Below are 72,089 nucleotides of genomic sequence, written 5' to 3' on the forward strand. Positions count from 1 at the left end.
ACTATTTTTCTTACAGTTGTCAATAATACATTTTAAATTAGATGATATTATAAAATATTTTGGATTTCTTATTATTTATATAATAAAATAATTATAAAATATTGTTGGTATAAAATATTATAGTTAGTTAGGTTGTAATAATTTGGGTTTTTTTAGCGGATTAGGATTTTCTGTCAATTCGAGATTTCAGTAGCCAAATTTTCATCGATTTAGTCAACTCTTTATTGTAATCCATATATAATTATATAGTTAATCCATGATAATTCTATTATTTCTTTTGTGTGATATAAATTTAATGGTCAACATAAGTTCATATAGGGAAAGAGTATCTCAATATTCATAAATTGATGAAAAAAATAAAAGTTAATAATGTAGTACCCTCATTTCTTATTGAATTCCTAAAAAACAATATTTATAATGAATTTTAATAATTTTTTCAAATTTTTTTAAAGCTCTAATCCGATCGATTCAGCCTATTTTCGATCTGAATCGTCGATTCACCGATTCGAATCGATTTTTAATGTGTCTTCCCCGGGTCGCCTATCCACTTTTTAAACCATTGGATTTCGATTTTTAAGGGCCCTCGCCGGGTCACCAATTCACTTTATAAACCATTGGACTATAGTATGCTTACTATGGTACTCCATAACTATGACTCGTAGAAAGGAGGCTCGTAGAAATGTGGGTTTCATATCTCTGTGATTACGATTCAGATAGATAAGGAGGAGGAAGGTAGAGAAGAAAATAGGACTGGGCTCATAGCCTTTATCGAGAGAGAAAATGGAAGAAGGAAGAAGAAAGACGTCATGGCCTACACGAACCCTAATGGAAGAGGCCTAACTGATTTTTAGAGAGAGACAAGGAAGATGGGATGCTGAATTGGGATAGTTCGAAGAGGGGTTTTCTCTGATTTGGGATGTTGTTTGAGAGAAAGCCCTAACTATATTGATTTGTGAAGAAGCCCTAACTGATTTTGACGCAGAGAAAAGGAAGAGGGTTTTTCATTTTATTGGGGAAACAACCAGCAGAGCTGAAGGATTAGGTTTGAGGAATTAATCCTTACAATTGCTCCTGTAAGTTTACAATCTACACTATATTGTTTATCTTTGTTATCACATAATCCAAAGTAAAATATTGATTACTTGGTCCTGTAGTCACACTCTCTGCTTCTCATTCATCAGTAAAAGACTATGTTTTGAGCTTTAATTTGTGCCATAAGCAGTATTTTTATAAAACAATTATCACAAATAATCGCAGAAATCTGCATGTATATGATTTTCTTTACACATGATTTACTTTACAAAATGATTTGCTATGAACAGTATTTCATTTACACAATGATTTTCCATAATAACAACTGAAATCTGCATCTATTTGTTTAAGTTTTTTAAAAAAGAGGAAAAAAATTCATACCTTGAATCTGCAACTGTGGCTTTGAAGAACACAGTGGGGATAAAAATTTATATTTTAAGTTTTTTTTGAAATAATATTTCTTTTTCAAGAGCATGAAAGTAGCAATGACTCCAATACACAAAACAGGAAAAAAAAAAATCTCTTTCAAAAAAATGATGGGTAAAAAAGATACGATTTGTTTGCCTGATTTAAATTGTATTATGAAAAAAACACGTTTTAAACGTTTTTATGAAAACTACATGATTTTCCCGACCTTTCCAAAAAGTCTGTTTAAAACTGCTTCCATAAGAACTCCGATTTTTCGAAAGAATCCCCAATTAAACGAACGATTCACTAGCTATGGCTGTGCCACCACAACCCCAATCCCTCTCTCACTTGTCACTACCGCTCTCTCTCTCTCTCGCTCTCTCCAAGCTATGTCGAGCGGATTCTACGTTTACCTAGGTTTTAATGGAGTTATTTTTGTAAAGAGAGAATGTGGGTTTCGGGGTTCACTCTATCTAACCTTGACAATTTTTCATAATTATAATTGTCAAGTCCGATGATCAATTTGAAGGTTTTCGATGGAAAAATTACTATTTATAGTGAATTTTTATGTGTGGCTTTACTTATAGGAAAATGGTTTGATAGGGATGCAGCCCTATCAAAATAAGTAAACCCTCAACTCAAAACTCATTCAACATTGCCACTCTAGCTTTGAAAAATATTCAAATTAATCATCTCCGCTTTGACCACTATGGTTGTAAAAAATTAGCATGAAAAATAGTACATATTGTAACAAATTATCTAAACTGATCATTTCACCTTAAAAATATATGTTTACGGATCAACAAGATCTGTATCATTTTTTAGCTTCAAATTTCGTAGTTGGTGTTGAAAATTGATTTTAAACTATCATCAAGATTTTCGATTGTCCAAACTGCTTTTCATATAGGGATTCAAAGTGAGCCTTTATTTTATTTTCACAAAACCTATGCCTTATAGAAACTCCATCTTTAGTCCTGCAGCCCTATCAAAATATATTCCAATGTTTTAAACTTGAAGGGTTGAAACCTGAAACTGTTGAATAACTCATTTGTGTTCGGGATAATCCCTCCAAAAACATTTGGACGGTCAGGAGTCCTCCTCCAAACCCCCGCCCCATGTCCTTGCATTTTATGCTTCCCACTCTGCTCTTGCTCTCTCTACTTTCCCTCTCTTGTTCTGAGATCTCTATTCTCTAAAGTGGGAGAGGAAGAAGAAGAAGATATGCAAGAATAAATCGTATTCTCGAAGAGACTACTGATGTTTTCCTCTTGAAAAGCAGATGACGAGGGATTTTTAAGTCAATAGTTAGAGAGATAAAGGGGTTTCCATTTGACGATGAAGACCTTTAAGGATTGGATTTCGTGGAAATCTTTGCTCTCTGCAAGACCACTTTCAGGCAGCGATAGCTTCCTTGAAGAGGACGAGACCCGTAGGCACGAAGATGTCGATGTTGCAGGTCTGATTTTTTTACTACCGTTTTCTATTGCTTGCTAAATAGATTTCGAATTGAGATTATGAGAAAACCCATGTTTAGTTTGTTCTTTTTTTAAAGTGGGGTTGGAACCTTATGGATTAGAGCTTTGTCTGTTGCGCCCTAATTACAGAACGAATAACCCAATGCTCAACCTAATTTTAGCCTCCATTTCAATTCTTACTTCTGTTTTTTGTTTATCTGATTGGTTATCTGCCATTGGTTTTGGTGAATTATAGTCTAGAAAGACTGAGACGTCAGTATTCATTTTTTTTTCTGGTTTCCGGTTCTGTGGCGATGTGTGAGTTTTCTTTGGTTCCTTATCAGCTAAGGAGGTAATTGGTTTTCTTGGCTTATGCATGATTTGATTTTCTCTCGACATTTGGCTCGTCTTGTACTTTGCCTTGACACTCATGTTTAGCATAAAAAAGGGGGTAGAAGAAAAAAAAAAAGGGCATTGGATGAACTTCAATGTTTTATAGGTTCAACTTCTGAGGTAGTTATATGTTTGTTTTTACTTATATCCATATGTTGAGGAAGAAAATGCAGCAGCTGTTCCTTTTGTTGAAGAAGGGGTAGATAGGATAACTTTGTTTGTTTCATCACTCTTTATGGAACATTAGCTGTTACCATGGCACTAGAAGTTTCAAAAAAAAAAGGGAGAGAGGTCACCATGACACTCTTGGTACCTGTACTGATTGTAACACGTTTTTGGATTTAACAAAAGCTTTGTTAATAATTAGAAATAAAAAGGAAAAATTCTTGTTAGTGTAAAGTCGATAAGTTACACAAGATTTGAAACAGTGTTAAGGGACTTAGGTCAAGCGACTCGAACTCGCTTCTTGCTGAGCCCAGTATTCGGGTAAAACTCGCGGTTAAATTGTAAAAGCCAATATTTGAATATTTTATACGTAATTTTAATTTTTGATGATGATTTTGGGTGTTCTTGTCATGTGCCCTATTTTATATTTTTCTTTTTGGATATTTTTAAAATCTCTTTGATTTTTACTATTTTATTTTATTTTATTTTATTTTTAATTGTTTTTTTCTTTTGCAAGGTTTTCTTGAAAAATAATCGTTGTCCTTTCTTGAATAAGTTAATCTATTTTGTTCTAACAAACTCAAGTTATCTTCGAAATCTTTGAAAATATTTTCTTGAGAGAAAGTTTACTGGAATCATCCACTCTAGGTAGCGATTCCAAGTTTCCTTGTAAGAATCACCGTAGAACTCGACACAGAAGTTAGGAGTCACGATTCCACGTTTTTGAATCTCATTTTGATGTCCTTGGAATCGAGATTCCAGCCCATCAAATTTTGTGATTCGCAGGTGCATAAGACTTTGATTCAACTTATATAAGGCCTTGCCAATTTTTAGGAATAGCGATTAGAGATATTCGGAATCTAGATCCACATTCATAAAAAAAAATCAAAATGTTTGCTAAAATTCTATGGAATGCTTGAAATTTTTAAATATTATTTGAAATGTTTTGGTAGGTAAAATTTATTAGTAATTAATATATGATGGTATCTAAAAACTCTATGGGTGTCAACAAACTCTAGTTTACATCATTCCTAAATTTGGAGAATTTGTAACAAATGTCTTATTTTTCAAAAATGTATTATTAATAAATAAAGTAATTTTATTTTATTAACTATAAGAACGCACTTAATTAAGGGTACTCAACCTTTTTTCTAATATTTGTGGAGAATTATGATAAGGGACTCAATATATCGACTCCAATGCTTGGGGTGGACACTCAACGACATCAATTCTAATAAAAAAGGAGTCTTCGGTAAGTGTACTCAATATATAGAATCTAATACTAAGGAATTCTTGCTTATAGAAAAATTAAAACCTTAAATGTTTTGCGTTTTGGAACTCGTTCCTTGATAATTTCTGGCTTGGTTCCCAATGATTTGGGGTGTGATTCCCGTAAGTTAGGAATCTTGATTTCAAGTTTATGAGACCGCAATTCCAACAAGGTAGGAATCTTGATTCCTATTGAATTGGAGCACGATTCCCAAATGATTGGAATCGCGCTTCATGCGATATGCATTGTATGAGCAGCGATTCTGACTATGGGCATCATCTAGCTACCTGTGATTCTGTGATTATTCTGTGATTCTGATTCATGAAATGATTCGGTATTGCAGAAGTTTCCAACAACTATAAACATAACTAGGATTTATTGGGAAAAGGCTATGATGATGATGATAAAAATAACTACGATTTGTGTATCGCATGTGAGTCCATGATCAGTGGAACTCATACGGTCCCACTTGATGATGATGTGACCACATGTGAGTCTAAAAATGTCTCTCGTGTGTCCTACTCATGCTAGAAGCCAAAAAATAGCGAATAAAATATGCAGAGGACAAAACAGACCATTTAATTCCAAAATGGTTATCTGGTCAATTAAAAATATACTTTTACTTGTGTCCTCCACTATTTCAAGGGTATAAAAAATATTGTTTTAATCTCAATATTTGGAAGAGAAATTCTCAACTTACCTCTTTAAAGACAAATATAATGCTCTTAAAATAAATTATTGGAAACCTTGAAGGAGTAGACATGTCGTGGGGTAATGCATCAACTTATAACTAGGCACTCCATTTTTCAAACTAATCCAACATGGCCCATGAACCTGATTGGTCCATGAATGTTAAGCCAATGAGTAGATTATGGTCATATGGATTATTGGTGTCCCCCAAGGACAAAAGATGTCAGTCCTAGACATGTGCACAGAGACCAACACTTCCACTAAAATTAGAGTTTCTCTTTATCTTTTATTAATAAGAATTTGGTTTACAAGGATTAATGCATGAGCTAAGGCCTTTAATGGCCAGAAAATCCCAACGATTGTTTATCTCATGGCTTTGTCAATTGATATCTTTGCATGGCTAGGTTGCTACCCACTCCTTAGTGATTGGTAAAATTTTATTGCACCCTAAGCTGCTGCATTGGATTTTATGCCAACCAATCATGTAATAATTTAGAAGGTTGGAAATGTCCATCAGGAAACATGGAAGTATTCTTTACTACTACATGTTAGAACTAATTATGAGTATTTTATACTGATGCTCTCAGAAATCTATTGAAACGTTCATAAACGTTCATTGAATCTGATAGGTTAAGATATTGAATTTCTATTTATGTTAATGAATGTCTTACTAGTGCTAATGTGTTATATGCAATCACATGTCGTTTCTTCCTGTAATGATTTCAACCTCATTGTGGTCTCCATAATGCTTAGCATCTTCATCTTGTACTATAATTTCTCTGATATATATAGTGGGGAAATATGTATGTCATTCATCAACAAAAAAACAATTTTGGTGAATGAAGATATGCATATGGTAAGTCCTTATAATGGCTTCTCAAGTATCATCTATCGGGAAATGAAAAAAAAAAAAACTCAAGGAGTGTTCTGCAGTCCCTTCCATAGGCTCTTGATTACATGCCCAAATTTCTTGGAACTTTTCCTTTATGTGAGAATGAAAGTATTTAGATGGTATGTGAGAAACAACTGACCAGTGGGTTATGACTGACCATTGAAATGATGGACTGTGATGGCGAGAGAGTGGCGCCATTAGAACATGAGATTACCACTGTGGTCTATAACACTCTCTCACAATCAAACTCCATCATTTCAGTGGACTATGATGATCTAATGTATTATTGTTGTCTCATAGCCCATTGGATTATTTGATACTTTCCTTTCTGTAAATTAGAGTCTCTGATATGATCTTGCTTTGTTTTGAACTTATTTCTCATCGACTTTTTAAGCTTCAGGAACTCCCCCTGGTTCATCAGGGACTGCATCTACAACTTCTGCTTGTCCTGCTAATGGCATCCAATCCAGCGCATCTTGCCCCTATTTTCCACCTGTGGTGATGGAGGATTGTCATTCTTCCCCCCACTATCCTGATGGTAAAAGCAGTGACATATTGGAAAAACTTGATGCACTTCAAGTAAACTTTTTGCGCCTTGTTCATAGACTGGGGCAATCATCACAGAATCTTGTGGTTGCACAGGTCTTGTACAGATTAGAACTCACTAAGCAAATAAGAGCCAGTGATTCCAATGCCCGAAGTGTTGGTCTTAGCATAGATAGAGTTAAAACAATAGCAAGGGAGCAAGAGACAGCTGGACAAGGTGGCAGTGAGCTAGACTTTTCTATTAACGTTCTTCTTTTGGGAAAAACAGGGGTTGGCAAGAGTGCAACTATAAATTCCATTTTCAATCAAGCAAAGGTATTTACTGATGCTTTCCAGCCTGCCACCGAAGAGATTCAAGAAATAATTGGCACTGTTATGGGTGTTAAGGTTAAGGTTATCGATACCCCCGGTCTTCTTCCTTCACCTTCTGACCAACGACTAAATCGTAGAAACATGCATACTGTGAAAAGGTTCATTAGAAATTCACCGCCAGATATTGTTCTCTATTTCGATCGGCTCGATGTTATAAACATGGGTTACAGTGACGTCCCTTTACTCAAGCTTATCACAGAGACTTTTGGGTCTGCTATTTGGTTCAATACTATCATTGTTTTAACCCATTCTTCGTCAGCTCTTCCGGAAGGACCAGATGGGACTTCATTAGGTTACGAAGCATTTGTTACCCAGTGCAAGAATATAATGCAGCATCATATACACCAAGCTGCAGCTGACATGAGGCTCAGGAATCCCTTGTTACTTGTAGAGAATCATCCTCTGTGTATAAGAAATAGGGAAAGGGAGAAAGTTCTCCCAAATGGTCAAGCTTGGAGGTCCCAATTCTTGCTTTTATGCATCTCCTCTAAGGTCTTAAACGATGCAAATGCCCTATTGAAGTTTCAAGATGTTGTTCATGGGAAGCAAAACAATCAGAGACGGCCATCTTTGCCTCATCTCCTCTCATTCTTTCTTCAACCCTGTTCTGCACCAAATGCATCCGATTTAATGTTGATTGATGAAGTGGGGGAAGAGGTGTCTTATTTGGAATCTGAAGATGAATATGATAAGTTACCTCCCATTCGCATTTTATCTAAAGGCCAGTTTAAAAGATTGAGCAAAGCCCAGAAGGAGGATTATCTAGATGAACTTGATTATCGAGAAACATTGTATCTGAAAAAGCAGTTGAAAGAAGAGCTTGGAAAATGCAGAGATGGCTCAAGTATCAATGACAAAGATGGGCACAATGAAGGCGAACCCCCTCCAGACACAGTACCTTTGCCAGATATGGCCATGCCGTTAAGTTTTGATTCGGCTTGCCCCACTTATAGATATCGCTCCCTTGAATATGGCAATAAGTGGCTTGTGAGGCCTGTTCTTGACCCACATGGATGGGATCAAGAAATTGGGTTCGATGGGGTAAATTTGGAGGCATCTTTTCCAATAGTAAAGAATCTCAATACCTCTCTAAACAGTCAATTGAGTAAGGACAAGCAAGACTGCAATTTTCAGATGGAGTGTGCAGCCACACACATTGACGAGAAAGGCCCCTCTTATTATACTGGCCTCGATGTTCAAAATCTTGGCAGAGGTCTCGCATGTACAGCTCGTGGGCACATGCAATTGAAAACCCATAAATATAATAAGGCTGGATGTGGGTTTTTGATGGGATCCATAGGGAGTAATGTATATGTTGGTGCAAAGCTTGAGGACACCATAGCTAAGAAGCGATGGAAGCTTGTAGTTGACACTGGGGGTATGGCAAGCCAAGGGGATATGACATTTGGGGGAAGATTAGAGGGATCGTTAAGGGGCAAAGACTATCCAGTTAGAAGGGATCAAGCAAGTGTCTCTCTTACCATGCTTTCGTGCAACAAAGAGGTGCTTCTTGAAGGCGGCCTATTGGTCCGATTTCGGCCAGCTCGTGGTACTAATATGGCTATACAAGCAAATGTGAATCACAAGAAAAGTGGTCAGATTTGCATAAAGGCCAATAGCTCTGAACACATTCAGATTGCATTGATTGCTATTATTCCAATTGTAAGGGCTCTTTTTAGAAGAAGAGCGATACAGCATGATCCTCCTGTAACTGATCGATGAGCTTTTTTGGGGCTACTAATTTGTGCTTTTCTATTGTGAGGGCTTCATTTAAGACATTTCCATCCTGTATTTGTGTTTCTTCTGGAGTAATTACCCTGTGAAGCGGCGGTTTGGATTAAATAAAGATGGCATTCTGCAGCAGTAAATGTGGGCAGCAGAATAGACTTAGAAATGTATATAGCAAGTTATGGTTAGCCAAACAAAAAAGTTGTGCTCCAATTGTTGAGAATGAATGACTCGGGGAACTTTGTGGTATGAAATGATAATTACATTGGCCAAAGTTCATGCACAGTTAATCGTGTACCGCAATTGTCCTTTGGCTGGTCATAAATACAGTATCTTGGCATTAATTTGGTATTCTTTTCCCTTTGTGAAAACCCTGATGGATGAAGATCAAATAGCTTTTGCCTTCAAAATTTTGGTACGAGTTTCATGGAAGAAGCATCATCTTCGTGATCACAATTACTACTTAAAAAATTGTGGTCATATTCAGAAGGGTCTGGTTTTGGTGAAGTTCGGGTTCACTCTGGCTGCTACAACCACACCTCAAACCCTAGTTTTTTGATGGATTAAGGACCTCAAAAACTTTCCAAACAACTTTTTAAGTCAACTTTTTGTAACTGGGAGGTTTCTTTGGAGTGGCTGAAAGGATCTAGATTTGACCAACCTAGTGTTCGTGTCCGTGGAAATGGACTATCCAAATCAAATGGTGAGATGGCAATCAAGATGAAACATTTTTAAGGTTCTTAACTCCTTTCTTTGAAATTGTTTTCGGAGCATGGGAGAATGGATTTGCAGTATTTTGGGTAGCTACTCATCCAAAATCCTAGCCAAATGAAGTTCTTATGGGTACCCTTGCACTTTTACAAAAAATCGTTCAGTTTCTGAAATAGGTCTTGGATAAAATATTTGTGCAATGTGCATAAATTTGCAAATAACTAACACTCTGTTAGTGTGAAATTGAATGGTATAATGGAATGGAAACGCCTGCTAATTGTGTTATTTCGTTTTCTATTTTCTTGTTAGAATAAGGCCAGAAATTTGTGACTTTGAATGAAGTAGCAATGACAGCTCAAATACACATTACTTGCAAACTTAGAAGATTTGTATTTCACACTCAAATATATTTGGGAGAAGTTTATAAGGAACCTAGGCTCTAAACAATCAAATCATATCCTACCTCAAAACGTTCACTAGAAGATGTTGTTTTGATGTATACATATCATCAAATTGATCATCTTGACATCAAGATTCATGGACATGAGAATAAAATGGATTTTAAGTTTTGAAAATAGTGCATCTTGTAAAGCATTTTTGGATCGTCAATTTTTAAGATTTTTAAGTTTCTATAGATTTGCTCGATCTACATTATTTTTTAAGTTTTTATAAATTTGCTCGATCTACATTATTTTTTAATCTTTAAATATTATAACTAAATATGAAAATACAATTTAAGGCTATCACAAAACATTCCAGTATCGAAACCATATTTTTCGACATTATTTGAAGGTGGGTATATATAGGGTGCGGTTTGTATAGAGCTGAGGCTCTAAATATATTTTTATCTTTAGTTATATAATTTAAAGCTTCAAAAGTGTAGATCGAGTGGATGAAAACTTGAAAATTTTAAAAATTGATGGTCCAAAATTTTTTTCTTTTTTATGAGTTACTTTTAAAATATTTTTATTGAATGTCTCTTGATGAGAAGGGTAAAAGCCATTCACCTAGAAAATTCGTTTGGAACACAAGATCAACTTCATCAATTCCCGTGCTCTAACCTTCTTTTTAAGGACAAGTAGTTAACTCCCCAAGAGTACCAAGTTTTGCAGGGCGATGGAGTTGGACTGTATATGACAGTGCTTTCTAGAACTAACTAGCAGGGATGGAGTTGGATACATCCCAAAGACCTAGTACTTTCTAGAATTATCGAGCAAACTTTTTTAAGGAGCCCTTTCTTTAACAGTTACTATGAATTTCATTCACTAGAAGAAGATTACAAGGAAGGATCAAAAAAAAAGGGGCGGAACTACCAACAATGATTGGTGTACACCACCTTTTGCTAATACATCAACTTCAGCATTAGCCTCCCTAAAATAATAAGCTAACTCAAAAGATCCACTAGTTAAACAAAAATAATTTCATAAAAAAAAAATGATATTTAATCCCCACTGTGGTTTCGATTCTCCTTTTGCACAAACAATGGCATTGCTTAAATCACCTTCAATCATCTTGTGGCCATCAAGATTTTTTTATTAACTTTAGAACTTCCTATAGAGTTCTTGCCTCAGTTTCATTCACTGTTGTGTTCTCATATGGCCTCGAATAGGTGTAGATGTAGTTACATATATGATCTCCAATGATTTCACTACAGTGCTTGGGTTCCCATACGAGCTCCCATCAAATTTTAATTTCACACAGTTTTAGGTGGAGGAGACCGATTTACTGTACTTGCTCATGTACAAATATTTAGCTTAATAACGTCAGTTGGGTTCTAAAAAATCTATGATTTGGTAACAAACTTGCCATCCTTTTGAATTGAAAACCATTATGAACATCAGATTGTGCACCTTCAAATGTTCTCTTATTTCTCTCTCGTCAAATGTTCCATAAGGTCCTAGCCCATAAAGCCACAATACAACTCCAATCTCTAACAACCCAGAATGCATCCATTGTTCAAGGATCAACTTTGTGGTATGTGGGATCAAGATGTGTAAATTCAGCATTCTCCTGCACCAGTCCCATAGATGTTGAGTAAAAGGGCAATGTAATAGAAGGTGGTCCACACATTCGTTCTCTCAGGCAGAGTCGACAAACATTAACTATTATTGTCCCCCTCTTCTGGAGGCTGTCTACAGTAGGCAACTTCTTTAGACATGCCACCTACAAGAATAATTGGATCTTTAATGGCACTATCAACTTTCAAACTTTGGCACACCAGACAGTCATCTTTGGCAGGTGCAACAGATCTTTATGGAGGTCCTATATGACCCAGTTAACCCTATCTTATAGAGAGCTTAGTTATGGTAAAGGTTTTTATACTTCTCCTACTGCATATAAAATAGATGCTTCTCCACCCATCCAGCTGCACAATTTAGACGAAGTGAGCCATTGACTGTTTGATCTATACATCTGACGTCTCAAAGTATTTAATTTAATTTTTTTTTATAAATTGTATGAATATGAAATTTGGTACATGTCATCATATCAGTGGGGTGCACCTAAAAAATATATTTTTGATAAAATATAATGATTAAAATACCCCTTGAAACTTTCAAAGGTATTTTGGTCATTTTATTCATTAATATTACTTTTATTTTTTTTTTATAGGTACGCTTTTAAGAGAAAAGTGGAGCCCAAAATTTGGTGTCAAAACAGTTAATAAAAAAATAAAAAATAAAAAAATATTGTAGAGATATGATATTGTGATTGGGGCCATCTCAACCATCCATTCATAATGGACAGTTGGATAAGGGGAAGAATATTAGTTTTAGGGAAAATTGCAAATACTCTCCTCCCAAATTGAACTTTCTTAGCAACCTCCTACCAACCAAATTTGTTTTCGTAACTTTTACCCTAAAATCTATTTTTCTTGCAAATACCCCCCAACTCAAAAGTCATAGTTATTTGGACCAAAACAACCTTGTCCATACAAGCTCGCATCACATCCCTGTAGTATATGCAATGACCAAAAGTTAACTGCCAGACCGCAGTAAAAAGCTGCTAGACCGGTACAATAAAGCCACTACCGGGCCCCAATGCGTAGCTGCCGGACCACGTGAACAATATGTCGGATCGCAGGAAACAACTACTAGACTGAGGTAAAACAGTGTCAGACAGATATAACTTTGTCTTGGACCGAGGTAAAATAACCGTCAGACCACGTTTCATATTTGTCAGACCGAGGGCACCTTATGCCTGATCACATGCATACTATGCCGGCAGAGAGTACAATGTAGGACTAGCAATTGGAAGTGCCAGACCGCCTTTCTTGTTGCCGGATAGGAAAGAGGAGAGAGAGGCGTTTTAATTAAAGACATGGCATTTTGGTATTTATTTAACTTTTTTTTTTTTTTACTTGGGGGATATTTTATGAAAAAGTATGTTTTTAAGGTAAAAGTTGCGATAAAGAAGTTGGTTGGAAGGAGATTGTTAAGAAAGTTCAAATTGGAGGTATCCGCAATTTTCCCTATGTTTTATGCGCCTTTAGTTATTCCCACATTTGTCGTACATATATTAGCAGGTGGATCACAATATGAGAAAGAGGAGTTTACCCACTAAGGTTGAGAAAGATATTTTCTCTCAAACAGATTATTAGATGTATATAATATTTTTGGGGAAAATCCCAACAGGAACGTGTCGTGGAGTTTTCTCCCTTCCCTTTTATCTTATTTGTAACGGCTTCATGGGGATGGTAGTTCATGAACCCATAATTCTGTTCGACTAGGTTGTTTGTTGACGAATGCTAATATCACACTTGGCCCCTCATTGGCCGGAATTAGGACCCATTTGGATTTGGATATGGATCTAAAATTTGGATCTGGGTGCATGTGGATTTGATCCAAATCTGGATCAAGATTCAACTCGATTTTTTTAAATAGGATATTTTTATTTTATATGTATACTTTTATATATATATATATATATATATATAGTAATCCGGATCCGGATCCGATGCATACTATTTGGATCCAACCAGATCCAGACCTGATCCAACCCGTTCTTACCCCTAAGTATCTAAACCTCAAGGTATATGTACATGAAAAAAAAAGGAAATTCATTTCAAGTCCTGAAGTAGTACATCGTATAACATATATTATTTTGACCGTCCATTTTAAATATTGTTCAATATTTATATATTTGTTTATTGACATCATTTATAGAGCTCTAAATTTTATTAAGGGTAGAAAAAAGATTTTTGGATCATATCTTGTTGCTCAGGACTTGAAAAGAGTCAGGTTGACCATAACCAACCCTAACTACCCCTGTCTACTGTAAGCTCTAAATTATATGAGTGGGGTTGGTTATTTGATGGTTTGAAGGGGCTAGAAGAACAATTGAAAAAGAATTTAAGAAAAATTATGTTAAAAAATGGCCATGTTTAAGAGAATTACGTTTTCGTCCCAAAGTTTGATAATTTACACAAGTACCCTTTTCGTGGTTTACTTTTATTCTAGTTTCGGCCCTAGATTGATGTTGATCATATTTTATTTAGTTTTTATTTATTTTTATGATTTTTAGTGCATTTTGATGCTCCAAATATCAGACTAATCTATTTCTAGAGTGATCCAATATGAAAAGCTTTGGCCCATCTCATACTTAAACTTTCTTTTGAGGCATATTGTTTCTATGTCTCCAATATAATGTTTCTTTTGAGGCATACTTTAACTTTCTTTTGAGGCATGCTTTTGAAATATAAAATAAAATAAAATTAGGCTGGTCAGATATCTGTATAACCAGACCAGCCCACAGTAAAAAAAAAATGCGTTCGCCAAATTTTTTTATAAAAAAAAAAATACTAAACGGCCTTTTTTGGTTAAATGATTGTTTTTACCAAACTCATGTAAAAACTATTCTACCAAAGTCCGATGGTAAATTTTTTCAACCTGTCCAATTGTCAAAGTCACCAAAAAAAAATATATGAATTTTTATGAGGAAGGCGAAGTAAGATCACGTCTGAAAGCTGTGCATATTAGTTACAACCATCCAATGCAGCGATGAACGGTGATGGAAAGAAATTGGGATGCATTCTCTTCATCCCCATCCATCAATCTATTGACTGGTCTAATGTTAAAGATATCAAATGGGACACTTTTTTTCCTTCTTTTTTTTTTTGTCATTTTAAATATAGCTTAATTTTGAAGACATCGGAATGCAATACTTCAAAGAAAAATACTACTTATGGGGTTGTCCAATATTTCTAATATTGGGCCACCCCATAATGGATCAGTTAGATATTTTGGGCATCAGATTGCCCCTGAAAATATAAAAATAAAAAATAAGAAAATATAGTATGATGTTTGTAATAACATATCAAGTGCAAAATTGGAATACAAATATTTTAATAAAAAATAACCTTTGCATAGAATTACTGAAATTTGATACCAAAATATAATTTTAATAAATAATAATCCATATGTTCCCAATCTTTTCAAGAAATGGGCAAAGAAAACGCCTAAAAGGATATAGATGAGTGGTAAGACATGGAACAATGTGTGAAAAATCGAGCGGTTAAATTCTAACTTCTTGGTTAGATCAGAACTGGTCGGCCAATTTTAGTTAATCTATTGGGTATTTAAAAATTTCAAATAAATATATATAAAATCTTTAAAAAATAAAGGATTTTATTTGTAATGTATTTTTAAATTTTCATCATTTTGGCCAAGACTGAAAATTGTTTTGGCCATTAGTATTTATTTTCATATTTTTTTATTTTACAAAAAAATTCAAAAATAGACCTGGGTACAAATCATTTCTTTAAAATCTATTTTTTTATTAATTTTCAACTTCATTTGGATGTGTTTTGTTTAATCATACTTTAAATATATTTTTTCATATTTTATTTATTTAATTAACGCTTTTTTACTGCCCGGTCAGGCCAGTTGAACCGACCAGTTTATCGGTTAGTATCGAATAACCGCTTCCGACCCCATGTCTGATTAATCATTCTAGTTCGATTTTTCCTACACTGACAAAGAAAAATAAAATTCAAAATGAACACATCTAAGGTAACTTAGAGATAGCTCCAATAGATAAGGAGATGAGAAAATGTAGACTCATACAACTCGCCACATGCAGCATCCACTAAAGATAACACCAATTAAATGGGGCTATATAATTCAAATGGACTGCTCTAAGGGCAAAGAGAAAGCCTAAGGATATTGATGGGAAGTAATGAAAAGGCATATGATGAGCTAAGCTATAGATTAAATAAGAATATGGCCCTCGATAAAGCCGAACGACCTAACATATTCCTATTACATTTCGACGCCAATGAGATGAGATGGAGTTAATGAAGATGACGACGACAACCACCTAATCTTTTGAAAAGTTCAAGAGAAAGTAATCTTTGAAATACAAGAGTTTTATTAGTTGGCATATAACAAACAAATACAGGACCAGGAAACGCAGTGTGGAATATCCGGACGACACGTTGGCCCCATCGTTTGGAGAAAGTTAATGGTGTCGGGGCTTTATTAGGTACCATTTATTAAGGGTAAATAGAGCCTAGGCTCTAAACAATCAAATTAGAGCCTACCTTCAAACATTATTGTAGTTTTAATATTAGAAATTATTGTGATAGCCTTAAAATATATTTTTATATTAACTTATAAAGTTTAAAGCTTCAAAAATAGAGTAGATCGACATATTTATGAAAATCTTGAAAATTAACGGTCCAAAAATGCGTCACAAAATACACTATTTTCAAAACTTGCGATCCATTTTTTTCTCATGTCCATAAATCTTTATGCCAAGATGATCAATTTGAATATATTTGGGCATCAAAAGAACCTCTTCTAATGAAATGTTTTTAGGTAGACTCAAATTTGATTGTTTAGAGCCTCGGCTCTATAAAAACTTTTTCCGACCTCATTTTTTTTTCTTAAAAAGAAGCTTATGCAAGGTGTCGGATTTTACTATATAAGTGAGGCATACTTTAGAGACGCATTGGAAAATAGGGGTGGCAATAGGTCGCGTTCAAAATTTTTAGCCATACCCGAACCCGTTCCTGAGTCTACCTGTCAAGTCCCGGATCTGGATGGATCCCTTGCCACCAGAACTATGAGTTTCTTTTTTTTTTTGTTTTTTTTTTTTTTGTCCTTTTTTTTACCATCATATATTTTATGACTATGAACTTCTTCTTTTTTTTGTCAATAATACTATAAATGTTGTCAATATTGTGACAATATGAACACCTAGTGTGTCCCAAAAGACACATAATTGCCATCATATGCCTTGTGACTATAGCTTCGGGTTGGGTCCAACTGTAACCGGACCTGAATAGTATTTGGGTCCAAAAGTTGGATCCATACCCAAACCCGAATAGTATTTGGGTCCAATATTTGAACCCATACCCGAACCCGAGGTCGGGTCCCGGGTCTGGTTGAGTCTATTGCTACCCTTATTGGAAAATATTGTTCAAGTGTTGGTAAACCCTATCTTGATCTAGAGGTTTATATATTGATAAAAAAATAAAGAAATAGAAATTTTAAAATATTACATCTTACAACATATTATCTAAAGGGTGCGGTTTGTATAGAGCCGAGGTTCTAAAGAATCAAAGTAAAGCGTACCTTCAAATAGTATCGAGAAATGTGGTTTCAATTCTAAAAATCTTTGTGATAGCCTTAAAATATATTTTTATCTTTAATTATAAAATTTAAAGCTTCAAAAATAGCGTAAATCGAACAGATCTATGAAAACTTGAAAATCGTGAAAATTGACAATCCAAAAATTCGTTACAAGATGCACTATTTCCAAAACTTGAAATCTATTTTTTCTTTTTCTCTTGCCCATGCATCTTGATTTTAAGAGGATATTTGGACATCAAAACAATCTCTTCAAGTGAAATTTTTGAGGTAGGCTCTCATTTGATTGTTTAGAGCCTTGGCTCTATATAAACTTTTTCCTTATCTAAACAACCATATTCACGATTTTCAAGTAGTTATTTATCTGTTTTATGTGCACCAATTTTTGGGCTTTACATTCAATAATTAGAAGCAGTAACATATTTTCAGATCATCGTAATAATTTCTAGAATCGAAACTGCATCTACCTACAGGGCCCTTAAATAATTTTATCTGGGGCGAAATCTACTTGTTAAATTTTATTGATCTAAAACTTTTGAATCCATCTAAAGTGACATTAAATAATTATTTAAAAAAATTGGATTTTGACTTATTCAACACCTAGATTTTACCAGTGTAGGGGTGGCAATGATGCGACCAAACCTGAAACCCGAAGAGTGGACCTAGCCTTGGGGCCGGGTATAGGTCCAAAATTTGGACCCGAATGTTATTTGGGTTCGGATCCGGGCCCCACCATACCCATACTTGAAGTCATAGGGTATATGATGTCAATCTTATGTCTTTAGGCTTGCGCTAGATGTTCACATTGTCACAATATTGGCAACATTTACAGTTTTATTGGCAAAAAAAAAAAAAAAACTCATAATCATAGGGTTTATCATGGTAAAAAAAAGACAAAAAAAAAATCATAGTCATAGGATGGCAATGGATCCGACTAGACCCAAGAAACAATAGGTGACCGGGACTCGACGGGTCTAGATATGGGTTCACCCAAATACTATTTGGATCTAGGTCCGGGTCTAGCTGGACCCGAGCTGTTGCCACCATGTGCGTGTGAACTGATCTTTCTTCAACCTTGAGGAGCTCTTTTTTTCTAGGAATGTGTAGATTGCATTTAAATTTTTTTTTTTTAAGAAGATATATCCTCAAATTTTACTTAAAAAAAAATCTTCATCTCGAAATCAAGTTTCTTAGTTTGACATGACATTATATATATGACAAAAAATTAATTTGGTATGACATTAAAGCTAAAAAATGCTACACCTTTTTTCTTGTAGGGAGCTGATAGTTATAAGTTGGATGATTGAGTGTGTTTCAATATTTAAGTTTATAATTTCTTTCTATTAATCTTATTCGATTGAAAATTTGGTTCATCTAAACTTTCAATAAGGGTGAATTTGCTAAAAATATAAAAAGATCTTTTTGAAATTAAGATGATCAAAGTGTTCCTAATCACTGGTATTTTGACCATTTTATTTATTTTTAATATTTCCCTATATTTTTAAGAGATGCGCCCTTGTTGAAAGAGCAAGGCTCGAATTTTCAAGTTAATTACATTTAAAAAAAATAAAATAAAATTTGAAGAGGAGACGTGCTCTTCAGATGTCCGATCATAGATTGTGAGTTAATAATGTTCCATTGTAGGAAAAATGCAATGCAAATTGTAGGTTATTCCAAAATAATTCAATGGGTTTGGCTTCATGAGTAAACAAACCCTTGACTCACAAAGTTATTATACTAAACCTTGGTTACGTTAAAACCCGGTTATTCAAAAAGATTGTTTAAAGGGTGTGGTTTCCTACAACTTTAAACAATCCAACAAAGGTGCACCTTCAAATTTTATCATAATATATAATTTTGATATAAAATGTTATTAGGATTGTCTCAAAATCTATTTTTATATCTAATTATAAAATTTTAAATTCTAAAAATGATTAAAATCAAGTAGACCTTAAAACATATGAAAACCATGAAAACGGATGGCGTAGATAATATATTGTAAGATGCACTATTTTTGAGATTCAAAATCCTTTTATTTTTCATAATCATACATCTCGATATCGAGATGATCAATCACACGGTTTTTCAACATTAAAACAAGCTTTTTCGATGGATTTTTGAGGTGCATCTGTAGTTCTACATTTTAAAGTTGCAACCTTATATAAACTTTTTCCTTGTTTAAATGACTTGTTTAAATGACTTTGAATAGTACCCAGTTTATGCAAATTTCATATTTGGATAGTCTTTTTAGATAAATAGGTTTGCTATTATTATTGAGTGCGGATTGTATTGAGCCGAGGCTCTAAACAATCACAGTAGAGCGCAACTTCAAATAGTATCGAGAAATGTAGTTTTATTATTAGAAATCTTTGTGATAGCCTTAAAAATTATTTTTATCTCTAATTATAAAATTTAAAGCTTAAAAAGTAGTGTAGATCGAGCATATCTATGAGAGCTTGAAAATTAACTGTCCAAAAATACATTACAATATGTATTAATTCCAAAACTTGAAATCCATGTTTTTCTAAAATCAAAGAAAGAGATTATTGAAGATTTTTCTGTGTGAACATCTAAGGGATCCTTCTTATTTTAGATAAGGTAAAGATGTAACCTTAAAATGTAGAACTACGGATGCACCTAAAAAATCCATCGAAAAATGTAGTTTTAATGTTGAAAAACCTTTTGATTGATCATCACGACATCGAAATGTATGACCATGAAAAATAAAAAGATTTTAAGTCTCAGAAATCTTGTATTTTACAATATATTATCTACACCGTCAATTTTCAAGATTTTCATATATTTATAGATCTACTTGATTTTAAGTATTTTTTAAATTAAAAATTTTATAATTAGATATAAAAATAGATTTTGAGATAATCCTAAGAACATTTTACATCTAAATTATATACCATGATAAAATTTGAAGGTGTACCGTACCTCTACAGCTACGGATGCATCGGTATGCCAACTGCACCTTTTAGATAAAGATGACATATTCTTTTATCTTGACCGACCTTGATAATTCAAAAAAAGCTATGATGATGATGATACTACTAAATAACTTATTAGATGATATAAGCCCTTCTCTCTCTCCCACACAAACACATTAACTTACAAATCTTACAGTTCTCTCTCTCTCTCACACATTTAGTTATCTCACAGCTCTCTCTCTCTTTTAACATACTAACCTTCCATCTCTCTCACACATATTTAGTTATTTTAGAGCTCTTTCTCTCTCTTTTAACATACTAACCTTCCATCTCTCTCACACACATTTAGTTATTTTAGAGCTCTTTCTCTCTCTTAAGTTATTAACCCCCCCTATATATATATATATATATATATATATATATATATAACTAAATTATGTTTCAGGCAAAAGAAGAGATATCCTTCGAGAATTAGAGTAATTTATGTAAGGACATAAAATAAATGCATTAACTACGAAATGGGTCAATTTTAACTAAAAATTACGGGAAAGGTCATTTACTGTAGAGTTTTTGAATTTTTTCCATAATGCCCTTCCCCATAACGGTTTTTGAAGAAAAAAATTTGATTGTCTGGGCATGTCCAATGTTTTGAGATAGTTGGCAACCTGTCCGAGGCTACTATCCGCGGACCACCCAAATTGTAGTGTTATAACACAGTCCAAGGTTCCCATCCCCGAACTGCTCAAATTGTCATGTTACAGCACATTATAGGCAATTTGAGGTCTCCACCCTTGAACAGCCTATATAAAAGATTTCGCCTAATATAATCCTCATGAGAAATTAGTAAAAAAATCAATTGAAATAATATACATCTTTAGTTTCATCCAATACTTCAAAATTTTCTACTGCAATTACCAAATGCTTTAGTTTACTAATCAAATCTCTTCCTATTTTTTAACTTGTACCATAAAGATTTTTAATTTGATATCATAAATTTATTGCTTATTTAAAATTATATAGATAGACATTTGATTCCATAAGAAGATATGTGATTCAATGTTATAAAAGACATGTGATTCCATGTAAGTGCCAAAGGCATGCAAAATAAGTAAGAAATTGTGTGATGATGCCTTTAGAATGATAAAAGTTACTATTATAAAATATTTCTTGAATGGTGATGATGTTATTATTAAAAAATCTTTTTAGAATGATGCAATGATAACTTTAATTTTGCATATTCTGTGGCATGGTAAAATGTTGGAAAAGCATCTCCCATATTTCTTCTAGAAATAGTCAAACAATAGCCATGTATTTCCCAGGTTGGATATAATACTACCCAAATAGTTACAATCCATTTGCAGTATTTTCCAGTTTGGATCTAAATACTACCCAAACAGTTACAATTCATTTGCAAGTAATGATTACGCAGTACTGTATTACGTCAGTAATATATTTCATAGACAATATATTTCCAGGTATCCAAACAACTCCTAAAGGTTCGTTCTGATTTTAGATAAAGATGACACATTCTTTTATCTTGTACTATAAATATAATGGCCAACCCCAAATAATTAGAAAAAAACTATGACGATTAGGATACTACTAATATAATGATGATGATGATGATAGTAATAATAATAACAAAATAAATAATAGTATTATTATTATAATTATTATGAGACACTATTTATACATGAGATTATTATTTTTATAATAATATTGTTAATATTTTTTTAGTATTATATTAATGACATTTTATATTATAATTATTAATAATTATTATTCTTATATTATAAAATATTTTAATAGTAATAATATTATAGTACAAATAATTGTTTCATGAAGGCTGGACCGCATTTGTACAGTATGCGATCTAAAGGTCTAAAGCATCCATCTTACATATGATGCAAATAGGTGGTCCATTTAAAAACAACGGTACAAATTATTATTTTTAATGGTACAAATGTTTTTTTAATATAATTATTATTTCTAATTTTCAAAAATTGATTTATTTATTGAACATGATATTCATGTCAAAGATTATATATTCTCTATAAATTAAAATCAAATTATATTTAAAAAATATATTTGTTACGAAGCCCGCAGTTCCACGTTTGTGGTCCTTTAGATAATTCAGCCTGAGTAAACGGGCCAACCTATTTTGAATTTCAAATCGATTACGAGTGAAGTTGCAGAGGCAAGTGGGACTGAATGTAAGCGGTTACTGTAGAAACCGTACTGTTATTGATAGCCATGTGCCGGTAATTTCATGATCTTTCATCTCGGATCCTCTCTCTTGTTTATTCAAGTCACCAACTTTTGGCTCTCTCAGTCCCCCACCTCACTCAGTTCAGTGGCCTTGGAAAAGAAGGGCGCTCTCTTTCTCTCATTTTACCCTTGAAAAAAGAAGAGGCCTCTCTCTCTAAACCATGGGAGAACTCACACCCAAGACCGGCTACATGTTGGAAGTAGATCACAAGACCCTCTTAAAATCAGATGATTTATACCAGGTACTTTCTCTCTTTCTTTCTTTCTTTCTCTCTCTTTCTTGTGACAAGGAGAGCGATCGTCTTTCTTTCTTTCTCTTTCTCTCTCTCTCTTTCTTGTGACAAGGAGAGCAGTCGTCTTTCTTTCTTTCTCTCTCTTTCTTGTGACAAGGAGAGCAGTCGACCAGCAATGTTTGGATTGAAATTTCTCTTCATTGTTGGATTCAACTTGCATGATTCTACTGATTCAATTATCCATAGGGTATTTTGTGCAAAAATTTTTTTGCCAAACGTTTTATCATTATTTGTTTGTGAAAAATACTTAAAGGTAAAAACTTTGGTGAAAATTTGTGTTAGAAGATCTTCATGTAAGTATTTCGAAAAAAAATTATCTGTGAAATTTTTTCCAGGCACAATTTTTTGTGAAAGTTGCCAAGCATTTTTGCCAAAATTTTCAATTATCGATAGGGTTTTTTGGACTTTTAAGAAGGGCTCAAAAATTGACACAGGGGCAGCACTAGTTTTCTCCAATAAAGTAATTTTTAGGAAGAAGATGCTTGTCACAGTGGTTTTATTGACTTTTCATATTTAGGAAAAGATAGGGGATGCAGATTTGGTACGAAAAAAAATTTCATTGAAAATTTTGGTAGATTTTCAGCACCGGTGGGTTTTTCTGATCCATTCTCCAAAAAGAAGAAACGAAAATCATTTTCCATATTTTTACTTGAGAGTTAGAGAGATAGAAGGGAGAGAGGGTGATAAGGCCGGTAATGTGCTCTCCCGTTCCGGGCCTAAAACAAATAGGGTCTAGGCCATAGTTTGTGGCCCAAGGGCTGCAGGCCCGTACCGGCCCAGTTCAGTCTGGCCTTGTTAGGTCCAGGCTGGGTTTGGGTCAAGGCCAACTTGGGCCCAATCTATTGCCCCCTTAGGGCTCCTGGAAAATAAACATTATCCGGACAAAAAAGGAGTGGTTCTTCTTCATAGGATCTGGAATGTTATTTTTGGAAAGTTTAAAGATGATAATGTTAAAGAAGTTTTGGGTACCTAATAACAAATATATATTAACAATATAAATATATAATATATTTGTAATATATATATATATATATATATATATATATATATATATATATATATATATATATATATATGAGTAATGATTTTACGAGATTTTTTCAAATCTACGTCTATATGACTTTAAAGGATTACAATTAAATTTGACACAAATATTTAGAAAAATCAACTACCACACCTATGTGATAATTTTTATGGAAATTTATATCAAATTTAATAGTGATCATTTAGAGTTCTATATACATGAATGTAAAAAGATCTCATAGGATCATTACTCTCTATGTTTTATATGTAATATATAATAAATATAAATTTTATTAATAAAATCAATATAAATATATTTATATAATATATTATAATAAAATATGATATATTATTTATTATGACGATCACGACTCATTTTGTATTTTAATTTTAATTTTAATTTTTTTTTACAAATCCAAATAACTTGAAAGGTTGAGCGTGTATTCTTCAAAAATAAAAGAATCTAATAAAAATATCAAAAAAAATAATTTGTAATAAATAAATTGATTAAAATATCCCTGTAAAATTTTAAAGGTATTTTGATCAATTTATTTTGTGAATTATTTTTTAAATATTTTATTACATGTGCTTTGATGAGAAGAGCACTCACCTAAAAATTTCAAGTTATTTGGACTCATATAAAAAAAAATTAAAATTCAAATACGAAATGAAGTCGTGATTATCAGATCGGCCTTGATTCAATCTAGGCCCTTAAGCTTATATGTTCATATTAATTAGTGAGCTAACACATATGACGTTGTAAATAGTTAATAGTGATATTTAAGAGCAATAATCGAGAAAAACGTTTGAAGAGTTTGGGTTCCCAACTTCAACAAAACCTTAAATTTTTAAAACATGAAACTTTGGGTAAAGTTTAGGTTCCTGTTTCTGTTTCACTTACCTTACAGCCAAAGGTGGTACTCTTATAGTATTAGGAACGTTATCTTTATGAAAGTTTTCTTTTATGCGAATAAACACGCCTTTAGAGGGATGGATCTCAAGTCGTCTTTCATTGTCAGATTTCTCATCGGAAAAGAGGAGCTTCATTTCCCAGCAAATTCTACAAACCCACTTCCTGTTTTTCACTCGGAACATCATTTTCACATATCTTTCATGTCATTTCATGATCCCTTTTAACCCAAATCACGCTCAAGCCATTGGTCAATGATCAAGTTCTTCGACCTCTTGTTTAAACCACTACATATGTTATGGAACCATTCATGAATCTGAACCAATTCCTGAGCTTTGTCGCTGCAAAAGACATGCACTTGAGCTGCTCTTTTTCTATAATGGAATCTACCTGGTCTCCGCTGATGGGATTGTATACTTTATCTTTATTATAAAAATATCACAATCAACCCTAGCTATCCGATATAAAATATGGTTATCAGATGTGGATTCTAAGAACTTGGATGCTTTACGGATTTTGAAAAAACATTCCCTTGAACAAGTCTCACTTTCAATAGTTAATAGGGAAAATGACTTTTAACCCCTTTCAAAAATTTTCATTTCTATTAACTTTTTGGGTTAACCAAAATCTTTTGTACTTCTTTAAGTTTTAAACTTTGGAACCACTAGCTTCCTAATTATGTTTTTTTTTTTTTAAACAAATTCTCGAAGAGACAAGTTATTTAATAGAACCATATCGAACTTCTGATCTTTTTGTTTTGCAAAATGCCAAACCTATACACTAGTCTTCCATTTTTTTTTTGTGACTTGATATACAAATTTTATTGATGATAATAATTTATAATTAGTATAATTAAGTAATAATTATAATAATAACAATACTATTTTAATTATTAAATTATTTCATCTCTTATAAGTATTTTAATAAAGTTTTTTAATAAATACATAAATAATAATAACCATTAACAATAGTAACAAATATCTTGATGAATCATTTTTCAAGTTCAAATGATATTGATATAATTGTCAAATAGGTCATAATATTAAAGAAAAATTCTTTTTTTTTTCTTTTTCATGTCTAAATTTATAGTGTGGGATCCATAGTGGTAAGATTGGTTTTAGGCAACGGAAGAGAAAAGGGAAAGGAGCATTTTGTAAAATAAAAAGATCAAATTTGTAAAAAAAAACAAAAAAAAACATAATTATGGGACTAACAGTCTCAAAATTTTGAATTTGAGGGGGTACAAGGGATTTTGATCAACCCAAAAGGCTAGCAGGGATGGAAGTTTCGGGGAGGGGTGTAATGGTCATTTTCCCTAGTTAATATTAATTGTGACCTCCCTCAACAAAACATAGATAATCTTATTATATTCTTTTCATCAGTGTCTTAAAACTCGACAAGTCCCGCTGCGGATGGCAGATCTAGATGGGGCATCGGTTGGGACCAAACTGGTTACGTGATGAGATGAGTCCCACCCGGTTCTACCGAAAAAACCATCCTTTTATATTGTTTATTTTTTTTGCTTTAAGCTTATACAATATTTATTTAAGTTCCCCTAAATTCCCAAAAGATAAAGGATTATTAATTGTTATTTATTTTATTTATTTTTTAATATTTTTTAGATTATTGATTTGGGCGTCCGATCCAAATCATCAATCCAACCCACCTATTCAAACCTGTGGGATAAAGCTCCACCCACCTATCCGGGTTTTGAAACACTGCTTGCATTATTGGATTCCAAAGAGCACATGGTGTAATAAATCAGCTCTAGTTTTGATCCATAGATGTGGAGGAAACTCAAAATGGCGACGAGAATTTCAATTGAAAATTTGTGTTAAGAAATCCAGTGTCCGTGGTGATTTTGTACTTATAGGATGGGTCATATGCAAGGTTTTAAAAAACGGCTAGTCGAATCGGACTCGTCCGGTTCGATTCGGAAACACACGTGCCCATGTCGATTCCAATCGAAAACCGAGAACCGCCCGATTCTAGAGTGGAACCGTCGGTTCCCATCTAGTTCAGCCCGGTTTTAGAGTGGAACTGCCGGTTCCCATCCGTTTCAGCCCGATTCTAGAGTGGAACCGTCGGTTCCCATCCGGTTCAGCCCGGATTGCACATGACACGCACGTGCGAGCGTGCCCCACGCACACTCACACGCGCACACAGGTGTCCGAGCGCACGTGCGAGCGTGCCCCACACTCAGTCACACGCGCACACTGGTGTCCAAGCGCACGTGTGAGCGTGCCCCACGCTCACTCACACATGCACACGTGTTCGAGCGCACGTGCGAGCGTGCCCCACGCACACTCACACGGGTGTCTGAGCGCACGTGCCCCACGCACACTCACACGCGCACACGTACGTCCATACGCATATGCGAGGTTGCCCTAATATTTTTATACACATTTTATAATTCATATTGCATAAGTATTTATATACCAAATTTGAATACCCATCTTTCAATGTGGGATAATTCCCAAACATCATTAAATGAAAACGAAATGTAAATATAGTATATTAATCGGCAATTTATAATCACATGTAGTTAGATGGCTTGATGGTTATGACTTTGAATTTTTTACTTGAGGTCTCAAGGTCGAATCCCCTTGGGCATGTGTTGCATTTTTGTTGTGTATATAGTGATTGGTATAAATATTTTTGTTGTTTTCGAATCCTTTAGGCATCTGTTGCATTTTTGTCATATGCAATGATTTAAAAAACGGATCGGTGATTCAGATCCGGTACCTCAAAAATCGATCCGGATCGGCGAATCGGTTATTCGGATCAGGAATCGACTGAATCGGTCGGATTAAAGCCTCAAAAAAATTATTAAAATTCATTATAAATGTTTTTTTTTAAGAATCCAATAAAAAATGAGGGTACTACATTATTAACTTTCATTTTTTTTATCAATTTGTGAATATCAAGATGTTCTTGCCCTGTATAAATATATTTTAACTATTAAATTTGCATCACATAAAAGAAAAATCATAGAATTATCATGGATAAAATATATAATTATATATGGACTATTATAAAGAGTAAACTAATCAATGGAAGAATGACCATTAAAATCTCGTTTTGGCGAAAAACCCTAACCCGTTAAAAAAACCCAAACTATTACAACCTAACTAACTATAATCTAAAATTATTACAACCTCACTAATTATAATATTATATATTGAAATTATAATTATTAGTTTACATTTTATAATTATTTTATTAGACAAATAATAACAAATTTAAAATATTTTATAATATTATCTAATTTAATATGTATTATTGACAACTGTAAGAAAAATAGTACATTACATGATTTATAATGTAAAAATTCATAAATAAAATAAAAGATTTGGTTATCAATGTAAAATTTAATAAAATGCGTACAAATTTTGAAAATAACACTTCAATTTTTCAAAAATTTATTTTTTTAGGTTTCTATAATAAATTTAGTAAAAGAGATTGTTAGTAGAAAGATGGATATTTCAAATAGAATAAACTTTTTTATTTTTATTTTTTTTATACCTTTCATATTATTTACAAAAATAATTATACAACTATATACAACAAAAATTAACGGTTATATTTTTTTTATTTTTCATTTTTTTATGTCTTTTATATTATTTATAAAAATATTTATATTTATATCAACCACTATATACACAACAAAAATATTTATATTTATATTAACGACTATATATACAACAAAAATGCAACACATGCCCAAAGGATTCGAAAACAACAAAAATATTTATACCAACCATTATATACACAACAAAAATGCAACACATGCCCAAGGGGATTAAAATGCAACACATGCCCAAGGGGGTGCCCAAGGGGATTCGACCTTGGGACCTCAAGTAAAAAATTCAAAGTCATAATCATCAAGCCATCTAATTACATGTAATTATAAACTGCTGATTAATAGACTATATTTACATTTCGTTTTCATTTAATGATGTTTGGGAATTATCCTACATCGAAAGATGGGTATTTAAATTTGGTATATAATTACTTATGCAATATGAATTATAAAATGTGTATAAAAATATTAGGACAACCTCGCATGTGCGTGTGCGCGTGTGAGTGTGCGTGAAGCACGCTCGCACGTGCGTGTCATGTGTGAATCGGATGGGAACCGGCGGTTTCCAATTTTCGGTTGGAACCGACACGGGCACGCGTGTATAGGGCAAGGGTTCAAAACTCTTCGACTAAGCACCTTGTAAAGCAAGGAGCAAGCTTGGACATATAAAAAATATTATTTTTTATTGTATTAATATATAATTTTGATATTTTTAATGATGATTTGTGACTTTTTTGTATCACATACTTTATTTTTTTATTTTACCTTTTTTAGAATTTTCTAAATTGATTATGGCTATTAATTAGTTTTTTTTTTTTTCAATGTTTATTTTTTATATATATATTTTTTTTTCTTTTTTAGATTTTGACTACTGTTTATAGTTTAGTTTGTCTTTAATTCCCTTTTGGGCATATACATAACTCGCACGGGGCAAGTCCTAGCCCGAGCCTAGGCCGAGTTCTTGCACCATGATGAGACTGTTTTCAGACTGCCTCGGTCCAAATATTGTACCGTGACCTAAGGTGAGTCACTTGGGCTAAGTCGGTGTGGACTCGTCTGAGCATTGTACAAGCCCAAAAGCCTTAGAAAATTAATAAGAATTTAAAATATTAAAAAATTAAAGAAAAATAATAAAGGTCAAATAAAACCAAAACAACCTAAAGAGTAAAAAAAATAACACTAGGACATAAAAAAAAATCATTTATGGTCAGGGATATGTTAAAAAAGTTTTCAATAAAGAAATATAACAATATAGTATATGGCAAAAAAAAACTCACGCCAGAAAGATTCAAATTCTATATAAAAATTTATATCAATTTTATATTTTATTTTATTTTATTACTTTTTTTTTCTAATATACCCTGAGTTATACAAGATAATTCGGGGCTTGCGGGACTCGGCCGAGTCCAATAAGAGTCGAGGAGATGGTTGAAAAAGTGGTTTTGATGGGGGTTTGTGAGGAGATAAATTTTGTGGGAGCGTTGAATGGAGGAGAGTCATCTGATGTTACGTTGGTTGTGAAGGCTTGTTATAGGAGAGAATTTACGAGGAAGAGTATGGAGACTGTGGGCGTGTGTTGCTAAGCCCAAGTGGAAGCCCCAGAGCCCGAACGATTATTTACAAAACAAAGACAAAAGCTTTGTGCTTCTTCAATTGGAGCCTGTTTCCAAGAAGCATGTGAGGCATCTTAACGGTTTACATAGAGTGAGATGGTTTTCATCGACTTATCAAGAGAGATAGCGAGAGAGAGATCTGTGCATGCCAATCTTTTCAGACTCGGCTTAGATTTGGCCTTGACTCGAGCCGAGTAACTCGGCCAAGTCTAATACACGACAAAGAAAGCATAAAAAATCAAAAAAAATGTAAAACAATTGTTAAAAATAACTCATTTTAAATAGGGAGGAGGTGGCCCTTGAAACTCGTCTCAGCCATAGGTCGAGGCCAAGTGCTTCGGCCAAGTCCAGGCGAATGCTTAGTCTTTTGTTTTGGTTTGGGTAATTAAAAGTGGGGAAGATAAGCCCCTACCCGTTTTTTCAATAGATTAGGAATTACTTTCCTAAGGTGTTAATTAATTATTAGGAATGAATACTACAATGAGGTAATTGAGTTACTCTTTGAAGGTGATGTTAATTGAGGTGTCAGCGATAAGAATGGATGCCACGATTACTTTTAGAAGGTGTTAATTGGGATGTTAGCTGTAGGAATGGATGCCACGATGGGGTAAGTGGCTGTGGGGATGCGACCACCACGACCCTTTCTTGACGAATGCTTAGTGTTGGCAAACACATACAACCATTTCCATTCCTAGTACTCTGTCTCGATACTTTTTGAATTTTATCTTGTTTCTTTTTGATTAATTGTTCCAAAAATATACAAAATGTCAAATACCATTTGTGTAAATGTATCAAAACCTATTGACTCCCAAAATTATGTGGCTAGGTCCCTGTTTGACTAGGGTATTTTGCCGCCTCATTACCTAAAGGGATGGGTCTATCTCTCAAACACCAAAAAGATTTTTGAAACCACATTGGACTTGATGAAGGGGCAAAACTGAAATTGCTCTTCTATGAGTTGTAATGTCAACTAGGAGCTTTTTTTTATAAAAAAACCTATTTACCTTTATGTTATAAAGGTTACAATTATTTCTACTCATGAGATGTCAAATTAGATTGTTTGCAATGAGTCACAAAGTTTGAGAGTTTTTTTTTTTTAAAACTATGAACAAAAGGTAAATAATCTATTTCAAACCTTTTCCTATTCTTTAAGCAAAACAAACGTAACAATATGACATGAATTGTTAAATGGTGACACCCATATGTTTGAAATTTGTTACATATGCATTTCCAAGGAAATGATCGTATTAGGGTGTCTTTTTTGCACCCTAAGTTATTATTTGTCGTTTTGCTTAGGCGCTTTTTTTCTCCCTCTTTCTAATGAAGTAAATAATTTAAAAAAAAATATACAAAGAAACCATTTACTTCTAATACGATACTTTCCAAGGATCGTATTAGCGTATCTTTTTATTATAAGCTTTTTGGCACCAAAAGTTATTATTTGTCGCTTAGCTTAGGCTCCTTTTTTCTTTTCTTTTTTTAATGAAGTAAATAATTTTTAAAAAAACATACAAAGAAACCATTTACTTCTAATACGATACTTTCCAAGGATCGTATTAGGGTGTCTTTTTATTATAAGCTTTTTTGCACTATAAGTTTTAATGAAGTAAATAATTTTAAAAAAAACATACAAAGAAACCATTTGCTTTTAATGCAAGAGGTGACAAACACTGTTTTCCATCAAATTTTGAGTTGTGTGGTTGCGAACTTGTCATTGACTAGTCTCAAAGTTTCAAAAAAAAAGATCTCAAACTTTGTGACACATGCCAAACCGTCCAATTTAACATCTTACAGTTAATAGCAATTGTGACTTCCTTATAACATGACTTCCCTATAACAATGATAAATAATCTCATACATAGTATACAATCCCATAATTTACTGCGTTTTTATTGTGCAGTACATCTTAAAGACAAGCGTGTACCCTCGAGAGGCCGAGGTCCTCAAAGAATTAAGAAATGCCAATCTTGCCCACCCAAAGTGAGCTCTCTCTCTTTCCTTACACATGCTAGGCACATTTGTATGTCATTAACATGTGTGGAAATTCTTGTTACATTTATTTCTTAGGTTTATTTATGAACTCATTCATGTATGTATATTTTATCTACTTGTTTATCAATTTATTTAAATATATTAAAAATATTAACTTATTTAATCATTTATGTTTATCTTGATTCTTGATAAGCAGGGGCTACATGTCTACTGCTCCTGATGGGGGTCAATTTTTTAGCTTGCTTTTAAAGCTGATCAATGCAAGGAAGACTCTTGAGATCGGAGTGTTCACCGGATATTCTCTACTCACCACAGCTCTCTCCCTGCCTCATGATGCCCATGTGTGTATTTCTCAACCCACTCTCTTAAAAATCAGTATTTTAAATCAGAAATTACATATCCAGATCAGGAACCGCTAGAGACAGACCAAGTTCCTTATCCGAACAAGGAGTCGATTTAGTTTCTTAGGAACCTTCTGGTTTTATTAAGAGACCTAGAAGTTCTGTCAGGGCCGACCTAAACATGCTGGATCGCCCAATTCTCTTATATTCATTTTTTTATTGTTTTTTTTTTCTTTTTTTTCTCTTTTTTTTTTCTTTTTCTTTTTCGCATTGACTCCCATGTTGAAGAATCTATCAGGTTCGTTCATCTGGATTGGTGATTCACCAATCTAGACTGGATTTTCAGATTGCTAGAACATTGCTTCAACCTTTTCTATCATTTTTGTTTTTTCAAATTTCTTCAATCCTCATGAACCCAAATATCTCACGACCAACAAAAACAAATAAAATTCAAATAAAAATTATATAAATACAACTATAATATAAAGGAAAATTTTACATTTGGCACTACCCACATATATTTTTTCAGTCGTATGATATAAGTGAATGTCTGGAATATCTTCAAACACATCGTCACAAGTCAGCTCTTGATCGTCTCATCTTTGTCGGACCGCTCTGACTATTTTATCTTTTATTGTTATTTTATAGATCATATTGCAGTGAAATTTGGGGCATGCAAATCTTTTCTAAGTGTGCACCTGATAAAAAGAAAAAATGATTATGTTTATGAAAAAATACTGAAATACTTCTAGAACTTACAAGGATATTTTGGTCCATTTAAAATCAAAAGGCACGCCCAAATTTCATATAAAGATGTTTGCGAAAAAAAATTTAAAATAAGATAGGATATTGGTGGTGTGGTGTAATTATAGGTCTCTTGGGTACGAGTCTTTTTTAAATGGGGACAAGTATACAATACACATATTTTTCAAATAAGGCGCATCTCAGAAACTATTATGGGAGATGTAATTTTGGTGTCCGAAATATGGCATAAAAATTTAATAATATCTTAACTACGAAATTTAAAGTTTCAAAATGGTGACAATCAAGCAGTTCTATAAACATTTAAAGATTTAAATATGGGTGCAGTTTGCATATGGATGCATTCGTAGCTGTAGTATATAATTTTAATGTAAATCTTAGGATTATCTCAAAATCTATTTTTATATCTAATTATAAAATTTTAAATTTCAAAAATGGGTAAAATCAAGTAGATTTATAAACATATGAAAATGGACAGTGTAGATAATATGTTGTAAAATGCACTATTTTTGGGACTTAAGATAATTTTATTTTTCATGGTCATACATCTCGATGTCGAGATGATCAATCAAACGGTTTTTCAAAATTAAAAGTACTTTTTTCGTTGGATTTTTGAGGTGCATCCGTAGCTCTACATTATAACGTTGCAACTTTATATAAACTTTTTCCTTTAAATATTGACCGTCTAGATAATGTTTTAGAACATTGACTACTTTTAGAACTTAAAATCCCATTTTCATACTTTTGGATCTCGAGATATAGATAATAAATTGGAAGATTTTCCAGCATTAAGACAACCTTCTCCCATGGATTTTTTAGGTGCAGTTTACTACATTGTAAGGTTGACACCTTATGTTACTTTTTTTCCTTCGAATGGAGAAGCTAGCTGAAACTTTTCCAAAAAATAGATTCACTATCACTCAAGGAAATAACATCTGATTGTGAACCATAAATTCAGATAACAGCAATAGATGTTGACAAAGATGTATACCAAGAGTACGCATTGCCATTCATCCAAAAAGCTGGTGTAGAACACAAGATCAACTTCATCCATTCCCCTGCTCTACCCTTCTTGGACAATTTGTTAGAGGATGTAAGCCCTTCTCTCTCTTTTTCACACACACATTAACTTCCAGTTCTCTCTCTTTCTCTCTAACTGAATTATCTTTCAGCCGAAAGAGGAGGGGTCCTTCGACTTTGCCTTTGTGGACGCAGACAAGGCCAATTACATAAATTACCATGAGAGATTATTGAAGTTGGTGAGGGTTGGAGGGCTTATACTCTATGACAATACATTATGGGGTGGCACCGTTGCTGAGGATGAGGCTTCAGTCACGGAATACATGAGGCCAAACAGGCAGCATCTCATGAAGCTCAACCAATTCTTAGCCGTCGATCCCCGAATCGAAATATCACAAGTTCCGGTGGGGGATGGTGTCACTCTCTGTCGAAGACTCCCATGATTCTTCCAGCCCCAAAACCCTATCTCTCTCTCTTATGTTTTCTCCTCTCTTTTTACTTTAAGGCTGAAAATGCATGGTGTTTCTATGAACCATGACTAATAATTGTTATTGTGGGTTTGATTTGCTTGGTTTTGTTGGACTTAGAAAATTATTGATGAATAGTTAAATTTTCCTAAATTGGTTGTTGAGAATTAGAGTAATTTATTTAAGGACATAAAATAAATACATTAAATACGAAATGGATCAATTTTGGCTAAAAATTACGGGGAATGTTGTTTACTGTGAAGTTTTTTTATTTTTTCCATAATTACCCTCCCCGGACTGGTGTTTGTATTTTTTTTTTTTTTTTTTTTTTTTTAAGAAGTCAATTGTCGGGGCATGTCCAATGTTTTTGGACAGTTGGCAACCTGTCCGAGGCTCCTATCCTTGGACCACCCAAGTTGAAGTATTATAACACATTATTGGCAGTCCAAGGTCCCCATCCCCAAACTGCTCAGATTGTCATGTTACACCACATTATAGGCAATCTGGTCTTCATTCTTGGACTGCCTCTAATGTGGTTGAAAACCAAATAGCACGGGTAGTTTGATGATGGAGACCTTGGACCGCTAATTAGATTGAAACGGTCCGAGGTCTCCATCTCCGAACCGCTCATAATGTGGTGTAACACAATAATCTAGATGTTAAGAGGATTAGGACCTCGAATCGATCGCCAACTGTCCTAAAACGTAGAACATGGCCCAAGCAATATAAAAATAAAATAAAATTTAAATTTTTAAATGAGTCTGGGGATACCATCCCCGGTCCGAGGGGCATTATTGGAGAAATTAAAAACTCTATAGTAAATGACTTTTCTCATAATTTTGGCCAAAATTGACCTTTGTTTTTCTTTTTCTTTTTTTGTTTTGTGTTCGTATGTAAATTACTCTTACAATTAAGGGCCCATGCAATACCTCTCATCTTCAGAATCAGATACTCTTATGCATGCATGATGTGTAAACTCAAATTCAACATGTTAATGAATAGTTAGGTGCCGTTTTATTTTAAAATTTTGTCAAATGGTGCTCTTTTCCAATTTGTTATTTATTTTTTAGGGGTATTTCATTGTTTCTATTTGGATTAAAATTCACGGGATTATTTACAATGAGATTATTTACCTTTGGTACAAGAAGATTACAATTACTTACAACCACCCGATATAAAATCTAATAGCTTGGATGTGTCACAAAGTTCAATAAAAAAAATTTTGAATTTTGAATTTGGTTAATGAAATAAATGCAGCCACCCAATTTTACATCCAATGGTCAAAGATTAATTATAACGACCTCGTACTAAAGATAAATGGTGTCATTATATACTTTCCCATAATTTATTATAGCGTAGTGCAATGGTAGCAGCGGTGATGATAGCGTTGTGGTGGTGGTATGGTGTGTAGGGTGATAGCGATGTAGAGCAAGGTGCGATGAGGTTTAGAGCTCCTCTGCCTCGAGCTCTCAGTCTCAGCGTAGTAGAGATGATCCACATCAAGCTGAGAGGAAAGGTAAGGCTGCCATTGGGGGTGGCTCTTCTGTGCGAGGGGATGGTAAGAATGCTTTGCACCCGGCACCTTAGGGCCGTGGTGTTCTTGGTTCTGCCCTTGTTGGTGCTTGGTCTGCCTCTCTTGCGAGGCCGGGAGCTTCTCAGCAACCACTTCCACCCGCTTGGGGTTCTTAGAGGAATGGAAGTTTTGAGGCTAAGAATGGTTTTCCGCCCCCTGAGGTGTCTCCTGCTTTGGGGGGGGTGAAGGTTATTGACATTAAAGACAAGGCTACATCCACCTGGGAAGATATGCTTGATAAGTCTTTAGTATGTTGTTTTAGTCCACCAGTGGAAGATTTAAGCTTACTCCAAGATTGGGCCTCGAAAACTTGGAGGTGCAATTTCTCTTGTTGGAAGATCCCTTAGAATATGACCTTAATTTTTTTGACCAAGAAGAACACTGACGATGATGATGATGAAAGCCCTTAACACTCTAGGAAGAAGCAATGCAACAAGAACAGCCAAGATTCCAAGAAATTTAAGTAATACTGAAGAGAAGAAGCTATACCATGGACCAGGTGCTACACAATATGTTTACAGTCCATTAATTGGTTCCATGAGGCTTGCTGCAGCAGCTGCGCCTCTCGAGATATTTCATTCTCAAATCAAATTGGATTAGGAAAAAACCTAGAAAAGGCTATAAGTGAGTCTATGTATGCAACTTTCAATTTCTCTCAATATCATAGAGAAATGTGTCATTGACTTCCCAGTCAAATGTGACATGTGTACCCCACAAACCACTTTTAACCAGATCTACTGTTGAAAACACAAAACCCTTGAGAGATTCTCCAGGCATATGTTCTTGAGCAGACGATCGCTAGTGCTCACATTGTTGTATTCAAACTCATAAATTGTGGAAAACTCCTATTGCATTATAACACGGAAAAATATACAAAGAGACCATTTACTTGTGGTTTAAGGAGGTCCCAAACACACTCTTGGTTGTTAGATTTTGGATGGTTGTAAGAGTATCATTGATTAGACTCAAAGTTCAAAACAAACAATTTTGAACTTCATGTCATACCTCAAGCCATCTAATTTAACATCTAATGGCTAAGAGTACTTGTGATCTCTTTGTAACAAAAATAAATGGTCTTTGTTACTAAATTTCAGATTGACTGCAGATCCGGATAAAAATTTTCACTATGTCAATCTCAAGCATAAAGTAGTGGTGTGACTCTATAACATAAGAAACCATAGGTCCTTTGTTCATCTCGTCTCCAACCCATAAACTTTGAAGTTTGATCCTAGTTTATGCTCAGAAACCAGATTTCTTTGATTACACACACATCAGCCCTTAATGGGCTTCAAGAACATATAAATTCTAATTTGTGGGGAGCAGACCATGAAGCTCCATATCAATCTAAGCAACTAATAATGGCATTGAAAGGATTCTGTGTTCTGGAATTTTAGGTTTAAAAAGGTGGTTGTTTGAAAGAGACTCAAAACCAGATGGGTGGATGTAATCAAATATGATTGACCTAGAAACATGACAATATATTCATGACTTGCATTGCTTGATGATTTTACAAGGTGGTGTCAGTTACTGCATAACATTCATAATTTAGTATAGGGGGATTTGACATTCTTGCAATATTATTTTTTAATGAAGAACAATATCGTATCAAAAAAATAAGACTGGTATCCAATCTTAACTGGTGCTTCTTTGACCATATTTCAGAAATATTAAGAATTGCCTGCCCTTGTCTAACTTCGTTATAGGTTCAATAGGTTCTGTTAATCAAAAACTACCAGCTGCATTTGCATTCGAGCAGCTTTATCAGATCGCTCGTGCAATCCTGATTCCATAGGCATCATCTACCACATACGTCTTCAGTATGCATCCCTCCAATGGTTGGATGATTGATGCAGATCTATCCTATTATAGGACTTGTAATGCTTCTTTGCTATCTCTCTCCTCCATCTTGCTCTAGAAAGTTAGCCATTATTCAATAGGAACACTGTCTCATATATCTATTTGTTATTTTTTCCTCCCTAATCTTTCATGAAACTTAACATCTAAATTGATTTTCTGATGGTCAACTTGATGGTAGTAGTGGCAGTGTCCTATGCTCTTATGATTGTTGTTTTGTGCAGGATGTACGACCTGCATATTCATCAATGATGAATCCTATATGTTTCGCAATCTAATACAAACAACGTATGCATATGTGAAGAAGCTGGGGCCAGAACGTGGTTAGCATTGGACACATTGAAACTAGAAGTAAACTCATTAGGGTTGAAGAGGACATTTTAGAGAGAGAGAGAGAGCATAGACTCCCTATAGGGCTACATTGTTAATGCATGGACTTAATCTGAGATACCAGTGGTATTTATAATACTGGGATTATTTATAGAATAACACTAGGAAATCCAACATGCTAATAACCCTATACACATCCTAAAAGGACATTAAGATCTTTGTATCTACACAACTACTAAAATAACACAACAATTCCCCAGACCCTAACCCTAACCCTAACCCTAACCCCATCCATAACAAATGCACAATTAGATAAATGTCCTCACAACAAGCCTTTCATCCACACCCAAGCTGGTGATATCTTGCTGCTCCTGCTTTTCATTTCTCTCTGAACTCTCTCTACTACTCTCTCTAGCTGTCTCTACCACTCTCCCTCTCCTACTCGAACATCCAGCACTCCTTTTTCTCCCCTGTTTTTCCCTCTTTTAATGTTTTGATATATAACTTTTGGTTGTATAGTCAGAGCACCCAGTCTGTGGAATGCCTATACCCATTTCTCATGGGTTTTTAAGAATGCTTTATATGTAATATAATGTCATCAATTCTCCAAAAAAAAAAAAGAGCAAGCCTTTCATCCACAGACAACATAACTTGGAGGGACTGTGTTGGAATGTTGAGATTGACTTCTCAACATTTAGAAAGGTAGAAAGAATTGCTCTACAGATGGGACAGCAAGGTTCCTTAATCTTCCAACTTAATTAAGAGTAACTTAGTCTTCCAACTTAATTAAGACCTCTATTTGTCTAGTCATTGGATTTTTCCATAGCATTAAACCCTCATGTTGATTAATTATGCAATTTGAGCATCTGCATTTATGAATGTAGGGCATTATATTTGCTTTTAGACTTCAGCATAATTATTAGTTGATAAAAACTATAATCAGAATAAAACCAATAATAATAATAACAGCAATGATATATAAATTAAAGGTTAAATCTTGGGTAATGATATATAGATTAAAGGTTAGTCCCAAGATTTAACTCCCTAACAAGATCACAATCGCAACGTCCAAGAGCTGTATGCCACAGAAATGAGGGCTACTTATGTGCAGTTCTAACTATGGCATGTCCACCTCTAAGATATCCACCAATAGATACATACCATGGATGCTCCATCATCCTTTGATCCTTTACAGGAAAGTTAAACTCAATTATGCAATATCATTATCAGAAGTCATGTTGAAAGGTTCAAGGAATATTTAATTGACCAAGTATTTATGTATTATTTATTATATAAATATGATTCACAGGAAACTGTTTATTCATTGATTAAAACCAGTCAAGGTACATTATTCAAGCCTTCTTTTTATTTTTGATTCTTTAGAAGTTCTCTACTTTTCTTAGTCATAGGAGTATTTCTTCCTTTACCTAAACAACTCAAAAGTGGCAAGATACATATCAGATGATTTATGTGCTATGCATAATATAAGCCGACAGACCTAGGAAGAATGACCTCTAAGCCCACAAATTTGATCACTTGCACAAACATGAGGCAAACCACTCGTAGAAGTTGTGAAGTATTGGGCGTTGTCTCTGCTACCATGGATTTATCAGGTGAACAATATAAGCCAACAAAACTAGGAAGAATGACATCTAAACTCACAAATTTGATCACTTGCACAAACGAGGTAAACCATTCTTAGAAGTTATGAAGTATAGGGCATTGCCTCTGCTACCATGGATTTATCAGGTGTGAACATCTATTTATCATAAACATTACCTTTGCCTCTACCTCCACATCTGTCTCTCCTAATACAAAGATTATCGATAAATTCTGCCTCATACAATAGAGTCTAAGGACCCAAGAAAAGGAGGGACCCTCACATCGTAGAATTAGCTACAATTCATCTTCCTTCACAAAACAGTAAGTTATTGTTCTAATTTTGTAACAAGGAACCTGATTATACCAATAGGGGTAAATGTTTATTGATCCACAACAAACCAAGAAATGCCAGTCGATCACATATAGCATTTGCTTTCTTATGATAATATCAAAGAAAAAAGACTCCCATCTCACTGCACTCAATATGGAAACTGATGCACATTTTTTTATGACATACACTTCCTTGCAAGCCACTACAAGTTGCCTCTCTACATACCTGGCAGGCGCAGAACCGAGACACAGACTCTTTGGCAAAGCTGGGAGCACAGACTGCCCCAACCCCTCCACAGCAATAAACAGCCACCCTCCATCTGCCTCTCCATATGCCGCTCAAGGCACTTCAGCCTCCTCACTGATTTGATAGGATCTCTCACCATCCCATCTCATTTTCTCTGTCCTCTCCTTCACTTTCTCTTTACTTACTTGTCTAATATCAACCCCCCCTCCCGTCCCCTCCCCTCCCCTCCCCCCCAAGAGGCACTCTCTCTCTTTGTGCAACAACTGTAATCTCAAACTTCTTTCACTTACCTGTCATCTCTCTTTTTCTTCTCCTTTTTTCCTTTTTTCCTTTTTCATTGTGCCCTTTTTCTTTTTTCCTTTTTACATTTCTCTTTCTTTTAGTCCAAGAAAATGGAGAAATTGAGGAAAATGTCGCACATAGAATTAGAGCTGGGTGGGCGAAGTGGAAATGTGCAACTAGAATTTTATGTAACCGTCGCATACCAATGAAGCTAAAGGGTCGGTTCCATAAGACAGCTGTGAGACCAGCTTTGCTCTATGGGGCAGAATGTTGGGCGGACAAAAAAATATATATCCATAAAATGAGTGTAGCGGAGATGAGGATGTTGCGATGGATGAGTGGCAAGACAATAAGGAATAGAATCTGAACTGAATCCATTTGAAAAAGTTTAGGTGTGGCACCAATAGGCGATAAGATGAAAGAGAGTAAACTTAGATGGGCTGGCTATGTGTGGCGTCGACCCAATACAACACTTGTTAGGTGGTGCACGTTAGTTCAAATAGAAAGATTGAAAAGGGCAAGGGGTAGGCCCAAAAGGACGTGGTTGGAAGTCGTCCGAATAGATATGGGGACTTATGGCCTCACTAAGAGTATGACCTTAAACAGAGCAGAATGGCGAACCAGATTTCATGTAGCTGACTCCAATTAATTGGGGAAAGGCTATGATGATGATGATAATGTCACCTCTTGCAAAAAAATAAAAGATGAATGCAACACGCAATTCCAACCATCAGTTCAGCCATCACGGTCAATGAAAACCACAAAGCAACAGTTTGCCCACAGTTCTCCCACAAACATGTAGGATTATTGAAGATTTACAATCAGAAATAATTCTCCAGGATTATTGAAGATTTACAATCAGAAATAATTCTCCAGGATTATTGAAGATTCACAATAAAAAATAATTCTCCCTATTTAATGTCATTCCTAAAAGTGAATCACAGAAGATTTACCTAAAAAACAAAGTAATCACAGCAGAAATTTGGATTTTTCTTTTTGAGATTGATTTTTCCAAACAAGATTACCTAGAAGCATCAGGAATAAAGAAATTTCTTAACAATTAAAGTTCTACTGTAACTTTCTAAGTTTTTAACATACCTCCTTCCATTTAGAAACTGTAAAGAACTTACATAAATTAATGTTAGATAAGCAAAAGAAATGATACAAATTTGGTTCATTTTGCAAATGTTTTTTCCGGTGGCCCAACTGAAATTATGCAATTCCACTTTACACAGAAAAAGGAAGAAAAAATTAACAGCGATAAGTTATTTTCTGTAGCAAGTCCAAACTTCTCAAAAAAGAAAAGAAATGATTAAAAAAGACAAAGATTGAAAAATCCAACCAAAAAGACCTTGCAAGTTGAACAATCAAAATCATGGGTTGTTAATGTGTTGTAATGTAGATTATTTTGCAACTGAAGCAACCGAACTTTTTTCCAATCCATTATTGAAGTGCCAAAACTACAAAGAATGGTTGATTTTTGCAATTTTTTCTTAGCGCTGGTTTCTCAAATATTATCTTCTAATCAGTACTCATAGCCAACAATCATTTACCAACTCATCTTCAAATCAGAATCAGAAACATGCACATTATCAGCTATACTATTGAAATTTAATTTCTTCAGGGAGGTAATGAAATGTGACCTTCAAATGATACAAAACCATATAATTTCTTCATGTTACTCGAAAAATTCAACAAAAGAGTAAATATTTTGACAGCTTTATCTGCAAATTGAATACGCAACATAATCGAACAAATCCTTCAGCATTACCAAATAAATAGGCTATACTATCTCAACATGCTTCAAAATCATAATAAGAGCTAGACCACTCATAATGAGAATATCTAACCATCTTGAAGGGACGTCCATCTTGAAGGGAGCTAACTATAGCGGGAAATAATCAGCAATAGAAGTTTTGTACAAAATTCACAAAAGAATCCTATACATGCAGAGATTCAATTGACCGACAAAAGGCCAAATAAAACTACAGTAACTCTCTATTGCATCAACAGACTTTATGATAAAGTTTGAACTCTTGTTCGATAGTTCTAATGTCTTGACAGTTAGCAGATTATCTGAAGCTATCAATAAGTATAAAAAGATAATCAGTTACCAACCCAAAAATAGAGTATAAGAATATTAAATTTTGCATAGCTGAACATCTAGAATTGCAACTCATACTAATCTCTAGGAACCCCACTTTCTAAAAGCAAACAAACAAGCTAATGCAACAAAAATACATATTCATGATGCATCATCAGAAACAAAACTCACTTCTCAATACACCAAAGAAAATATTGGAGAAAAACTAAAAAATTCAATAGGCAAGAAGAATGACACTTCTTCTATCACCAAACCATGTAAAAGTTATGGTTTTCTCAAAATCATACCTTTAGTAACTTCTACCATGGCCATCCATATTCGTTTCTAAAATCAACTTTCTTAATCGAACGAATTTCTGATACCAAAGAAAACCCATAAATAAAATTTAAAGGAAAAATTAAACACCCAATAGGCAACGGAAATTCCATTCCCTTATAAGCAAACATGTAACCGAGAAAAGCCCAAAATAAAGGCCATCAGTAATCACTGCACAGCATACTGATACATTAATTACTTCTCAAAAAAATACAGATACAAAGAAACAGCATCAGATACAGAAAAAGGCAGGCTTTGGAGATTTACAACAAATCTTATCAAGGCTTCTTAGGAGGCAGGGGATCATACAAAAGCATCAGGAAGAGAGAGAGATTAGGAACCAAGAAAGGAATAATGGAAGGAACCTTCTTTACCCATCTCTTCCTTCTCAGTATCTTCCTATAAATCTCTCTCTTCTCCTCTGGCCCCATCTTTAATGGAGGTGGTTCTGCTCCCTTTGCAAGAACCAGTGGTGGGGGTTGTGTAAATGGACATTTGCTCCTCCATGAAGTTTGGGGCAACCCAAGGTTGGCCAATTTCCTAAGGAAGAGTGAGAAAGCCCATTTCCAGTGAAGAGAGAGACACTGGTTTTTGGGTTTGTTGCAAAATATGGGTGGGTAATCCCAATTAATAAAACAGGGGATGCAGCTTGATACAAAGAATTGGGAAGAGAGAGAAGGTTGGGTGGTGGGTAGAGTGAGAATGTGGGTAAGGGCATTGCTTCTTTGCTCCCATGTGGTCTCAAGCAAGGATGAAGGTAGCTTCCTGTTCATCCCTGTCTGTATCAGTTTTTAAGAAAACAGCAGTGTCCCAAAACTTGGAGCTCACGGAAACATTTGTGATGGTGAAGAGATAATCCAGTTTGCCTCCATGGGGGCACTGGGGTTGCTTTGTTAACCATGTTAGGGACTCATTTCTTTTGTGATTTGTTATTGGAAAAAGAAAAAGATTTATTTTATATATAGCCGAGGCTCTAGTTGATGTCTAAATATCTAAAATTGATCATCTCGCATCAAGATGGATGGACATCATAAAAAAAAAAAAGATTTTAAATTGGAAAAAGTTTATATAAAGTTGCAACTTTAAAATGTAGAATTACAGATGCATTTCAAAAATGTATTGAAAAAAATTATTTTAATATTGAGAAACTCTCTAATTGATCATCTTGATATCAAAATGTATGAATATGAAGAAAAAAAATATTTTGAGCCCCAAAAATAATGTATCTTGAAACACAATATCTAGACAGTCCATTTTCAAGATTTCATCTCTTTGATTTTAACCATTTCTAGAGTTTAAAATTTTATAATGAAATATAAAAATAAATTTTCAGATAATCCTAAGAATTTTGTACATCAAAATTATGTTATAATAAAATTTGGAGGTACGCCTTAATTGGATTGTTTAAAGTTGCAACCTTATAGAAACCGCACCCTTTTAAGTTTTAGAAGTAGCACATCTTATAATGCATTTTGGACCATTAATTTTCAATATTTTAAAGTTTTCATGATCAACACTATTTTTTAAGCTTTAAATTTTATAATTAGAGATAAAAATGTACTTCAAGGCTATCACAAAGATTTCAAGTATTGAAACCATATTTCTCAATATCATTTGAAGGTGTGTACTACTTTGATTGTTTAGAGCCTCAATTCTATACAAACCGCACCTTTTTTCTTTTTCTTTTTTATGCTGCCGTATTTTAATATGAAAAAAGTTTATATAAGGTTGCAAGCTTAAAAATATAGAATTACATATGCACCTCAAAAATCCAGCGGAGAATGTTGTTTTAATGTTGCAAAATCCTCTGATAAATTATCTCGACATCAAGATGTGTGAATATGAAAAAAAAAAAATTGAGACAAAAAATAGTACATCTTGCAACACACTTTCTAGACTTTCTATTTTCAAGATTTCCATATATTTATAGATGTACTTGATTTCTTGGCTCTTTGGCTCATATCTTTGGTAGTAAAATTGACAAATTCCCTCTTAAGTACTTGGGAGTTTGCATATCCGACACTAAGCTTCTTCAAAGATGTGTGGAACCCTTTAATTCAGAGGTATCAAGTTAAGTTGAACTTCTAGAAATATAATACTATGTCTCTGGGAGGTCGTATTACCCTTATTAAATCCACTAATGCTAATCTTCCCATCTACTTGAAGTCCATTCTCCAAATGACTAGCGATATTATTAAGACCATTGAAAGGTTTATGCACAATTTTATTTGTAATTATTTTGATGATGATCATAAAAAATATCACCCGGTAGGGTGGGATAAAATATATACCCCAATCAAAATGGGTGGCGTTGGGATCTGAAATTTGAAATATATGAATTGAGCACTATTCTTTGTGGATAATTATTTATGGCCCAAATCAGGGAAAGAAGTCTCAGCAACCAGATCTTATTTATCATTTGATAATAAAACAAAGTGGCAAATCCTCATTGCAAATATGAAAGGGTATTTATAGTTGCAAAAATATGATTTTTAGCAATATTAGATGGTTAATTGAGAAATTTATTTCTTGTTTAACAAGTGGCATGGTGATCGGCCTCTCTCACTCTTATTCCCGAACTTTTGTTTTTTTTTTTTTTCAAGAGTTTGCTTTCGCGGCTAAAATACTGGATTTAATTTCCGTTAACCACTCGGGTGCAGCTGCATGGAATATTTAGTGCTGCTATAATAGATTGGCAGACCATGTTATTCCGCAACTTCAAAGCTTACAGCTACTTCTAGAAGATTTAACACTTCGCCTTTCTGGGGAAGAAGATATTGTATAGGAAAGTGAAAGTGACAGTGTCTTCACAGTTAAATCTACTTATAAGTTACTTTTTCAAGAATTAGATGGTCATTTGAAAATCTTCATACAGTCTGGAAATTACCTATTCCTCTGAAGATTCAAGGTCCTTTGGATTGCTTTGCAAGATAAATGCCTCACTATAAACAATCTTCACAAGAGGAGTAAAATTATGCCTAACATCTATCTTTATGTGTAAAAATGAGGAAGAGACTGGCTACCATCTCTCTCTATATTGCTTCTTTGCTGATGATATTTAGAAATGTGCCTTTCAGTTATTGGGTTCTCTCTCTTGTTGTCTCTTAATTTAATTTCTATTATTAACTATTTTCATTTCGCTTCCTTGTCTTCAAAAGGACTTTTTATCTGAAAGATCTTTAGAAGTACAACAAACGATCTTTAGAAGTACTATTCTTTGGTAGATCTGGCTAAAGCACAACAGATGAGACTTTGACGAGATGTATCTGGATCTCGTTTGTATTAAAGAAAATTTTTTATAGACCCTATGAGATTGGTTCTCTATTACTCATGAAGGGTGAGAAGTTTCAAGGGCAGATATCTTTGTTAATTTAAGACTCCTAGCTTTCTCTTATATGCCTAAATACCGCCATTGTCTATTTGGAAGTTACCTCTAGAGGGTTATTTTAAACCCAATTTTGATGGGAGCTCCTTGGGTAACCTATGGCTACTCGGAGTTGGGAATACTTTGAGGGACCATGAAGAGTCCATTATTTTTTCTTACACTGAGCCATGTGGATCTACTACGGCTAATCAGGTTTAAATGGTCTCATTCTTTTGGGGATTGAAATTATAGTCAGCAAATGAATTTACGAAGTTATATTGATTGAAGGTGACTCACTCAATATAATAAAAATGATGCAAGCAAAAGTAAAGAATCACATGGTCTCTTCATATTTTATGGCTAAAGATTTATGATATCTGCTCTTCCCCTGGGTTTCGGGTCTCCTTCTTTCATGTCTGCCGAGAGGCTAATAATTTAATTGATCGTCTAGCAAAGCTTCATGTTTTTATCCTAAGTGTTTATTTTGTATGCTCTAATTCCAATGATGTGACTTATGCTTTCACAACAATTATTCATTAAAAGTTCCTAATATTTGTCAAAAAAAATTATTTTTTGCCACGGGTGCCAAGAGTTCAAGAACTAAAAATCCAACGTTTGAAAAGAGTCATTTGGTCACCGGATTATGAAATCTCGCATTGGAAAACCGTTCAAAGCGGCTATTCCAGCCGTGGGACTATGTTTGGCAGTATGATCCTGTGGGGACTAACATACTAATAATATAACTATTGTTATTTGTTTTCGCAAGGATCTTTTCCGTCTCCCTCAAGTCTATACCATTACTCCCCATAGATATATACCAAAATATTTGGGAGAGAAGTTCTGCGTTTCTTTTTCTCTCGTCGACAGTAACCTTTCCCTCTCTCCTGCGAACCAAGAAAACCTCCAAAGATGCCAACAGGTTCTCTCTCTCTAACCCCCTCTCTCTCTCTCTCTCACCCTTTCTCTCAATCTAATATTCAAAAATTTCATTATATGACATCTTTCACGGAATGTTTCACTAGTTATTTGGTACTCAGTATTTGAAGATGGATCGGTCTTGTTTTCTTCAAAATCCGGCTTTTGATTTGTGTTTATTGTTGGTTTTCATGTGGCTGGCTTTCGCACACCTTCAAAATTCTTATTTCTATAAAAAATTTGTGTATCATTAGCTATAGTTGTATTCTGGGCAGCGGAATTTCTTATTCCTTCTTTTATTTCTCTTTTCTGTGCCATAAATTGTAATTTTGTTTTATGTTTGTTCATTGATCTATTTTTCAGAGTTTTTCTTTTGTGTGCTGCATGATTACATGAAATTGGTCAGGAACCTTGTAGTTTGAATGGATGGTTTTTATAGTTCTTTATGCTTATATGTTTAAAAGTTAATATTTTTGGGTGTGGAATTTCTCTTTTGAAATTTATGTGGTTTTCGGATTCTGTCTTTTATTTGGTTTTCTCTTAGTTTTTATTTCCTTGTATTTTATGATGGGGCAATCACGACTTTGATGCTGATGCTGAGGGGCTGATTGTTAGCATGAATTTCCAAAAGAGGCTGCATTCTTCCACTTTTGTTGAATATCGAAGTGTGGGCTAATGGAGTTATTTATACAATTTGCTGTTCAATACTTCAACATAAACAATATGGTATCATGCTGGTTAATTATTCAATGATAATAATAGTCAGAGTAATAGTCTTAGTAAAATATCAATATTAATAATAATAATAACAACAAAAAGAATGACATTATTATCTTAATAACTTTGTCATTGATTTTCATATGGTAATATGATGTACTTCCTAATTGGAGGGTTGGGATGCGAAGAGAGGTCTCCCTTGTAATAGGAGTGAAGAATGATCCGACCTGGCTACAAGAAGACAGGCAGAGTGGCGGGGCAAAGGTACCAGACGTTAATGAGAGAGAGATAAGTGAGTTGGTCTCAATGAGAGCCCATGCGAGTCTCGTGTGATAGTCTGACCCTGATTAAGGAAATAGTGATAATGATCCCATATGGGATAGATTATAATAGTAAAGGTAATATCAATATTTTTTTTGAAACTGTTAATAAAGCAATACCAATATTAATAACAATAACAACAACAATAAGAATGACATTATTATCTTAATAACTTTGTCATTGATTTTCATATGGTAATATGACGTACTACTTCCTATGATAAGGATCCCATATGGGATAGAAGTACTTTTCCTTAAGGAACTTTTGGCATCAAGGATCAAAGAGCACTTGAGTACTTCCATGACGCCAGGGTTGGTTAATCCAATTTTGAAATTTTTATATTATGGAAGTACATGATGGACCTGTTGAAATAAATCAACAAATTGGCTGATTAGCCCGTTGGTTCACTAATTCAAGCCAACTTTCATACTAACGCCATACCTCTCCGAAGATGTTTTCATGCATCAATTATGGGGTAACCATTCTCAAAAAAAAACTATGGGGTCATAAACCTATCTATCTCATGATTACTTGAGGCATGGTACTTAGTTCTGAGTGATGTATGACAGTTTGTGTGTGTCGAACATGATATGTTTGGGTTATTAACAAACTTGAAATCTTTACCTGTAAAAGCTATGTTGATGTCCAACAAAAACAATATATTTGTAAAAGGTTTTCAGATGCTGATTGGGCTGGCAGCTTGATAGATAGAAAGTTGACAATGGGGTATTGAATTCAATGGGATGATGCATTATGGTTGGAGTCAATCTAGTTAAATGGAGGAATAAAAGGCAAAGCTTAGTTGCCAAGTCTACAGCAAAAGCCGAAAATTGGAAAATGGCCATAACTACTTATACTTATTTGGTTGATTCCTTCTTCAGGATATAGAGATCATGGATACTTATTCCATTGCCATCTATTGCAATAACTGGGAAGCCACTCAAATTTCCTCAAATATCTTGAACACATAGCAAATTGAAATGAATAGCTACTTAAGAGAAAGTTATTGCTGAAGTCATTAAGTCTTCATATTTGAAGAGAAATAGCTGACTGCCATCTTGATGACATTGCTTGTAAGGAGAAGTAGCAGTGTATATTTGTCATATTGCTCATAACTGACACTCTTGCATTAGCTCGATGGGGAGAGTTGAGGACTTCAAGTGTTACTGCAACATAAAAAGTTGTAACTTTTTCTCAATTTATATATGTTAAATTATATCATGATTTACAACTAGAGGGCATTGATCCTAAACAGGATGTATTAGTATTTTATGGGCTGTGCTGTTCTGTTTGAAACTAAGGTTAGTGAAAATGGACTTGGGTTAACTTTGTAGGATAGCTAGGGTTAGGTTTTATAGATTAGTAAGGGAGTGACATAATATTCTTGAAGTTAGGTTTCTAGGTTAAGGTTGGCATAATGGTCTAGGTTGAAATGTATGATGATGTGATCCTTAGGAGTGATTAGAGCTTGTTGGAGTTCTCCTTAAATCATTTGTTAATGCATCTTTTTTGGTGAAGATTTTCTCCTTCGTGGAGCACTTTTTTTTGTTGTCATCGTCTTGAATGCAGGTTGCTTGCCTTATAGCATCCTGACTGGTCTGACATTTTCTCCATTAAAAGGAACTGGGATAAATACTTATATGGTTTTTTTTTTTTTTTTTTTTTACAAATTTCAATTATTTGTCTATGAACATAGAGTTAGTTATATAAAAAGAAAAATATCTTTAAATTGTAGTGGCAGAAAATTTTCTTCCATTTACTAGCACTGACAATTCTTTTTGCTAGCACTGACAAATCTTTGTCTTTTTTCCAGTTAGTGTAAAATGGCAAAAGGAAATCTTTCCGGCTGTTGAAATTGACACCAGCCAACCTCCACTAGTGTTCAAATGCCAGTTGTATGACCTAACTGGAGTGCCCCCAGAGCGGCAAAAAATAATGGTGAAGGGAGGTTTGTTGAAGGTGTGAACTTGGCACTCATGCATGTTCTTCATAAAAAATAGGATATACTACTCATGGATCACCTGATATATTGTACCATTTTTTTAAAGAACTTGTTTTGTACTCTTGTACTCCAAATCGATTCTCATATGATAGTGATGGAAATTAGAAATTAGATTTGAGTTTTTTCTTCTTATGCAGGATGATGCAGATTGGAATGCAATAGGGGTGAAAGAGGTGCTACTACTTCCTTAGTTGTTTTCTCTTGAGGATTTTCATCATCTCAATGTTTGCTCTCAAACTAAATGTCTATTGTTTGCTAGGGTCAAAGATTAATGATGATGGGAACTGCAGATGAGGTTGTAAAAACACCAGAAAAGGGTCCTGTATTCGTGGAAGATCTCCCTGAAGATGAACAAGTAGTTGCTGTGGTTAGTAAACCATTGAATATGATTACGAGGAGTTGTTCTCATTTAATACTATTGGTTTATTTAAGTACAGCATATGAGTGTTTGTATTTCAACACCTGATATTATGATATTCATATACATCGTGTGAAGTACAACACCTCTACAAGGTTTTGTACTTCAAAATGCTAGTCTGAGCAATCTTATTTTCAACATTTAGACTTGTTATGAGAAGCTTGTAGGCACAGCATGTTCCGTCCAAATGCTAGTTATGTCAGATTAGTGATGTAAGATCTTCCTCTCTCTATTGTCCTGTTTCCCCATTTGTCCCCACTTTGACCATTTTAGATATCTTGCTCATTAGGGCTAGGAGTGAATTTATCATTCTGTTCTATGTTAATCACATGGGAGAATCTTGTTGTCTAATTCATTAAACTCATTCTCTTTAGTACTATCACGCATGCAGTCTATTTTCCAGGGCAGTCAAAATGCTTGTGATATGGATTTTTAATTTTATCAATGATTTCTTGTAATGATTCGTCACATACTGCTTTGCAATTTGAGTTCCTATGGTTTCTGTGGATATAGGAATTAAAGCCCCGTATTATATGTCTTGAGTTAAGGCACAGCACTTCAATATCGCAGTGTATTTTAAATATGTGATGATGTTATGTCTGAGATAGAACTAGTTTGTTGCCATGTCGAAATTTTATCTGAAATTATGTTATGCTGTAATAATCCATTGCTCCTGAAAATCTGTTCTTCTCTATGACCAGGGGCACAGTGCTGGTCTATATAATTTGGGGAATACCTGCTACATGAACTCAACCTTACAGTGCTTGCATTCAGTTCCAGAGTTGAAGTCGGCTTTGTCAAAGTAATCTTGCTTGTTTCATGCCTGATCATTGGATTTCTTTGCTTTTGAGAAACCTTCTATGGTAGTTCTATTTTTTTATTCTCTCGGAAATTGACATTTTAAACTGCCACAATATTTGTGGGCTGTTGTCTGCTTTCTATATTGTTTTAACAACAGTTATGCACATTCTGGACGGAGAAGTGATTTAGATCCAACGTCCCATCAGCTCACCGTTGCAACTAGGGATCTGTTTGGCGAGCTTGATCGAAATTTCAAGCCTGTGTCCCCAATGCAGTTTTGGATGGTTAGTTCTCGCTATTGAATTTTCTGTGGTCATCAACCATCTTCTCTGAAATGAAAGATGCTCTTGCTTTCCCTCTCTTATTAATGAAGTTCTGTTCTGGACATTAAAGGGTTTAATTTGAAACATGCTCTAATGATCATGATTGTGGGTGGAATGGAATGTTTGCTACGACTACATAATTTAAATATTTAGTTGCGGAGTGAAGGTCCTGCCATGAGACAAAATAAACAAGTAAACAAATAAAAGATCACAAGTTGAAGTTATTCAATATATCATTGGATACTCTCATATTGTATTGTTTATATATCAAGCACTACAACCAAATGCTTTCTTTGGCGCTGTGTGAAATGCTTCATTGTATATTTGATGATTTGTGGATAGGGTGACTCTTGGGAATGGTTTCATTTTTCTTCTCCAGATCACTAGTTGTGTCGATGCTTGTATATAGTTATCCTTATGGTCCTAGAGATTGTATGACTCTTGAAACTGGTTCTAAAACTGTGATTAGGGAATACTTCCAAACAGCTGTTGTGATTTCTACTTCTAATGGTTATGGAAGTTATGAGGACCTTGAAACATGTTTGTAAATGCCATATACTCACTGTCTGGATTTAAATGCATATTGAAAGGGGGTTTTATGGTCAGTGTTGTCCGACACCTCATTTTCCTTGTGTCGATTGTCGTCACATGTCGACATGCCTCGACATGCACCGGACATGCAGTCCAATGTGTAATTGTGATGACACTTCATATCGATGTGTATAAGGTATTTTCAATAAGAAGGACACAATGTCCCAATTCTGTTTATATACACAATGTCCCGATTCTTTTTATATAAAGTACAACTCTAATTCATGGGTTTTGAACCCATGACCTTTCAATGTGATGTGGAGAGAACTAACCAACTCACCCTCAGTTGCAGCTGTGTCTTATGTTCCACAATTATAATGCTCATAGCTTTAAAAGGTGCAACTGAAGGCATAAATGCCCATTCTGACATCTGTTATTGTACAAAAAATTAAATCAAGTGTGATTCACATGGAACTAAAAAGAAAAAGCAACATTTTTAGTACAAAATATTAAAGTGAATCACATGGGACTCAAAAAAAAAAAAAAAAACGAAAGAATCTATCTCTTCTGAAGCAAGCATATGTTTCTTTTATAGATTTTATACGTATGTCATTATCATATTAATATAGTTCTACACAGACTCAGAATACGTCTCTAAAATTTAAGTGTGGTTTATATTCATTCTAAATTTTGAAATGTAAACTTCTCTTTGAGGGATTTGAGCTTGTATCCCTCTAAGATAAATGTCAATGATTCTATCAACACAACTATCAAAGATGTTTTGCATATATTATGCAAAATATTGTTATTAATAAGTTTTAAAAAGCATCATTGTAAAAAATAAATGAAAATAAGCAAATATGTTTTTTTTTTTTGCATAAATAGTATTTATATTTTTTATCTCTTAAGTTCCACTTACTATTTTGTGGATTTCTTCTATAATTTATTTATATATAAAAAGTTGTATTGACTTGTTTGGTCTATCCTGGGCTTTTAGGTCGAATTACTAGACACCTGAAACACGACGCTCCTGTCGGTGTCCATGTTACACTCTTTATGATTGATGTTAGCCGTATATAGATGTTAACTTGAACTATTGAAGTTCCTGTGTTCTCCGTACACATCATATACTTTTTCTTGCTTTATTTGTGTACAGTTGATGTTATGGATTATGTTAAACTCAAAGGATAAAAATCAGATTTGATGGTGAAGAGCTACACGATATCCAAAACATATTATGAATCCAGAATACCTCTGCATTTTATGTGAATGGGTGACTCAGATTTGACTCACCAAATCACCTAATCGAGTTGGCTCATGATTCTGAGTAGCTTGCTTGTGGAAAAGGCATGGCTTCTAGACAATATTTTCATGTATATACAAGGGATATGCTTCCAGACTTTATCCAAGGACAAGTGAACTAATGAGCAAGGGGATCGAGTCACAGAGTGAGGCATGGACAAGTGAATCATAAGATTGACTCGACTTGGCAAAGGGTTATGTCAGTTGGACGTGGATTAGTCCTACTCCTAACAAGCAGTTATTGATAGAATACTAAGTCATGGTTACTCTTGTAACATAAAAGACATTCAAAATATAAAAAGAATGATGTTTTGAAGGACTTGCATGTAAAGATCCAATTCCAGGGTAACATATGCTTGTGCGATTAGCTATCGGAATTTTATCATACCTCTAAAGGACATCTTGTTAAAGGTTGAAAGTATCTCCAATCAATTCTTCAGAGGCTTATTGGGTGAGACTTAGAATGTCATACCTAATAAGCCACCTAAAGCAAGGGACTGCCAATTGTTGCCCCATGGGACAAAAATATGAGACACTGGGAGCCATTGTTGTAGATAAGGAAGGACCAAAGTCGTCTTTTTTGTCGTCCTCATTGTGAGCTATTGTAATCCACTTCGAGGAAATTATAAAAATGAGCGGTCCTGCCTCATGATGATTATTAGAATATAACTCATTTCTTATATTGAGGGCTTCGTGATGTTTGTTGGCTCGTAAGGCTGTCACTGCGAGTTTGAGGTCGTGGGTAGTGTCATATGATTCCATAGCTTCACTGTTGCTAATGTGGTTTTACAGTTCTGTGTGGCTGCACGAGTTGAAGTCCTCATGGAATATTGACCTAATGGCTTAGACCTCTGACCTCTATAGTGTCATGAGCTCTTGGAATCCACAGCCCATGGCTGTGACTCCATATAGGTGATAGCTTGGATGTGTGAGCCCTAATGAGATTATGGCGCTGCCATGACCCCCATGGGGGCAATGAGATCTACGAACGATAACCTGGGGCATATGCCCCATGGAGCTATACCCCGACGCCACGAATCTTTTAGTGGACCCTGTGGTTATTTTCCCTGCAGGGTGCACGCCTTAGGGCTGTTGGGTTGTTCATAGTTGACCTAAATTTAGGGTCTTGGTTTTTGGTGAGGCGATGATGGTGTATCGGAATGGTCAGGGACAAAGAGTTCCATGGCAAAACCTATGTCATGTCAGACCTTGTTTTGTTACTCATTATTAGGAGTATGTGGAGAAACTTCCTATAATAACGTCCGGAGGTTTACTACATGCATGCAGCACATGCCCAATAACTTTGGAGCTGAGGTGGTTTGGAGCCCATTGCCAGGTGAGTTGTTCTGGTCCAATTCTGGTGTAATCTCTAATGGAAATCCTTCCTACTAGTTTTGGAGGTGCCATGGCAGTTGATAGTAAGTAGATTTTCAATAGAGTGTTCAGACTTGAGGATCTTGGGATTCTTCATGGGTAGAGTCACCATTCTTGTGGAACCAAATTTCTGTAAGGAAGGTGCTTCTTAAAGCCATGCATTAATGAGGATGACTCGATGCCATAGAGTGACTGAGGTAGATCTTTTTAGCATGGAGCAAGGCCCAGGAATAAGTTTTCAGCAAAATGTCAAACCCCATTCTTGGGTGGTCAATGTGATTGAAACTACCAATGGAAGTCTGATATGCAAGCATTGTTGGTCAAGGATTGGAACCTCTATGTTTTATGTTGTCAGTATCTCACCCTGCTAGGCATTCACAATTACTGATGGCTATCTACTTTGTATTTGTGAGAAATGGGTATGTTTTTTTTCACAGTTTTTCATACGTGGCAGGTTTTGCGGAAGAAGTTTCCTCAATTTGGTCAGCAGCAAAATGGTTTCTTCATGCAACAGGTTCTAAAATTTCAGAAGTTGTTTTGAGGTTGCAATTATGTTTGTTTTATTCCTTTTTGAGACCTAGTAGCATTCTTTGAAAAATTTTCCAGGATGCTGAGGAATGTTGGACTCAACTTATGTATACGCTCTCACAATCTCTCAAGTCACCTGATCCAGGGTATTTTCCATGTTGTAGACCAAATTAATATTTCAGTTATCACATGCATCTGTATAATTCTAAGCATGATTTTTAATGTCAGGGTTTTAACTTGGAAGCTATTCATTTGCTGCTCTTTCTTTTGATAGTTGCCTTCACTGCTCTTTCTCAACTTTATCATATCGACTGTTTGTTGTTATCATTATTCATAGTATTACTTCTGTGGCTTCTTTTTCTTGATAAATTATTTTTGTTGTTTCTTCATCACATTGGAAGGAATATATCTTAAGTCCTAATTAGAAAATATCAGTATAAAGTTGTTTTTGAACAATATTATTGAATACTTCATTGTATTAAAAGATCTGTACAGGTGGTGATTGCATATAATTCACCAGTTTGGGCTCCACTTACATGTTAGCTAGTTACCTTTTTCTTTTATTTATCTATAAGTTTTTGTTGATTATTTATTATCCTCCAGGTTTACTTATGTAGTTAAACTTTTTAAGACAATTTTAGCATTATGTACATATAAGTGCATATTCATGATCAATTTTTTTTTTATTCTAACTATCATTAAGCGTTTAATTTTTTAAGGATGTTTATGATCCCATCTTCCTTTATCACAATTCGTGAATTTTTTAAATATTTCTTCAAAATGCTCAATAACTAACTTTTCAATTTCTTGTCTCGTTGATTATGAAAATAAATAAGTGTGTCAAAGGACTCAAAGGCATCTCTGTAGATTTGTGGCATCTGCCCCTCCCCTTCCCCCCACCCCCCCCAAAAAAAAAAGAAAACAAAGACACCCACCCATTAAATAAAATAAAACACAAAAGGTTTCTCCCATTAAAGGGAAAATGATCATGACCTTAATTGCCTTTTCCAGGGGCTTTTTTGTGGTCCTGTAGGGCATGTTCAAAAGCACCAGCCTTGGACCTAGGTGCACGTTCAAAAGAACCTGCCTTGGACCTAGGTGCTAGATGGCACCTGGCCAAGGCTCGTCCCAAGGTGGCCTGGCTTCCCTAGGCAGGGCATTAAGGCCCTCTCTCTCTTAGGCACATGGCGAGAGCCCCCCTGCCCCCCTCTCTATTTTATTTTTAGTTTTTGCTTTTTTTAAATCTTCACAATGGTCAAGGGTGAGTCCACTCAGACTTGACTAACTAACATGGCTTGGGCTAGGGCTGAGTCGGAGAACACTAATACATATCTACATACACATAGAAACACGTATGTACTTGATCTATACATATATATGTACATACATATATTACTTACAAACTCCTATGAGTGAATTTCTATAGTACTCCAAATCATGGCTTATCACCATCCAAAGTTCATCAGATGCCTAAGATTACCTACTTGTATTTGAATTTTAATATTTTTCTACAAATCCAATTTATTTGAAATTTGGTTCGCCTGTACTTCTAAGCAGTTCAAACAAAAATAAAATATGAAAAATATTTGTCAAAAATAAAATGATGAAAATACTTTTGAAATATTTATAGGGGTAATTTGGTTTTATCATGTGAATTGTTTTTTTATATGTTATTTAGGTGCACCTCATTGAGGCACACACCCCCACAAAATTTGATGTTTATCCAGATTGTAAAATTATTCGAAATCAAATACTCAGATAATTGTGACTGTCTGATGAATTTAGGACGGTATGAGTGAAATACTATAGAAGTTCACACATGAGTGTTTTTAAGTGTTCTTCATACATATACAGACACACACATATCCACACACATGCATGCACACATATATATATACACACACGTGCATGCACGCGCATGTATGTACACACACGCGCATGCACGCACATATATATACATACACACGCACACACATCTACGTACACACAGACACCTATATAGAGGAAAAAGCTACCAAAAGGTTGTCACCTAAATATATAGTAGTTTAGGTTATGCTACCCATTAGATTGGATGATTGACAATGCATGTTACTATTTGAATTTAATTTAAATTTTTTTTATGTTGGATGAGATGAAATTTTTGTGTGTGAGCTCTACGTAATAAGCCGCATAAAAGAAAAATATAAACATATATTTCTCAAAGTTAAAATGACCAAGCTACCCCTGGAATATGGCAAGGGTAATTTGGTCATTTTAAATCTTCAAAAATAGTTTTTTATATTTTTTATGTGGTGTGTGATGGTGTCAAGTACATGCTCCTATAATTTCTGCTTAATCTGATTTATAGATAAAAGATTGAAATTATAATTGTAACATGCATTTTCAGCAATCCGATCATCAATCTGATGGCCGGAGTATATCCTAATCTACTATTCATTTTAGGTGAACCTATTGGTTGTTTTTGCGCGCACACACACACACACACATATATACACATACATACATAGAGTTGTTCTAAACAATTGGCATCCTTGTTGCAATTGTTTTTCCATTGAAATGGGCTGTTATTGGTTTCATTGTTCTGAATGTGGAGTTTATATGATGATCCTACTTGAGAAGGGGTAATATGCTTGTGTTGTTTAGAATAGCTAAGGCTATAGTTTGTATCAATGTTAAAAAACAAGGCTTGTACTCGGGGCTTGGCAGGATCTTGAGTCGGATCGTTTGTACAGATTCAGCAGAGTCTGCCAGGGAATCAGACAAGTTCTATACAAATAATAGAGATAAAATATAGGAACTAGGCAAATTTGGTCGGTTCCTACTCGGACTCGGCACCCTATTGAGTCCAAGTGACTTGGGCGAGTCAGAGTGGACTGGCCAAGTTTTGGAACACTGGTTCGTATTGTTATGGGTTGTTTTGGAAGCATTTGTGTTTTGACTCACTGTTGTTGTTGTATGCCTTTGCACCTTGTTGGTCAAGGTTTCTCATTTTAGAATGTAGAATACAGATATTTCCCTTTCTATGCTTCAGAAATGGAACCTGGAAATCCTAATTCCAAACTTGTATATTAGCTATAGTAAACCAAAATCTGAATAATGAAAAAACTTTGTATTAGGTTACGTAGATACCATACTCACTCACATAAATGACTTGAAGAAATGACTAAAGTACTGTCATGTCTAATATATGTGAGTAGCTATAAACAACTGACTGATCCCAAAAAAAAAAAAAACAACTGCACATGGAAAGGTATTTAATAACAGCGGATTCACAAGATAATCAACACAACCCGTAACACCCAACAAACTCTGCATCGCTATGCTTGGAGTATGTTAAACTTAAGGGGTTTGGTATATCATCCAAGTGCTTAGGAGCATTATTTTTTAGGGGATGGAAGCAAATGCCACAGCAGATGCCTTGGTTGATGAAGGGCCCACACTTTGGCTAAGGAAGCCGCATAACTATATAGACTAATTCAATATATGACAGAAGGTATCTCAGGTAGAACCTTTATAGCGTTCCTTAGACATAGCGGCAAGTGATGAGCGTTCACCTTCTTTCTTAGTAGCCTTAGAACAAGTCAATGAGCTAAACCCTAGTGTAGACTTGCTCTACATGGGCTACACAAGCCAGGCTGTTCGCCTTTTTATCTTTGGTATCCATAGACAAAGCCTATTTATTTGGTTCTGTGGCTTCCTTAGTCTATGGGCGAACAGACCACCTATTTTGATCTAATGAACTAGGGGTAGCTGAGATGTGAGCCTTACTTTAGTATAGCAGAAATCCTTGAGACTAATTACGAAGAACCCATGGGTGAAACTAAGTGGTGGTCCGAACCGACTGATGTTGAAGAATCAGCGAATGAGTTGTGGTTAGGGGTGAAATGCCACTCAAACCCAGAGCTAGCTGGTTCTCCCTGACATGCGTTGAGGCATGGCAGTTGACTGGACATCTAGGGGTAAAGCACTGTTTCGGTGCGGGCAACCCAAAGTTTTTTGTATTAAACTCATTGTAACCTTGGTCTTGATGCTAGGCATTTTTGCTTCCCTTTTGTTCTCACCTTAGTGACCTGGTTTGCCCAACCAAGGGGTCAATTCTGCTCCGAAATCTCGCTTCTATGCTCCAGGGAAGGGAATATACTACACTGTATACTAATATTGTATATACTATGCTACTATACTAGTTAAGTTCTCGTGGGGCCCTCGATTTTTAACCATATGTAGTTCGATCCTGTATAGCCTATCATTTGACCTCAATTAAGTGTGGGTCGAGCTCGCTCACATGTTGGGATTTAGATCTCTAGTCTTCAAGGTGTATGGACTATGATCCCTACCATAAGGAGCTTACTTGCTTGTCGGGATTCCTTGGTCCCAATCTCGACCCCAATCCCAACGATTATGTTCCTCACCTTTGTATAGGTGACTCATTCATGTAATACCTTATTACTTCAATATAGTACTTATTTTCCAAAAGAAAGAGAAAAGGGTTTTAGTGGGTTGAGTTCTTGTTTGAAGAATTAGTGAATCTGTGATTCAATGGTTGCCATCTGTTGATTATTGCTTTTTTAGAGATGACATTGGTGACAGCTGCATTCTGATGTTGACTCTGTTCTGGTTTGATGTATGGTATCACAGCTTAAATGTGAAAGAAGAATTTTATGTGTTCTCAGTAAATAATAGAAGTTTGCTTTGGGACCTTGATTTTCTTATGGACTATTTTGGGTTTACCCATTCTTATTCTTCCTAATTATGAACTAGAACTTTATATTCTTGATTCCAGAGTGTCTTCTTTGGGTTATTTTATTTCACAGAAGTTGCTTAATGTTGTTTATTACTATTCGTATGTCATGCAGTCTCCTGCTAGTTGATTTTCTTTTATCTTTTGCATGTTTTGGTGCAGAGAAAATCCAGAGACTGTGAAGAGACTGTTTGGAATTGAGCTTGTCAGTAGGTGAGTATGGGAATCCTAGATAATAATTTTTTATGTTTACAATGTTATGAAACATGTTTGGGAATATTCGTTTTCCTTTGTTGAAAAACCATATTTCTATCACAACGAAGATGGACATTGCCCCACTTCCAACCTCTGTGTACCTAAGCTAACTGCTGAAAATTTGTTTGGAATGACATAATAATTTTTAAAATGGTATAGGCCATAAGATAATGAGTTTACTAGAAATGTCTGTTAAGTATTGAAGAATCAATCTCACTTCTCAATTCTCAATTCCACGCTCTTCATTAATTTAGCTGAATTTTTTGCGACAGAATCAGGTGCCTCTGCTCCTGTTTCTTGGTGAAGTTCACGTGCATGAAGACCTCAACCCACACTTCTGGGCATGCTCATGATCTTTAATAACACTGCTAAGACTTGTTCTGGTTTAGGGTTTTTGTTGGCTTCCTTCAATATTTCACTTTGGCACCTTTTCTTGTTCGATACTGGGTTATAATGTCCATATTACTAGTAGGCATATTCCCCTAGTTTTTTGTCCTCAATCCTCCTTTACGAGATGGGATCTTTGATCATTGGCGAGATCATGGAAATGAATCCAATTTTAATTAAGATAATGAATCCTGAAGGCTTAGGTGGCACTTACATCAGTCCATAATTCTTAAATGCCATTGAAAGAGGACGATGAGTTGAAAAGCCATCATATTCTACATGGTTATAGATCTGCTTTCAGTTTTGTACTATCGTACTCTACGGTGTTATTTTATCTACTTGCATGCTTTGTACAATGTCAGTATTGTACTGAAGTACAGTTTGACATTCTTTCCTCCCAACTCTTCATGGATGATAGACTGGAGATATTAACTAAGGAGAGTTTGCTTACTAATTATTGGTGTTGATCTTAAGTTTTGGCTTTAGCAAAGGGCATCACTTGGTTCATCTACCATGGATTATATGAGTTTACAAGATGCCAACAAGAAATTCCTGCCAACAGAAATGGTAATCAATGTCAATGTGCTTTGTTCTATCATCCAAGACCAGATTTGAAGTAATTTGGATAGCATTGAGGTTGTCGCTATCATGTTTCTTATTGCTTTGGGAGATAAGAGAGGTACCAAGAAAGGCATAATAACTTGTGGCGAACAGTTATCTGAGCATCCAACCCAGCATGAATCAGAATAAGACGTGAGTTGAAGTGGTTTGAAGATAACATTAGAAAACCTTTCTCAAGATAGAAAAGAATGCATCCAATGCTGTAAGATGTTACCGATAAGTGTGGCTTCGGTAGTGATATTGTATAGTTGCTACTACATGCATGCTCTTTACCTGGGTGATTCAAATAAAATAGGTCCTAAACTAGCCGTTGATACCAAGTCAGAGGACAACAAGATCACCCATCTGAGTGGATAACTTCACATTCAACTCAAGTGGAGTATCCACTCTCTTACTTTCTAATGTTCCAAAGTAATAGCATTCTAGGTGTATACTGTGGAACGGTTGTGAGTACTATTGAATATACTGAGTTTGGTGGCTGTTTTGGCTATCAAAATCACATCTGTGAATGAGTGGTTTTTGAACCTTTGTTTAATGGTTTTGTGGAGAGACAAATTATTTTCAACAACAATAGGTCTACATCAGGGGTCGCCATACCTCTTTGTCTTAGTTATGAACGACTTAACTAGGCAACTACAAGATGAGGTATGTGGTGTATATTATTCGCAAACGATATAGTTTTGATTTATGAGACTTGAAGCGGTGTCAACACAAAGTTAGAACTTTAGAAGGATTCTCTAAAATCTAAAGGTTTTAAAATTAGCCGGACTAAGATAGAGTATATATGTATTGCAAGTTTAGTAATAATAGGAGTACGGATGTGGAAGTAGTTAAGATTGGTAGCCAAGAATTACTAAAAAGAACGCACATTCAATATCTTGGGTCAATGAAGGAAAATTCGGCCGCCTTGCCACCTAGGTGCCCATTTTCTCAAACCGCCTAGGCATTGACTAAGAGGTATGCTCCAGGCAGGTTCATCTAGGCGCCCGCCTAGGCAGCTTAAAAGGCGGGCACCACCTTGACCAATCAAGGTCGAGGGGGGAAAATGCCCCTCGACCATTGGGTAAATTTGTCACCCCCCCCTCCAAAAAGGGGATGAAATGGTTTTGGGGGCTATTCTTGTCCCCAAAAATGTTTTTAGTGATGTTTAGAATGAGAAAAGCCTTGAAAAAAATAAAATTTGAAGATTTGTAGAGAGATCAAATTTTTTTGAGCAAATTAGGGTTCTATTACCTTTTGGTGACCAATATGCCCAATATTACAAGCACCACCCCTTCCCTCAGCCTTTTTTCCCCTAAGTTGGCCCCCTGTCTGGCAATGAAAACACCGGACATGGGGCTATTCTTTCCTAGTTCTTTGCTGTCTGGTGTTCGAAATACCGGATAGCTGTCTACGATCCCTAAAACCAGCGAGTACTCTCTTCCCATCATTTTAAAGAGAGACAGAAAAAAGTGCAAAACATAAAATATTTATTACAACTGTTCACTTTATTCGAACCACCACCCTAAGAAGCACAAAACAATAGCGATTAATTCAAGAAATAAAGGGGAAGGACAAGAAGAGAAACATAAAAATATCAATTAGAGAGAGAGTGGACACGACCTTTAGTATCAGACTCCAGAATTCTAAAATACAGTCTACTGATATATTCCTTGGCAGTGCAATTCATGAAATTAAGAAAAAAAATGGAGCATTATAATTATAAAGCAGTTCAATGAAGCTGCCAAAACCTAATTGTCATGTGACTGCATCATCGCTTGAATTTTAAAGTTTCCATTTCTAACAACAGCAATAACAATGACAACAACAATCGAATAACAACAATAAGATTTCCACCAAATGTGAGATGCTACAGCTTATCTCTTTCAAGCCATCAAGAATGTACGCTGCAACTGATGCCCACAGTAGTAGATGAAGATTACGCTCCTTTGCAGTAGCAGCAACAAATAAACCAATCGTAGAAGATGGTGATGCCAGAGTTTGTTTCCTTTGGCTGGTTCGCTTTGTCTGTCTCTCTCTAATCGATCTTTTTCTATTTCTCTTCTATCTATTTCTTGAATTGATCACTACTATTTTGTGCTTCTTAGGGTCGTTGTTCGCATAAACTAAATAATCATAATGAATATTTTGTTTTTTGCTCTCTTTTTGTCTCTCTTTAATAAAAAGACGGGAAGAGAGAGCTCGCTAGTTTTGGGGATAGCAGATAACTTTCGGGTATTTCGAACATCGGACAACAAAGAACTAGGAAAGAATAGCCCCCCTTGTCTGGTGTTTTCACTACCGGTCAAGGGGTCAACTTAGGGAGAAAAAAAGGCCACGGGGAGGGGGGGTGGCGCTCGTAATATTGCCCGTATTGGACACCAAATGGTAACATACCCCACCCCAATATGGTCTGTACGTAATTTGCCCGAATATTTTTCAACCTCCTCGAATGCTCACAAAATGAAAGGATATTTATCCCCAATTTTTTTTACGCTTATAGTGGTTGTAAAATTGAAGATTTAGGAACCCAAACTTTCCAGTTTGGGTCAATATTGATTCCATTTCAAGAAGGTATGGCATCAAGCACTATGAGTGCTACTTGATCCCAAACATACAGAAGGGAGAAGGAAGTGGCCTAGGAAAAGGGGAAGGGGAAGGGGAAGGGGAAGAAGAAGGTGCAGATGAAGAGGAGGAGGATGCAGACTCAGAGGAAACAAGGGAAGAAGGTTTTTATGTGGAGAAGGATGACTCTGATGATTGGCATCATCATCAACTTCAGGTGCATTGGATGCCGGAAGTCGGCCTCATGTTGCTAGTGTTGATGAAACTCAACCTCATAATTGAGTTCATCATATTTGTCGGATGTGACTTTTTTTTGTTTTATGACTTATGAGTATCTGTTGTGACTTGTGAGATTTAATGGACATCTCGAGTTGCTTTTACCAATTGGGCCTTCAAGAAACAATATTTCCATAGGATGATTGTAGCTGAGATGAGGATGTTGAGATGGATGAGTGAGAAGACAAGAAGGGATGAAATTCATAATGCATACATTAGGGAGAACTTAGATGTGGCTCCAATAGACGATAAGATGAGAGAAAGTAGACTTAAGTGGGCTGGCCATGTGCAGTGCAGACCTAGTACAACACCTGCTAGGTGGTGCGAGTTGGTTTTAGTAGAACTGTAGAAGGCTCAAAAAGTGTAAGGGGTATACTCAAAAGGACAAGGTTGGAAGTAGTGAGAAAAGATATGAGGACTTATGGCCTCAATGAGGGTATGGCTCTTGATAGAGCAGAATAACGAATCATGATTCGTGTAGTTGAACCTAAATAGGTGGGAAAAGGATCTGATGAAAGTGGAATATTGCATGCCTCCCCAAGAACGACATCCTTAAAAAAGGAAAGGATGGTGTGAGTCCAATTAGTAGACGAGTTTTGACGAACTGAGTAATTGTAGGCTTGTTAAAATGTTTATTTGTCATGTGACTTTTATGTTACTTTGCATTTTGCAAGTAAACAGGATCCAGAAATGGAGCGAAACAATGTGTTGTAGAAGTGTTCCATGACAAGTGTATTAAAAAGTTCTTTTAGTCATGATTAATGATCAATAGAAATAGGGATGGCTATGGGCTTGGACCCGGACCCGGACCCAAACTGAGCCCCGACGGAAGCGACCTGGGTCTGGGTATGGGCCCAAAATATGGACCCGGCTGGTCGGATCCGGGTCCAAGTCCAAATCCATGTAGACCCAACGCGAATAGTTATGATATTTAAATAATATTTGAATAAGGGATTGTATACAATGAGACCATTTACCTTTGGTACAAGGAGGTCACAAGTACTTGCAACCATCCGATGTCAAATCTAATGGCTTGGGTGTGTCTAAAAATTCGAGAAAATTTCTTTTGAACTTTGAGCTTGGTCAATGAAATAAATGTAGCCACCCAATTTCACATCCAATGGTCAATATTAATTACGACCACCTTGTACCAAAGGTAAATGGTCTCATTATATACTTTCCCTTTGAATAAATAAATATAACTCTATTTTTATAGTTATGATGGTTAAATAATGCATATAAATTTTACATATTTACAAAATATATTTAAATATATAGATATTTTGATTTTGGGGTTTAAATAATGCATATAAATTTTACATATTTACAAAATATATTTAAATATATAGATATTTTGATTTTTGGGTTGGGTCTAGTCTTTTCTGGATCTGGGTCCCATATTATATTTTCGGGGTCTGTAGACTCTGGACCCAGCAAGGTCTTGGTCAGTTCTGGGTCCCCGGACTGGACCTAGATCGGACCTGTTGCCACCCCTAAATTGAAGCACACCCTTGGGAGTTAAAAGGATATCCAAGTAATCTGATGATAAGAGAGAAACCTAGATAATATCTTTCTGAGACACTAGATGCTCTAGGATGTTCATGGATGTTTTCATCTGCTGGTCATTCGGCTGCATCACTACATGAACATCTTACAGAACCATTTACAATTATAACTCTCACTTTCTGTGTGTGTATGCATCTGCACACACATAAGCACATATGGCCATGCTTCCGAAGACCCCATCTGTATTATATCTTTGGGAAGCTTTCGAAGTCATGATCGGATTGCTTATTGAGTGTTTTCTGCAGTTGGTAGAAATTTACAGGGAGATGCTTTCGCTACCTTTTGTATGGAGCATCACATGTTCGTAGGTTGGATTTGAGATCTAATTTCTATTGTTCAGTCTTTTAAATGTGATGGATGCAACTACTGTTTATACAAAAGATCCCATGTTGGGATGGTTTCATGAGCACTCCTCTATTCATGTTTAGTGCAAGTCTACAAGATTCTCAAGAGCTTGTTGTAAAATCTCTTCTAACTGATGGCAGGGTTCACTGCAAGGAAAGCAGTGAAGAAAGTCCAGAGACAGAGTCCGTATATGCCCTAAAATGTCACATATCACAGGAGGTGAACCACTTGCATGAGGGCCTAAAACATGTAAGCTCTTTTACCATACTTTTATTTCAGGGATTCCATGTCGTTCATTTTTACCTGGAGGGACTAAACTCCAAATCTCCTAGAGGAACATTTGTGGTATGGTATTATAAACCATTGATCCTGTGGACTGCAGATATGAAATGGTCGTCATATTAAGTGTCTTGTTTCCAAAGTTACTTTTTTTTATGAACTACATTAAACTCTTAACTTTGCAGTCACATTTTGGTTTGTTGTTGCATCTGATGCTCATAGTTGTTTTTTTCTCTTCCCCCTCTTTTTTTCACGTGCATGTTTATCAATATGCAGTAGAAAGGTGCCTATTGTGCTGCAGAGGAAGCACCCTCTGGGTGTCTACGAGGGTGGAGAGTAGCCAGTTGGCTTCGATGTTCCTGCAACTAATTTTCCCTAAACCAAAGGTTTATTGGGCAGATAAATACCACTGGTTTAGGGAAAAAACATCATCTCTTCCCATTTAAATGGAGAAAATGCTTTACTACAAACTAGTTATAGGCCTGAACGCTTAAAACTAATTCTGTTCCTAATATCAACTTTCCAAATGGAAAAAAATGATACTTAAAATTTGCGATTACCAGAATTGAAAAATTGTAGCATGTTTTTAAATCAATTCAACCTCATATTAACAGCAATGCATATTCCAATGATATGGCACAAAAAGGTTTGTTTTTTTTTGAGAATGTTAATGGTTAATATTATAACCGAGGGAGTATGATATTCCAATGATATGACACAGAAAGGGTTATGAGTGAAATCAGAACATGACGGCTCCACCCCTCATCTCCCTCCCCACCTCTTTTGGTCCCAACCTCGCTAACCTTTACAAATCCTCTCTAGTCGGAGTCTTCCACCCCCAGCACCATAACCATAAAGGAGTAGATAGATGGGCTAAGGATCTTTGGAAGGAACCTCAGCTCAAGCGTAGGCCCTTAGCAGATGGGTCTTACTTGTTCTCCTTTCCATCTGTTGCAACGGCGGTCTCCATCCTTCATGGTCCCTCCGTGAGCACCTTCAAGGGAGCTTCCCTTCACCTCGCTCAATGGACTGAAGATTTGGGAGCCTTACCTCGGCAAAAAACTTGGATCACGGCCTCTGGTATTCCCCTACACTCCTGGTGCCTAGACACCTTCAAAGCCATCGGTAACACTTGTGGCTCATTTGTAGCGGTTCATTGGAAGTCGATGGAGAACCTCCCGCTCAGGTCTCTTCTCCTCATAGTAGACATCCTTGACCCCCAGTTCATCCCACCTTTCCTCTAGCTGGAAATGGCTAGAAATTATTTTCGGATTCTCATTTCTTGGTCGACGGCTTCTCCCGCCTCCACACGCTTCATTTCTCCGATGAAGCAGTTGCTTGGGGTCACTTCTCTCGGAGAGATTCCAACCCAGCCAGAGGAGGCGGAACACTCCTTATCGTCCCACCATGCTTCCAAAATGTCTGTTAACACCCTACTTTCCAGGATTCTTGATGGCCTACCCTGAAAATTCACCGCGGTCTATGGTCCCAACTCAGACAATGACCGTCTTCTTTTGTGGGAAGAACTCAACCATGTTGTGACCCTATCCAGTCCCATTTGGTGCATAGGGGTGGCTTTTAACGTTACGAGGTGGTCCCACAGAGAAACACCTCAACTAGAATCACCCCGGCTATGTTAGCTTTCTTTGACTTCATTGCCCTCAACAATTTGGTTGACCTCCCTAGTCAAGGAGCCCAATTCACCTGGTCTAGCCACTCTTCCAACCCCACCCTCTCAAAGCTCAACCGATTCCTAATCTCAATCGACTGGGACTCAAATTTACCTGGGACCCACTCTTTGGCACTTCCCAAACCTACCTCCGACCACTGTCCTATGCTTCTAGACTCCAAGCCGGTAGAGTTTGGACTCAAACCCTTCAGGTTTGAATTGGCTTGGTTAGAAGAATAGTCGCTCTTCAACCTACTTCTTGAATGGTGGTCCACTCTGTCGAATTTGGTAGATGGTTGGGCTGGCTTCAAACTACAACGAAAGCTACAACTTTTGAAGCCTCACTTAAAATCCTGGAGTAGGAGATTACCGGTGGTTTTAGGACCTTAGAAATCTGCCTCTCTGCAAGCCCTCCAAACTCTTGACTCGCTAGAAGAATCCAAACCCCTCTTGGCCCAGGGATCCACTCTCAGAGATGATCTGAAGCTCCAATATCAAGTCATCTTAAAAAAAGAGGAAATTTTTTGGTATTAGAGATCCAGAATCAAGTGGCTTAAGGCTGAGGAGCTCAACGCTGGATTCTTCCATAAGTCAGCCAATTGGAGGCGCAAAAACAATTCAATCACACCCCTTGTGGTAGATGGCAACCTTTTGGACCAACCTCGTGAAATTGAGCAAGCCATCCTTGGCTTTTTCCAAAACCTCTTCTCTACCCCCCCAGTTCCTCGACCTCCTATGGGGGACATCGAGTTCCTAGTTCTACCACAAGACAAAGCAAATTGGCTAGAAAGACCTTTCTCTGAACCTGAAATCGTAGCTGCCATCTTCGACCCAGACTCTGTTAGGGCCCCTGGATCTGATGGCTACTCCATTGTTCCATTCAAAGTTTTTTGGGGATCTTTCAGAGAGTACTTCCTCAAACTGTTTGACGAATTCTACTTTGGGGGTATCATTAATAGGGCTATGAATGCCACCTTCTTCACTCTCATTCCCAAAGTAGAGGGGGCAACCCAATTGAAGGACTTCTGTCCTATTAACTTGGTGAACTCCACCTACAAAATTCTTGCCGGTCGCCTTAAAGAAGTCCTCCCCCTAGTCATTTCCACCACCCAAAGTGCTTTCATCAAGGATCGTCAAATCCTAGATGGGGCCTTAGTAGCCCATTAATGCATTCACTCAAGACAACTGGCCAAAGCCCTTGGAATTGTCGTGAAGCTGAACTGGGAGAAAGCCTACGATCACGTAGACTGGGATATCCTAAAAGTGTCTCAGTCCAGGATGGGATTCGGCTCCAGATGGAGAGGATGGATGAGAGCATGCGACTCTTATCCACATTTCTCTATCATCATTAATGGCTCACCAAAAGGATACTTCCCATCTACTAGAGGCCTTAGACAAGGGGATCCCCTCTCCCCCTTCCTTTTTGCCATCGCAGCTGAGTCTTTCAGCAGGTCCATTTCCAGAATGTATTCGGCTGAACAATTGCATAGCTTTTCGGTAGGTATTCAAGCCCCAACCGTATCCCACCTCCAGTACGCAGACGATACTTTGGTATTATGCAATGCTACCACAGAAGAGGTTAACAAGCTAATTTTGTTTCTCCGGTGCTTCGATTACGCTACTGGCATAAAAGTTAAGTTTGACAAAACCAAGATGATGGGGGTTAATATTGATTCAACAACCCTATCCACCTTTGCTGAAAGTTGGGGTTGCAAGGCCGAAGCTTTGCCATCCAAATACCTAGGTCTGCCCCTCTGTTTAGGCAAACCGAAATTGAGGTTGTGGTCTCCTATCATTGATAAAGTGGACCACAGCCTAGCAGGATGGAAGGGTCGCTTCCTTTCCCCGGGAGGGAGGCGAACTCTCATCAAGGCCACTTTGGCTAACATCCCGGTCTACCAAATGTCTCTATTTCGCATGCTGGTGGCAGTTAGCTCCCGGATCGAAAAGTTAATGAGAAGGTTTTTCTGGTCAGGTGACGGGGCCAGCAACAAATTCCACCTGCTTGCATGGGACAAACTCTGCCAATGGAGGCAAAGGGGAGGTTTAGGGATCAAAAACCTCAGAACCCAGAATTTAGCCCTCCTTGGTAAGTGGTGCTGGCGCATGACGAACCTGAGGAATCAACTATGGATAGATATTCTTAAGCACAAGTATCATCTTCCTAGCACACCGTGGTTACAAACTGCAGGACAAAGCAAAGATCCTCAGGCATTCTGTTCTGGCAAGACCTCTGGTTAGGCCACACCCCTTCCAGGGACAGGTTCCCTGACCTCTTCTCTCTGACCCAAAATCAAGGGGCCACAATAGCTGATGAAATGCTGTCAACTGGATCCTCTCACTCGTGGAACCCATCATTTAGAAGAGCTCTTAATGATTTGGAGTTTGGGGGCTTCACAACCTTAGCGGCAAATCTACATGCCTGCTTCCTCCCACCAGCTGGCTATGATCGCATGATCTGGCAACCGTACCCTCCGGCCTTTTCTTGGTCTCCTCTTTCTATCGCAGCCTCTCTCTGCCCCCCACTTTTCCTTTAGCATCTGTGGCCATAGCCGCTCAAGCATGGGACTCCTTCGGCCCCCCAAAAATTCAGATCTTCATGTGGTTGGCTCTCTCCCAGAGAGTCCTCACAGTAGATCAATTGCAGAGAAGGGGCATTTCGATACTCAATCGCTGTGTCTTGTGCCTCGCAGCTGAGGAAACAAACAATCACCTTTTGCTACACTGTCCCTTTGCCTTCAATCTGTAAGGGGCAATCCTCAAGCTCTTTAAAGTCCAGTGGGTTCTATCGCCTGAGGTACCTTTCATCTATTCGGCTATCAAACCCTTTCCCTGGCCAAAGGCAGGGGTATTGCTCTGGAAATCCACGGTGGCAGCTGCTCTTTGGGCACTTTGGATTGAGCGCAACAACAGAACTTTCCGGGGGGAGTACTCCCCTTGGAACAAAGTGTTCAATAAGCTCAAGACCACAATCATCTTCTGGGCAACCAACCATAGCAGCTTCAAAGGAATTCCAGCATCGGCGTTCACTCACAATTGGAGTAATGTCCTCCAAGTCAAAAGAGTGTGTCTGTCCAGAACTTTTCGGGGGGAGTACTCCCCTTGGAACAAAGTGTTCGATAAGCTCAAGACCACAATCATCTTCTGGGCAACCAACCATAGCAGCTTCAAAGGAATTCCAGCATCGGCTTTCACTCACAATTGGAGTAATGTCCTCCAAGTCAAAAGAGTGTGTCTGTCCAGATCCACGAAGTGGAAGCCCCCAATGCAGGAGAGCTCAAACTGAATTTCGATGGCTGTTCCATCGGAAACCCGGGCCCTTCAGGCGTAGGAGCCATTCTCAGAGATCACCTCGGTTCTACACTGGCCACCGTTTCCAAACATATAAGCCACACAAACTCTATGGAAGCCGAAGCCCTCGTGCTTTTGGATGGCCTAAAACTCATTCAAACCTTCCACTTAAACTCCGTAGTGGTGGAAGGTGAATCCAAAAACACCATCTCTTGGGCGCAGAGACTTTCTTGCTCATCCCCTCCTTGGTTCTTCGCGCAAGTGTTTGACAATATTCATCCCCTCCTTGGTTCCTCGTGCAGGAATATGTCCATCGTGTGGATGCATACTTGGAGAGAAGAAAACCAGGAAGCTGACACGCTGGCCAAAGAAGCAGCAACGGTGGCGGTCAACTGATTTTTAATTTTTGCTTTTCTTTTTTGTTCCTAGG

The 72,089-nt window shown here is 35.8% G+C and overlaps 4 protein-coding genes across 5 annotated transcripts in view; 3 read left to right on the top strand and 1 right to left on the bottom strand.

The window, feature by feature from the left end:
• Nucleotides 1–692: 692 nt before the first annotated feature.
• LOC18443742 (translocase of chloroplast 90, chloroplastic) lies at nucleotides 693–9,235 on the top strand. 2 transcript variants are annotated; one of them, XM_020673184.2, is made up of 3 exons: nucleotides 693–1,073; nucleotides 2,720–2,896; nucleotides 6,699–9,235. In XM_020673184.2, the coding sequence occupies exons 2-3, from the start codon at nucleotides 2,776–2,778 to the stop codon at nucleotides 8,942–8,944; spliced, it is 2,367 nt and encodes a 788-aa protein (XP_020528843.2). In that variant the 5' UTR covers nucleotides 693–1,073; nucleotides 2,720–2,775; the 3' UTR covers nucleotides 8,945–9,235. The 2 variants fall into 2 exon arrangements, with proteins under 2 accessions (XP_020528843.2, XP_006853986.2); XM_006853924.4 differs by having other exon boundaries at nucleotides 6,705–9,235.
• Nucleotides 9,236–22,521: 13,286 nt separating this feature from the next.
• On the top strand, nucleotides 22,522–34,608 carry LOC18443741 (putative caffeoyl-CoA O-methyltransferase At4g26220). Its single transcript, XM_011628573.3, has 5 exons — nucleotides 22,522–22,693; nucleotides 31,774–31,853; nucleotides 32,062–32,206; nucleotides 33,927–34,061; nucleotides 34,141–34,608. The coding sequence occupies exons 1-5, from the start codon at nucleotides 22,613–22,615 to the stop codon at nucleotides 34,429–34,431; spliced, it is 732 nt and encodes a 243-aa protein (XP_011626875.1). The 5' UTR covers nucleotides 22,522–22,612; the 3' UTR covers nucleotides 34,432–34,608.
• An 8,578-nt stretch (nucleotides 34,609–43,186) lies between these two features.
• Nucleotides 43,187–44,008, bottom strand: LOC18443740 (uncharacterized). The gene has a single exon (XM_006853922.4). It carries the CDS (start codon nucleotides 43,863–43,865, stop codon nucleotides 43,371–43,373), a length of 495 nt encoding a protein of 164 aa, XP_006853984.1. The 5' UTR covers nucleotides 43,866–44,008; the 3' UTR covers nucleotides 43,187–43,370.
• Nucleotides 44,009–47,298: 3,290 nt separating this feature from the next.
• Nucleotides 47,299–72,089, top strand: part of LOC18443739 (ubiquitin carboxyl-terminal hydrolase 6) — a 30,046-nt gene continuing 5,255 nt past the window's right edge. The window contains exons 1-10 of the mRNA XM_006853921.4: nucleotides 47,299–47,375; nucleotides 50,223–50,368; nucleotides 50,549–50,584; nucleotides 50,671–50,778; nucleotides 51,531–51,631; nucleotides 51,788–51,914; nucleotides 55,615–55,674; nucleotides 55,767–55,834; nucleotides 60,589–60,639; nucleotides 66,561–66,669. Coding sequence (XP_006853983.1) covers nucleotides 47,366–47,375; nucleotides 50,223–50,368; nucleotides 50,549–50,584; nucleotides 50,671–50,778; nucleotides 51,531–51,631; nucleotides 51,788–51,914; nucleotides 55,615–55,674; nucleotides 55,767–55,834; nucleotides 60,589–60,639; nucleotides 66,561–66,669 — 816 coding nt within the window. The 5' untranslated portion in view covers nucleotides 47,299–47,365. The remainder of the gene's footprint in view (nucleotides 47,376–50,222; nucleotides 50,369–50,548; nucleotides 50,585–50,670; nucleotides 50,779–51,530; nucleotides 51,632–51,787; nucleotides 51,915–55,614; nucleotides 55,675–55,766; nucleotides 55,835–60,588; nucleotides 60,640–66,560; nucleotides 66,670–72,089) is intronic.

Source organism: Amborella trichopoda, chromosome 5, assembly GCF_054954075.1.
Source record: "Amborella trichopoda isolate Santa Cruz 75 chromosome 5, AtrichopodaSantaCruz75HAP2 v2.0, whole genome shotgun sequence".
NCBI classification, from domain to species: Eukaryota; Viridiplantae; Streptophyta; class Magnoliopsida; order Amborellales; family Amborellaceae; genus Amborella; species Amborella trichopoda.

What these genes read in the sequence shown, in the direction of transcription:
- LOC18443742 (XM_020673184.2), top strand. Translation starts at nt 2,776, where the DNA reads ATGAAGACCTTTAAGGATTGGATTTCGTGGAAATCTTTGCTCTCTGCA. An exon ending in CGAAGATGTCGATGTTGCAG is followed by an intron (nt 2,897 to 6,698) that starts GTCTGATTTTTT and finishes CGACTTTTTAAG; the next exon opens with CTTCAGGAACTCCCCCTGGT.
- LOC18443741 (XM_011628573.3), top strand. Translation starts at nt 22,613, where the DNA reads ATGGGAGAACTCACACCCAAGACCGGCTACATGTTGGAAGTAGATCAC. An exon ending in CCCTGCCTCATGATGCCCAT is followed by an intron (nt 32,207 to 33,926) that starts GTGTGTATTTCT and finishes CCATAAATTCAG; the next exon opens with ATAACAGCAATAGATGTTGA. An exon ending in TGGACAATTTGTTAGAGGAT is followed by an intron (nt 34,062 to 34,140) that starts GTAAGCCCTTCT and finishes ATTATCTTTCAG; the next exon opens with CCGAAAGAGGAGGGGTCCTT.
- LOC18443740 (XM_006853922.4), bottom strand. Translation starts at nt 43,865, where the DNA reads ATGAACAGGAAGCTACCTTCATCCTTGCTTGAGACCACATGGGAGCAA.